The following is a 72,089-nucleotide window of genomic DNA, read 5'->3' as shown; positions in this document are numbered from 1 at the left end:
TCGACCGGTGTGCACGATTCACGGTCGAGAACCTCAGGTGTGGTGCCGGTGTTCGGCAGATATATCCACATAAAAATATGTGTACGTACGAGTCCCTTCACCCCTCTCTCCTCTAACTCGTACGATCATGGTTAACCGGTCGGTTTACATGTGTACAGGTTACTCGAGGCGTGGGCGAGCCAGAACGAGTGGCAGCACGCAAAAAGAAAGGAAGAACCCTGGACGGGCTAAAAGATATCAATCGCGGGGCACCGAAACCCCGACGGCGTGGCGCGGCCGTCGTGAAACGCGAACGTCACGTGCAATTAAGCTTGTATAAAGCGAAATTATTTATTCATTAACGGCATTGTACTTGATTTACGAGCGAACAGATTTCTACCCGTCGCTGACATATTGCAGCTTTATATGATTGTTTAACTGTTGATCTCAATTTACAGATATTTACGCGAATTCATATTCATATTTGTTACGTTCGTACTCGATATTGTATTAATTTAATGTTCGTACTTATATTATATTCAACAGTCATATTTATTTTATTTCTTTGTATTTGTACCCAAATTTGCATTTTAAACCAACAGTGCTCCGTACTGTTTCATTTAAATTAATACCAGCCACGTTTAATATTTCACGACTTTCCATTCGGAAAATCGGTACACCGCAAAATTGTCAAATTGTGAAACTGAGTTTAAAATTTCATAGAATTAAAAAATATATCATGGACGATTATCGATCGTAGAAATCGACAGTTGAAATATCGATGAGAAGAAGAAAGAAAAAATCGAAATCACCTCCGGTATTAGTAATTCTAGAACGATGCAGCTTGCGATCGTATGCGCGTTGTGAATGATCAAAAAATGCAAGAATTATACGGACGAGAGAAAAATTCGACTGTGCGGGCAGGCGTTATTTTCTTGGAATCGTGGCCGTTCGCTTGCCAACCGATCGTTTCTCGATCTCGACACGTTTACCTGTACGGCTCCGATCGTAGTGGCATGTATTTTCAGCGTGCTCGCGAGAATATTAAGCATCTTTGCATTGAGTATTCCTCTTATAGAGACCGAACGGTTAAACGTGTGTCGCCTTCGTTGTCGATTTTCACAAAAAAAAAGAAGAAATTTCGTACGATTCTGAGCTGTCTGAAAGATTCTCCTGACGCGTACACTGTAGACGATAGATTTACCTACGAAAGAAACATGGTAAAAATGTGTTTCTTTTTAAATGAACCGAGACGAGTTTCATATTTTATCACGTAGGTTACTCTTTTTCGTCGTTAAAATGAGGATTTTCAAGATCTCGATATACATCGATTAAACGCGAATTGAAAAATTTTAATCCTTGACAAATGTTTGTCAGTTTTACGCCTTGATCGATATTGTATTATGAAAATAAAAATCTGAAGAAAGAAATATTACTAACGTAATACTGACTAAGTTTGCTTCCTAAGATTAAACAGGATTTCTGGAAAATTCATGCGTAACAAATAAGCGTATTTCGTTAAATTTATACGTGACAAAACTGATATGACAAAAGTATCCGTGATGTTTTTATGATTGCCATATTAGATGTCACGAGGTCGCGTAAATGAAGCGAAGTATCATCTAAAAATAAGTCACGGCAATCGCGCAATTGCTTACGTTAGAATCGGAAGTTTATAAAGTAGGGAAATATTTGTTCTAATCGTATCTAATGAAACGTGTACATCGGAGGCATATGAAACAATGTCGGGTTTATTAATAGTAGCTGATTTGTTTAACTAGAGCTCCAAGCTCCAAACTTCAAGTTTCAATCTTCTCCGAAGGTTTCGCATGTTTCTTGAAATGCGTCGTTGTTCCAAGCTGATTGATGCCTCAATACTTTTAACAAGCCTTTTTTATATCGTTCTAAAGAACGATAAAATGATTTCTATTATTGATAAAAAAAACTAATGCAAAACGACATTCCATGCTCCAAAAAATACGCACGTAGGATTATTATACGTTTTGATAAAGAAGAGAGGCAGGGTAGGATTTTGCAAACGACTCGAAACACGCGTGTACGTATGTACGCGTAACTATGAATCGACCAGTGAGAAGATGTTGAAGGACACGCTGGACATAGTCAGGGTAATATCTCGTGGAACATCATCACGGAAACAGCCAGCTTTATCTCCTCGAGAAGAATCGCATAAAGCGGGTCGTGTGTGTAATCCGTGCCGTGCAGCTTTTATCATCAATGGAAAACAATCAAGAATGAAAGACTGAGGAAACGGTTTCGCCTGTGCAACGCAGTAAAATAAGCCCGTTGGCCTCTGTGCGACTCGCTCATTCGCCAGCCTCTGAAAGACTTCATTGCTAACATTTAATCAATTTTTAGTGGAAATAAAGAAATCTCAAAGTGATTGAATTTTAATTAAAGATACGTGACAACTGCGTCTCATAATTGATTGACAAAGTCACTGGAAAATTTTTTCTTCTCGATCATGAGAAACAGACGTTGTGTTTCAAAATCAAACTGAGGAATATTGTTCCTCAGAAAAAAGAAGAAGAAGGGAAAACGATAGTAGAATTAGTACAGGAGAGAATGATTGAACTGAGAATACAGTGAAATGAAATTGTTACAATAATTTGATCACCTTTTATTTTCGACAAGTCGATTTTACCTGTTTTTATATCGGTTATGAGTTACAATCTACATTTGGGAAAATTTATTCTATGCAGATAGCGATAAAGTTGAAAAATAGCGATTTAAGAGATTTAAGAGCGATTAATCAAGGCAATAATCCCCATGATAAAAACAGTGATCGATCTCTGTCACTTCTTCGATTGATCGTACGAACCTGCCCCCAAATTCGATGTGAGAAAAAGATCCAACAGATTTCAACCGATACCCGCATCCTCGGTCAGCGAGACGCATCTTGCGGCAACTATATGAGCCACTTATGGAATTCTGAACGGTAATTAAGATATTTCTTTAATTAACGACCAACAGTGGCCGCGGTCAGTTACTTGGAGTAAGGACGACGATTGAATTAGTACCGCTGCTCGGTTATGCTCCGTAAAGTGCAACGTTGGGGGAGGGGAGGGGGGGGGAGAGGATAGGAGATAACGGAGGCCAAGCGACGAGGAAATAATTAGCTGAAATTCGTGGCGATATCTCGTTTCGAATTCACGTCACTCGCGTATCGAGGATTATCCTTAATTATAGCGAGAAACTAACGAGCGTTAAAGTATTTTCATTGTTGGCCACGGTTTCAATTTCCATGTACTATATCATTTTTTTGATAATTGACGAAAGCGCGAGAAATATCAAGGATTACGTTGTATCGAAATATTCTTAGAAATATGTGACCACAATTATGTCATCTCTCGTATAATTCGAGAAGTGCGACGATTCTGAAATGCCGAGAATTAATTTAAAGTTTCGTTTCTTTTCTCAGTAAAAGGCAATCTTGAAAACTTTTAATCGAGCATTGTCGCTTAAACGAATCAATGTATACCAAAAATTAGAAAATCATCCTGCAACTCCAAATAAATAAGCTAATAATCCAGTAATCGGTGCAATTAAAAAGGAAACAGAACCGTCTCTCAGTTTATTATAAAAAAAAAAAAAAAAATCTGTTGACTTAATCAATGCTTTTAATCTATAACAACAAGATTTAGGCTTCAATCAGCAGGATTGCTAAAACGTACAACGCCAACGTCGAAATTACGTAGAAATCGTCGTGCGCGACTCGTGGCAGCGCGTTTACGCAATGGTAAGAGTGAAAATCGCATCGACACAAAACGATTTCAGTTTCTGATATATCCCCGTATTGTCTTCTGAAGTGTTTACCAACTTGCCTGCGCGAGAATTAAATTAAACACAACGAACGTTAATTAAAGCTGACAATGATTAAAACCCATACACACAGCCGTAATTAATTTTCGCGAAACAATTATATTTGCAAGAGGAAAGAAATATCCAATTAGATTTAAATTGCAGGAATAAAAGAAAATGCATAGAATGTGCCCAGTCATGACTCATAGTTGGAACCAAGAAAAGATTCGCAGGAACCAAGTTCGTTAAGTTTATGTCGTTATCGGCCATTATTTCATATATACTGCTGAATTTAACGAGACTCGAAAATTAATTGCGATCCTCTAACGACCACACAGAGATTCACATGATCGCGGGTGGCATTGAGGATTACCCTTGATTGAACATCGCACGGCCGATTGAGAAGTACAAGGAGGGTATAATAGCCCTGCCCACGACTCCATAAATCACCGAGATTGTCAATTAATAACCTGTAATGGATGTTGGAATCGGAGAACCATCACTTTTATCTAATGATTTCGAGGAAGCCGAGCGATCGTTCTTGAAACTGGACGTATCGCTGGCTCGTTAATGAGTTAACTTCGCCGATTAACATCGTGTAACGTAAAATGTAACGACCAACATTGATTCTTCTTCGTTCACTTCGCGAAACCTCACGCTGGAGATATTCTTCTTGACGGATCTTGTACATGCAGTGAATAATTACGCTCGATTTTCATTTTTCGATCAATTTGTATTGTCTGAGTTCTGTTTCTTTATAAAAAAAAATCCATAAGATAGAATTTGATGAACTCTTGCAATGAACTATTTATAATAATTGTGTTGTTTCTGTGAAATTTTTAAATACCTGTATTAAAAATCATTGCAGCAAAGAAACTTCATGTACCTTTTAATATAGTCATCGACTGTACGTGATGAAATTTTTTACAAACGAGATGATCACTCTGTCGTTGCTAATAAATCATTGTAATCTCTCAAGAGTGACCTCTCGTTACATCTGTCTTCGGCAAGTAATTGCAGCACGGGAGGAGGAGAACGGATTGTATAAATCCGTTGATTGTCATTGTCATTCAAGGAAAGTGCTTTCTTGCGAACAAGTTACCTTCGTAATACCGTGTCATTAATTTCATCGCTACAGTTTGGGCTATAATGTATACCTGTCCTCGTTAAGTATGCGTAAAGAGTGCGTGGGTCGTGTACCGGCTAAAGCGTCTCGCGCATGACAATCAACGTGTAATGCGAACTTAATGGATTCGCGTACTCCGTTTAAATCGTCTTCCACGTCCACGTGAACTTTCCAGCTTCGACGGTCTCACACGCGTTCTCTTAACTGATTAGATTCTTCGCCGTTTCCATTATCATCGATAAGGGAAACAAGAGACGAGCAGTAAAAAATATATATCTGACGATCCAAGTTCTTATCGTTTTGAGAAAAACTGCTCCATATAGGAAGAAATTATATTCATACTTTGGTAGTGAACTTAATTAGACACAGCTAGAAGTCTGACGCTACACCTAGCAGATTTTGTCAGAAATATCATCTTCTTGAAAATATTCATTTACAAGTACTATACACAAAAGTATTTAAATATCTACCATACAAAAATCTAAGTTTCTGTAGCTAATTAAAGACCAAAGGATTGATAATGACTTATTATTATTTGTTAATACCTTCTATCCGTCTACATTATTCGATAAATTCTCATATCGTGACTACGAAAGATAATTTTCAACGATTCGCTTAATATGTATACTTTTTTCGCCACTGTTCCTTTCATTTTAAGCTATTTCTTGGTGATTAAAAGCACGTCAAGCACGTGAAATTAATAAAAGTACATTTCTCACATTTTTTCCCTAAACAAATTGCAACAAGGAAAACTTTTTAGAAAAAAAAGACAAACTGAAATTTCTTACTTTCACGAAGGAAACTTGACCTTTACGTTCGCGCCACCATGCGAACCTAGTCCCAAAGGGAACGAGCTGCAATGTTAATGAAGCAGACAGCTTTCTCACATGCCTCGGCTAGATTTTCCAGGTTACGCCGGGACGCGGGTAAAATTCCTCATCGCGCATTCCCTGACGTGCGAGATAATCCGATCGTGCCTACCTCGTATCGAGTATCAAGATCTTCCTGTCTCTTTTTTTCTCTCTCTCTCTCTCTCTCTTGTCCCGCGTTCATCTGGTAAACGTGATTCAATTACCAGCGAAGAAATCAACAAACGAAAACGCATATTTCCAACTGGGAACGTTTATCTGCGTCCGCTCGGTGACTAAGGCGAGGGTTGATAATGGGCAGCCAACGCTCCGAGAAATTACCATCCGTCACCGTGTGAACAGGGCCTAAAGGTAAGCTGGCAGCGGGGCCGCTTGGTTCCCAACGAGCAAGAAATTCCGTTACAGGGCCGTATCCATCGCGAGTTGTCGCTTCCGTTTCGGGTCGACGTTCATATATATATATATATATATATATATATATATATATATATATATATATACGAAACCTGTTCCATCGCCGAAAATACTGCACGTACTTCCTTCGTATTCAAAAATACTCGCTTTATTCCGCCGCGGGCAATTATCCGCACGCAATTTCGCTGAAGGGATCCCGCTCTCGGTTACGCCTTTATGACACTTCGATCCGATTATTCGACCCTTCTCTTTGTTCCGAGCACGTACGCTCGCTGCCTCCGAAAAATATCATTATCTCCCGCGCGGATTGTCCGCGATAACGACGTGCACGAGTACGTGACCGAAATGAGGGTAACCGAGGAAAAAAGGAAACTAATTTTATCGTTATCCGAGAGTAAACGAATGTGAAATAAGGATCAAGTTTTTTTTTTTTTTAGCAAAATTGGAACGTTTCCTTGGTCAATTGGCAACTGGTTCGGCAAGTTAAAACGGAAACGAATGTTAAACGAATTAATTAACTGACAGATCGAGCGATGGAGCATTTCCTCGATTTAAAGTCACTGCGTTTGATTACGCGACATGTACTTGCGAAAATTATCGATGAGACGAGTGGACAGTGGAAAGTTGTTACATGAAAATTGTGTAATTTACATCGGTCAGTAATCGGTAGTTTCTCTTTTGAAGCTAGTACCGAGGTAGATCTTTTCTTTCTGGGAAACCTTCGGGACGTGGGAAGCGAAAGGCAGGGGCTTCGAAGTATGTTGCACATGTGCCAAGAAATGGGTGGCGCCCGGCCATGTGGCGAGAACAACATTGTAAGAAGTAAAAAGACGTGACACTCTGATGGATAATTGGAAGCTTTCCAATCATCAAACCCTCTTTTCTTCCTTCTCTCCATCAAATATTCCAGCAAACGTTTTATCTTTTCCTCGATCGAATGAGGAATACCTGCGATGTTTCCACGTAAGCAAATGAATCAATCTCTGACGTTGCGAAACTTTCACTAGGATATCGATCAAATCAATTTTTACATCAGTTATATTCTTTCTATCGTAAGAAATAAAATCCATATTATATTATAATTGTAACAATGCATACTCGTAAGATTATAAGTTACGTAGTATCATTGAGAGATATTTCGCGTTCAATGAATCAAACAGCATGTTTAACAGCACTACCTCACACGTGAAACGTGTTTCGAATTTTTCTTGTTTAGCCTTGTATCTTTGTCACGGTTCTTTTCATTTTTTCTCATTCTATTCCATGTTCGATCAACTTCCCACTGTAGGAATAGCAGCAGCCTGTTGCTTCGCTTCACTTTGGCTCGCTTCCCACACAAGATGTACGCTCGTGCATGCATACGTCTTTTTTTACAAACAAACACGGAAGGTGATGTAAAGTTCAAGATAAAGAAAAGTCGCTTTTGTCTTCGATACATTCGATCACGTAGAAAATAACTTCTTTTTTTTTATTTTCGTCTCTCACCATGAGTTGAAAAACGTAACAAGCTTCTGTTTAAAATTAGAAAATTTATTTAAATTTAGATTTAAACTTAGGTCATAAGATTTTAAAAATACGGTGGTAAATCAACGAAATTTCGAAAAAAGAAAATCAAGAGTCCGATTTTTTTTAATTTTATGACGATTGACATTGTCAGAAAATTCTGGAGAATTTGTGTTTAATCTCAGGGTGGGAAGAAAATTTTGTTTAATTAATTGACTTCCACATTTTATATATATATATATTCTACAAGTACTTATTTACGGATAATTTCGAATTTCACATTCCAATCAGAAAGGTAGGAAACTCAAGGAACTACAAACTCGGGAAATAATATGATTAATTTTCCCTTTTAAAAAGTGTCTCACTCGCACGGCAGGTATACTAATTAACGTTTCTTTGAAACCGTATAATAATTTTCATGCCGGCTTTCCATCGCTAAACTAGTCTGCATTTCCTGTAGACGGCATATAACACTTTGCACTCGATGATTGTCAAGGATTTTCCTGACGCCTTTATCCGGAAATTGTTTTTTATTCCGCGACAGTCGATCGCGTTGCGTGCAACATTTATCGAGGGCTTCATAGGCTGGGAATTTCAATGGACTTTATTTTCGAGTATCATGCCACGGAAATGAGATAAATCTTGAAATGCAAACGTCAACTGATGAATAAACTTGTTGAGAACTCGTTCATTAATAAAACAAAATTCATTAATATTCACACGACGTTTTATTTGCATTCTTCTTTCAATCAGTTTACGTTGTGTGAATTTCAAGAATTTTTTCGAATTATTCCATCTATCCATCAGCTATTGAATTAAAAAGTTTAAATTAAATTATTTATAGCACTATAATGGACTATCCTCCCGTTATTTTTACGTCACGAAAATTGTTAACATCTCTTTCATTGGAATAACAAAAATTTTATCTATTTACGTATCATTAGATAATTTATCATTTCATTAAATTGGTTTGTCCTCAATTAAATCAACGCGACTAAGCGACGAGAACAAAAAACGTGAGAATCCAGGAGTGATTCCGCGAAGAGAATAAACAGTTCAACAATGTCTGTTTGCACAGCGAGAAGAGGTAGCAAGAGAAACGAGAAAAGAATACACGGTGGTCAGATTGTTGGGTAAACTAGTAGTGGGATGTAAGGAAAGGACTAGAATTTTATACATGTCGATTTTGTCGTTCTATACGAAGGCGCGTGACCCGTAACTGATTGCCGTTACGCATGGTTACCGCCGGCATTTTTCGTCTGCAGTCTGAGCGCAGTCTATAATTATAGGAATTTTATCATTCACCTCCTCTGCAGCCGAACTGAATTTTCCAAAGAAACTGCATTCACGTGGAAAAATTCTAGCTTTAGCTTGAAAAATGAAATATACGAAGAAACGCGACAGAAATTGTAATCTGTTAATTTTTGTATGAAATGTCCAATCACTGGTAAAAGTAACACTCAAAGCTAACTGGTCATATTTTGGAATGATCAAATGTTCCAATATTTTTTTTTTTTTTTTCAGTCCGACATATCCGACATAAAGTTACATTGCGAACGAAATATCGGCAAATCAAAAACGTACGAGAATGCGTAAGTAATTAAAAATTCAACAGAAGTAAGAGAAAAGGCTCATTCTGACAAAACGGACACGTGATCCCCCCGGCGGTGGCGCCGTTGCGAATAAAAGCGATAACTGATTTTAAGAAATGGCATTAAGTAAATGAAAGACCGGGCTCCGTCTGGCGTGTAATTTCGGAGGGTGGCGATGATGGAGAAGGGAAGAGGAAGGATGCCGACGAAGGTCAGCATTGGCCCCCCGACCGTGTTTCGTGGCTTCACAAAATGCAATGGCGCGCACGTACGTCCACGAAGTCCTCGACCAGCGAAACGCCGCTGTCTTCTTCACTCGGTAGTCTCGCTTGGCAGAGCACAAAACAACCTCGACGTTCGCCAACTTCGCTTAACCATCTCGCTCGGATAACGGAAAACGGTACTTTGGATCGAGCGCTGGAATTATTGTCGTGCCGCTCGCCACGGTCTCGCTTCGCCCTCGAGTCCGAAAAGAAGAAAAGAGAGTCCAACGAGAAACTTTTTCGCACCGCATGCACCCGGGGACAACGATCGATTGTTCGCCGATGCAATGATGAAAAACGTTTCTTGTCACCCTACCGCGAGATACCTGGCCACTGATGGAATCGCCTTTACGAGGCTTCCATCGCAAGGTAGCAACTCACAAAGTGGAACGTTGCCGATCTATGGACATAGATTGGCAATTTCTATTTTTGTATGTTCGAACAGTTTGAGAAGTTGTTAACATTACAAGTAGTTTGGAGTATAATAAAAATTTATAAAGGAATCAAAATGTAAGAGGAGGAAATATGTAGAAAATAATTAGAATGAGATGCAAAAATAAAATATTACTTGCTATCTATTGTATCTATCATGCAAAAATAATAAATTTGTTCAAAGATACAAAGAAATAAAAATTAACTTAAATAATTAACTTAAATTGCCAATATTCTCTCTCCATATAAATGCACAGTTTGCACAAATCTACGTTACAGAATATATTCTAAAGTCCTCGTAAGCTCGCATCAGGCAACTCCATAATCGACATTAATTATTCTCGCCGGTCGCTCTACAACTGTTCTAGTCGAATTCCATCGTTCACGGTGCGGCGGAACAAAATGAAACGGGCGCGCTTTCATTTGTATTATGGTTCACCTGTTGCTCGAACAGACCAGAGGCCTACCAAGGCTAGTGGTTGTTAAAAGAGAAATACGAACGTCGCTGAGTCTTTTCTCGAGGGATCCTCCTCGAATCGATCGACACGTAAGTACACACGCAAGTATATATGTTTGTACATCGTTTGTAGAATCGTTTTACCATTTTACCGACCATTTTATCGTTCAAAATATTCCAAAGGGACGTTCCTGGCTTTGGAGTCGGTCCCTTTGCCTTTCATTCCACGCTGCATAAAAGTAAACATACAACCATCCGACTGCTTGTTTACTCGCGATCGCGATCACGAAGCAGATGATTAATGCGTGACGAACAAAGGAACGAGCAGAGAAAGCCAGGTTGTTCGTCGTGTTTACCACAGTTGTTATCTACCAATAGAATGCCAAACCTCCCACCTTTGCTTTTCTCCGGCTTTGCTGCGAATTATCAGTCGAGAGTGAGTTCTTAATATGTATGTATCGTGGCTGAGAGCCGATGTTTCAGTCCTGTCATTGTCATTTTTCCGATTCCGGAGACGAGGAAGTAAACAGATGTACTAATTAATCGAGGACAATAAATCAATTTCTTTTTCGCAGTTGTACGATCCAGCTGTCGAGCCGCGCGAAACGACTCGTTCATTTAAAATTTAAATCAATCTCCTCGGAAGAAAAGTCGACGACTATTGCAAACCTGCTTTCGATTTTGTTTATACCGCATCCACTTTGAGAATAGTCACGTGGCGAACAGTCACGTGGTTATCGAGTTACGAAATCAATGTTCGAAGATCGTGGTAAATTACAGGCGAAAACTAATAAAAGTGGCTCGCCGATGTACGAGCAGATGTGTGGCAGCAGCTTGAAATCGAAAAATCTTGACCCAGGCCAACGGGAAAGTCGGAAGAATGCAACTATAACCTGCGGCAACCCGGGTGCCATCTTTCGAAGTTTGCGAAAAGTGGGGTAGAGGCGTTGGTTCATCACCTGCTCATCATCGAGCGTGGGATGATGCATCGTCCGCAGGTAAAAGGCCTCGAAAAGGAAGAATCGAGTAAAAAGGGAGAGGCAACCTCGAGGATAACACGGGTTCCCTCCATTATTAATGAGTCGTGTGAATATAAGGATCGTGCGTTTGTATTTGTGTCTATCTCGTGAAGTATATCGATCCTGATGCGCGTTCACCTTATGGACCGCACGGCATTCACGACGCTCTTGCGTTTTTCCACAGAGATTTAGGATAGTTTCGCTTCGCTTGTGCTTGGAATAGCAGAGACGCTGCTAGCTATCTAAACCACCGATGAACATGCCAACATCTGCGCAGTTTCTCTATGCGATTACTTATCAGGGGACTCGAGTAACACCTTTGACAAATAAAGATATCGAAACTATTATATAACACGTACATAGTATAATAGCCGCTGCTTAAAATTATGGCCGAGCCAGATTATGGTTGCTGTCACATTACCCAGCAATGCCTCGTGAAGCAAGAGTAACTGGAATTCTGTCGTCGTATTTCTGTTTCTGATAACGTTACCTCGGAATTGTATTTGTTTAACTTAACATCGATAAATTTTGAATTATGCTATGTATGATATAACATACGGCTGTATGATAAATTTTGAATGATAATTATTTTAAACAAAAATAAGACATCGTCAAATTTCATCTGTTAATTCTCCTTGGCGTCAGACTATAAAAATTTCTTTATTACGAAACGTTTTTGAACTCAAATTTCTCAACTTCAACTACAAACGTTCTCTTCAAAGTTTATCAATTATTCAGAATTACTTGGAATTCAAAAGTCGTTTTCTACTATTTACTGACGCAGCGCAGCATCTGTTGCTATTGCTGTTACTGTTAATCGCGTTATTACTACCATATGTTATATCGTTCATCACGATGGATATTCTTTTGTAGGAAGCGAGCTAGCGGTATTAGTAGGGAAGTTGTTAATCTTAACGCGCAGTATCTGCTACGAGAGTTCGAACACGGATCACGTTAAAGCGGATCTCTCTGCAGCCTCCATGAATCACGGACACACAAGGAAGTAATCGAAAACGCTGGCAAGCTGGCGAACTGGCTTTTTTCTCAGACTCTCTGTGGACCAGGCGCGTCATAAGTTTCCTTAAAACATCGGGAAGAAGCGAGTTGGCCAGCTGCCGGTCTGTCCATGGGACGCCACGCGGCTCGGAGCATGAGAAAAAGGAAAAAAAGAGGAGGAGAAAGAAAAAGAGAGAAGAGGCGAAATCCTTAGAACAGGACGTGCTCCTCTCGTACGAGAAAGCCTCGCTTCCGGGTTCGCCTCTGTGTATTAGATATTCATGCTCATTTCCTACGGAGCAGCTGGTGCTTTTTCTTTCCCATTGCCCCCGCGATTAAACAAGGAGGGGACTAATTTTTAAGGCCACCGTGTGCACCGGCGTCCCTTCTTCGAGCAACAACCTGCTGCAACACCCACACGTCCACCACGATCCCGTGTGTTTAAACGTCTGTCGCCGATTTGTATATCCACATAATCACAGGGAAAGTGGCGAAACTGATTCGAAGGAGATGCAAGGATTACGTATGCTGAGAAATTTGAAGAAGTTTGTAAAACTACGAATAACGTTTCAATTATTATTAATTGCAATCGGTGATTATTTTTAGAAATTGTTCGAGGAATTCGTTTGCGAATAAATTTATCGTTAAAGAGCGGTTTCTTTTGAAAGGAAAAATTACGAAAGAACAAGAGAAACTGTTCGATGGAAATTGTTGATTTTTATTAAAACGCCAAAGACGATAAAACAGCTCGAAACACGAGATTTCCAACGCGTAAAACAATCTGAATGTTCGTTGCGACACGTGTCAGATAGAAGCAAATAGAAACGCGTTGTATTTCAATGCAAGGTTTATCGCGGCTCCAATTAACGTAAAGACGAACGACGAAGTAAATTGATATATCAATGAAGTGTCGATCAATGAGTGGTAATTATGAATGAATCAACGCGTGTTCGTTGGAAACGTATTCAACGGCGTGGTGTTTTCCCTTTCCTTTTCGCTGAGGAATATCGAATACGACAATCGACGACAAAGCATCGTATTCTTTCTTCTCGAAAGTAAAGAGACATAAACCGAACTATCGCGGCGCAAGAATGGCCGCGTTTAGATTAAAAAGGGAAATTCTTCACGTGGTCGCGTGAGTGTTCGAAAGGGGTATATTCTCATAATAAAAAAGGGTGCTGTGTAAACCGTCCCGAGAGGGGGACAGGATATCTAGTTAGACCTGTCCCAATATTTACGGAACTGAAGTGCCTTTCCACTTTGTTCCCTCCGTCTTTCCCTTAAAGAGGACACCGTGAAGAAGCTGCGGACCATTTTGACTGTGTACGCGCCCTTTGTCCCCGTTGTGGATCCCTAGACAACCACTCAGCCCGTAAAAAGCAGCAATTTGTGGGGACTTTTGGGAACTGCTGCCCTGAAATGGCACTTTAAACCGTGATCGGCTTAAACCGTTCGATGGATAAGGATACCCGGAAGGAAAACAAGCACGCGGAGTACGCGGTAATAAGAGGCAAACACGTGTATTTCTTAGGTATTTCTTTCGCTAGCTTTTACTACCGGCGATGAAAAATACCAATTACGTACAGCGATTCTGCTACTTTTGCGAACGTAGATAAAGTAAATTCACTCTCGCGAAACGAGTTAGATATGAGCTTTTATATTACATTTGATCGACAAATTCGTACAGTCGTCCATTCGATTAATTACGACGGGAATTTTGATAAACGAGGAAATTAAGGTGATGGCGCTCGTTAACGAACGCTTCCCTTATTCATAAGCAGTAAAGGGGCGGAATGTGATTAAATCTTGTTCCCACCGACGATACAAAGGCCACCGCGAAAGGTACAAAGTGTATCGGTAGCGTCGTGCCATCCGTGCTGTTACGAGGTGCAAAACGATGCCATTTATATTTGAAGTCGTGGACAACGAAATCATCTAGCGAATAACGAATCGTGTAATAAATTAAAAGAATTCCACTATATCCATACATGCACGTTGACGTTTCTAGTCAAATCAAACGAAATTGATATAATTTCGAGTCGATCGAAACGAGGAAGAACTCTGAAGTATATGAGCGCAATAGGAATGGCTCGAGGGTAATTCGATGAGATCTTTCGTTTTTTCCTATTTAGGTATGTTAATGTGAGGCTCTAGGCTAACGCAGCCGGTCTTCGCACACACGCGCAAACACACGCACAGTACACACGATGTAAAATAATTATTCGCAAAGTCGGTGTATGACCGACGAACACGTAGACAATATTAGCTAGCTAGCTGGCAATGGCCAGGTAGGAGAACGATGCATTCCAGCAACCAGTACATTTATGGCACGCCGTTCTATTAGTATCAAACGACCGTTACAAACTGCCTCCATTATTGATGATTGCGTTAGGACAAGCGAGGAATTTCCTGAATGAATTCCTTTAAAGATGTTACATTACGCCGTATAACATGTGTTACGTCACTCGGAAATTAAACGATGATCGCGTTCGATGTTACTATAATTTTAGCCCCGCTCCGAATTTCCTGTGTCCCAATTTTGCTTTAATTTCAACTGAGAAAAGGACGTTCTGATGTTCTTTTATTTTCATGTATAATCATTGGCACAGAACTGAAACGAAAAGTCACGGACTTCGGTCGACTCGAAGAGCGTGTGTAGCATTATCTTACTAGAATTTATTAAATGGCACGACTGTGCACAACTTGAACGTTTCTTTTATTTCAAACGTGTCATAGAAACATTCATGGAATAGAAGTCCTTTTGTTGCGTTTTTCGAGGTATGTATAGGTATATCAATGTGACGAACATCATTAGTCAACATACGTGATAGACGACAAGTTGAAGGAATACATGAATACCTTATCCACTACGTGCTGCTTTCCTAATCTACCTCTCTTTCTTTCGTTCTTTCTGGACACGAACTGTACGCCACTTCGTGGAACTCGTTGAGTTTCATCGACGACAAGCATGCTGCGTGTGCGGAGATTTTTTTGAACTTGTGTCTTGATACGCACGTTAGAAAGCATCTTGTCTCAAGTGGAAACGAAAAGAAAGCGCGACACGCATCATAAGGGCACGCGAAAACGATGCAAGGCCGATAGTCTGCTCATAAAGTTATTACAATCTTGTTGATAAACGATCATACGTTTTTCAAAACGAACGAAAGTATTATTTATTTATTTATTGTATTTATCACATTTCGTTTAAAAAAGAAGAAATTAAAATATTTAAAGACAATTCATATAACACATATCTATCGTTCAAATTTTTCGACAGTGATAATATCTCACTTCAGTACTAAGGAAATTTCAGAATTTTTTTGCAAACACGACAGATCTCTGTCTTGAAATATATTATGTATCAGTAAAATATCTATTTCAAAAATTTATTCATCCCAAACACTGACACGATGTTAATTTTAAATTTTCATATTCACGACAGTCGAGCTTTCAAAAGGGGGCGGATTAGGTATCAGCATCCTGGCTGAAAAAGATCCTTTGCGCGAACCGACAAATCATTTGGCTTGCCGGTATTCACTAGCGGCTGTTCTGACTTGAAGTGGTCCGTGCATGCCTTTTTCTACGGGGCTAAGTTGCCGGCGCAGGACAATCCAACACTCTATTGTTCGTTCTCGTGTACAAAGCAACCTCGATACCACGCAGATTGCATTGACCATGGACCTATCTTTCATCTAAAGGAGAGATCTCCAGCGTCATCGAGATCGAAGGAACAAGGAACGAGAATTTCGAGAGTGGAAGAATGTCTCGTAACTACGATAGGCATCGAGGGGGCCATCGCGAATCTAGTCTTTTCATCTTGAATAGTCCGATCTCCGAAAAACAATTCCAAAAGAATTCCATAATTACAATTGAATGATATTTGAGATATTTAAATTTTTTATAGACAAAACCAGATCGTTTATTTCCGAATGAAATGAACTTTTATTTTTTCATTATTTATTATTATTTGAATAAATAAAATCAATTAACTAGAAACGTGGATGGAAACCTCATCGTTAGTTTATCTTTCGACAGTAAAGGTATGTACCGAATAATCCAACGAATCCTTCGATTGTAGCTCGACCGAAATTTTGTGTATTTGATCCTTTCTTCTAATCCCGAGTGGTCGCTGATGGCGTGGCAGATTCAAAAGGAAGAAAAAAACGAAGGTAAGAATTATATACTGGCAGAGATGGATGAAGATGCGCGAGGAAAGAAAGGCAGGAGAAAAACAGATCGTAAGCCGCGCGGGAAGACATGGGGTGTCAACGTTGTCTTTCTTTTCCCATAACGGGATCGGTAAAAAGAGCTCGGATTGATTTACGCATTCAGCATTTCTTCCTTTCGTCTGCGTTTAATTAAGAAACATACAGACGCCTGGCAAGTATATTTTACCTCCACATATAAAGCGCGAAATAACGACTTCTCATGCTCGTTGAACGACGAAGAGTATTCTAAACTAGCATTAGTATGCACGGATGGCATGCGAGTAATACAGAAACCAAATGCCACTAACATTCTGATCGACTTTGTCACGGTGTTGCACGGTCGATTTTCTGCTGGCGTGTCTCGTCCAGGCAATCAAGTTCGGTGTAATTTCACGCGTGTTCACACGGCATGTTACTCGTGAGTCGCGCGCGTTAAAAAGGGAGGCATGGGCGTTTCTGAGCTGGTACGTCCGCGAAAAAATGGTCGGCAAGAAGCGCGACATATGCTTGTACACGGTGCAGCTACCAAGTGTGCCAGCCATGCGCACATGGCCGGCAAACTAACTTTTTTCCTTCTTTTACGACACGATGTCCTCTCCTGCGGCGTGAAACGGGCAAAACGGGCTTTGCATGCGGCGGTGTTTTCGCTGTAAGGTTTTCTGCAGCGTCAGAAGAGAAAAAAGAAAGAATTCTACCCGAAAAACCTTGAATAGCGGTTAAATAAAGTGAACCAAAGAGAGAGGGCTCTGCCGCTCCCGGTAACCGATTTTTCAAAGAGAAAGTTTTTGTTAAAAAATTAATTCCAGTTCGTTGATACGATCGACACTGTCTCGGACAGCGACTTGTACGCAGGTAATTCGCTCATGTATTTATCGTGTTGCAGAGTCAAAGCGTTCACGGTAAAGGTATCCTCTAGAAACGAAACCGAAGAGTATCTTATTCCTCGCGCATACACGGGTTGAACCAACACGGTGTTCCTTAACCGCGATTGTGTCCGACGAGAAGCAAGAGCATACATGACGCCGCTTCTTCTGGCACTTCCATCTCAGTGGCGTTCCCACACCAAGGCTGCTACCAGAATGTAACGTTATATCTTCGCCGCGCTATGGTGGTTCTTTCACTATGGCGACCAACTCGTATCTCGCACACGTTGTACTTCAGCAGGCCGCATGGGTGGCCAAAGTGTGACAAGCCACGGGCCAGATCTTTCTCTCCCGCTCCCTTCTGCCGTTCAAAGTTGATTTGCAACAACGAGCACAGGTAAAGGAGAATTTCCTCGGGCAAGGGATAATTTTCAAAATCCTTAAACTCCATTCCTTCTCGGAAGATCCTTTGAAACAATCGTTCGAGCGTGCTTCTCATATTTCTTGTCCGTTTCTCGCCACTTTCTGGCGATTTTAGCGACGTTCTCCTAAAAAGGACTTTCTCTTTGGAGAAAATAGGATTCTCTTAAGGCCATTCGTCCGTACGATATTATCTTTCTACGATCTCCAAGGAGATCTAAACACGAGACTAAAACGTAAGGTGCATGCGAGCTAACTATACACCAACGTCTCGTCCTCCTCCTTTTCTTTTTCTGCCCGTTGAAGGCGAGTTCCCGTCTCAAGTTCAGTGCCACCTACAAACAGGCTCGCAGGTTAGTCTCGGTTCTCCTGCTTCTCCATCTCCACCGGGCGCAGCAGGGCCACGCTGATTCGTACCACGACCACGACGCAATAATGCAGTACCTGAGTGCCTTAGACCCTCGGGTAACTTAACCCCCAGTGCCTTTCATCCCTCCTGGACCCCCTTCTGTCTCGCCTGCTGCCGCCACGCCGTCCGAGATTCTCTGAAGTTCACGTAACAATGGCCAGCCAGATTTTCTTTATACCTATTCTTTGCGGATGCGCCATTTTCTTGGTGCACATGCCGTATCATGCGAGGTACGGGGATGTCCTGAAGGTGCAAAAGAAATGCTCGCACGTCTGTGCATTTCGTTGGCGTGCCATGCTTCGGGAAGGAAGTGGGGTTTTTGCGGGTACAACCCGCGGGTATTCTAGCTGCAGAGTTCTCTTTGTGCGTGCACTTTTGCGAATACTTCAGAAATTTGTTTTACTATCGACTACTTTCTTTCTTTCTTTTTTTTTTTTAGAAGGATTTTGTAGCAATACTTTATTTTGCATTTTATTTGTCAATTTTATTCTTAAAAAATTTTGTTTTTTTTTTGTAGCAATATTATATTATATTATATTTTGTATAATATTGCATAAATAGCAATTCTGTGCTTTATAGTTTTGCATCTTTAAGTTTCTCCAATCCATTAATAATCGATACAAGACTATCCTGAAATGCTGAAACCGTGAATTTCTTTCTTCTCCTCAAAATTTTCTCAATTTAAAGTATTTGAACTTCGTGATGCAAGTTGAAGTTCGATTTCGTTCACAAGCAGAATACATTTCGGCGGCTGATCGATCGATCAAACGATTTCTATCAAGTACAGACGACGTCATACGCACAGGCTGAAGATACGAAGGAATGGGAGCTCGAGTTCACTTGTTCATCCAGTTCATCTCGACCGGGTGGGACGTTCGTCCAGAGCGACGAAGAGAAGGGAACGCGAGTTCGCGATATCGAGTCCCGGTTTGGAGCAGAGCTACGTCCCCGGAGACATATCTGGGCTGTTTTCTTCGAGACTGGTTGCCTCATTTGGTATAGAAGACAGCCACCTTGCGAGTGCGGACTCGTCTTGCCGCGTACCGAAGCTGCAGCACGGACGGATGTGACTCGTTCTTCATCCTTTTGGTACACGAGCGAGCGTCGCAATTTTACACGAACTTGTTGTCCGACAGGAAAACATCGCCTTACATGGCCGAGCGATACGATTCTTTTGTTGATCGCGCGTTCACGATTCCGACGAGCCAATGGCTTACGCGGAAACGACGTATTTTATATATACCGCTCGTTCGATACAGTTATTATAACTAACGGATGGTAAATGTCGATTGGATAATCGAAATTCCTCGCAACATTCCATTAATCTCGTGGTCTTCAGTTTTATCAGAGGCTTCAAAAGTTAGCATTGGTTATTTGGTGATTTGTAATATCGTGTAAGATGTAAAGTATCAACGTGTTATATCGCAATTCTGCAATAGTTTTTCTTCTTATTTTCGACATTCAGCAGTGAAAATATGAAACTACGGATCGTTAATTGTATACTTGAGAATATAATAAATCATTAGTCACCAATCAATTCCTTTCCCACAGAATACTAGTGATTTATAGATAATGAAAGATTAATTGGCAATAGAACAAATAGTTAAAAGCAGAAACAAAAACATACGTATCAATTTAAGTGAAAGTCTACTTTTTCTTGTCGTTTTCATTAGCTCGCAATAAAGTACAATACGATATATATATGACAGGCGGCTTTGAATTGCAAATAACCGAAAGCTGTCGAGGGAAAATGGGAGATCTTGTCAGCGGTGTGTGTTTCTTTCCCCACGTGGCTACCAAGTGAAACTCGTTCATCTTCGATTTCTGTGAGAAAAAGACAGATGGAAAATAAGGAAGGAACGTTCCTTCGTCATCGTAACGCTTGGTACCCCGTTTCTAGTGGGAATCGGATGTCGCCTTTACTCGCGTGACGAGAAACTAGAAGAACACGTGAGAAAAACGCGAGAGTATGATATTCCCTCGTATATATGCGTTACCCTCGTGACTTTACTATAATTAAGGCTCGTCGGATTTCTGTTTTACAGCAGGACGGATATCCACGAGAAATACAACGAAAAAACAAGGAATAAATAAACGCTGGTTTTTCTAATTACATCCATCGGAGCGAATTCTCCAAGTTAATTGCTCTGTTTGAACGTTTGTTCACTTCCAATGCCCACAGTAGATCCTGGCGTATCTCAATTCCAGAAGATTTGACAGAGGAAAAAGAAAGCTGCATTCCGCGGACGATACAACCATACTCCCGGAGTTTCTTTGGGATTGGTGAACCGGACGACGAACTTGAAATCCCGAGAGAAAGGAGAAAGGGAAGGACGACGCGGAGATTGACCAAGAAACGAAGGAAGAACAGGAGAAAGCAGAAAGAAGAAATGAGGAAAAGAAAATGGCAAGAAGTGTTGAGGAAGAGCGAAAAGGAAGGGTCTGGTATCGAGACAGAAAAAGAGAGAGAGAGAGAAGAAGGAGAAGAAGAAGAAGAAGAAGAGGACGCGGAGGACCGGGCTGAGGTCTCGTAGCGTGCAATCTTCACCCATTGAAGACGCGCTGGGAAACTGCACGGTTATTATGCCTGAATGGAACAGGGGACGGGATGTGCAGGACGGGAAGGAATGTCGAAGGTAGCAGAGGATGGACGCGAAACGTACGCGTTACTCCTGGCAAGGGGGAGGTTCTTGCTCCGCAACCGCGGCACGCAACCTGGAACCATGTGGTGGGGTTGTCCACGACCGAGTTCCTCGCTCGAAAAGTTTCAGGAACCGTGTTTGAAGAGCGAGTGACGGTTTCTCGTGGCGTGGCACGGTCGTTGCTGATTTTTACGACGCCCAAGCTCTCGGGTGCACTCGCCTCGCCGGTTTTACGAACTTACTCGGCAGGTTCCCGTTTGATAACTGGTTGCTCGAGTTGTCGCGATTGAATCTACACCGGCTCGATTAAACGATGCGACAATACTGTCGTTGTGTGATATTGTTTAACTAAAGTCGAAGGTGGCTGGCGGTGGTACTTGAATTTTCGTTTATCGTAGAAAATTAGTGGAATTTTTATAAAATGTCAGAACGAAAATCTTTGTTACCGTTTTTTCAAGTCGTGAAAACATATCGCGATGTGTAGACAATAAGGTTGCAACTTTAATGCGTTAACGTTAATTCTAAATTTATTGAAACACTAACTGCTCTAATACTAACGATCGATGATATACATTGAAGTTCATCATTATTGCAGTTTACATATTATCGTATCTTAATTTTCAGCTGCTCGATTCGAGTGAAGCTCGACAATAAGAACTGATACGCTTCTGTTGCAGCGTACTAACTTCGTTCTACATTATAATGGAGCACCTAGCGGTATCTGCGCTTCTTCATTATCTAGCCGTAATAACAGAACTTATTAACGCTTAGGCATCTAGCGGCAGTTACTCGCTTTTTCCTTCTTCTTTCTTTACGTAACAGTTGATCGAGGTCACTGCCTCACTGATTTCTTTTCGCGTACATCCGTGAAAGACTTTTCTTCGGATACAGGATCCTGCTCTTCTCTTCGTACGCGTATTCGCACGCGAGTGTGTGTATGTGTGTATCTAGAGACTGGAGACAGGATGCTGACGAGTCGATCGTCGAAGCAGCTGGAACGCCTCCATTCAAAGAGCTAGTATCGTACGAGCTGCGTACAAAACACGCTTGATAAGAAGCGTATGAACAGTCATAAAGGCAGGTATTTAAGGAACGTCCCCGAATGTCATAAAAGACACTTTCGGTAACAGAAGCAGAATATAATTCGACGTGACTGCGATACGACATTTCCTAACGTCATCCGATATGAACGATTATTTTCACTGATAAATAAGTTGTTATCAGTTTGATAATTCTTATACATACGAATTGGTAACTTTTCTAAAATCGTTTCCATTATTTTCTACAATAAGTTATCTATACTTTATAAATATAGTCTGTATATTGTAACGACGTTGTCAAATAATTTTAAACGTAAATTTAGAAATGATGGTCGTTGCGGTGGAGATGCTTCACTGAATAATAAAATCTATGTCTCCCGATATCTCGTTAAAAGAAGGAATCGTTGCACAATCTCGAAATAGTCGGTCGAAGAATTCGACGAGTTCATCGATTTTTCTGACGCATTCTGTCCAAGACAATGTCTTGCTACAAGCAAGAAACATCATCGCGGCATTGAATTCCGGGCCAATACGAGCGCCCCCCTCATCAACCTCAATTAAACTCCACCGTCTCGCACTTATGCTCACTTCGCACCCGAGGCGCACCGAGTGTTGCTGGTGTTAAGTCACTACGTATTATTGGTCGAGCCAGTTCGTCTCAAGAAGGTTGTTCTGCAGACTTGGAATCATCAAAGGAATCCTTGTTTTCTCACTTCTGTTTCCGATCTAACAATCGTAGTAAAACTACGAACAAGCGAACAATCGTCTTTCGTGCCGGACATTTTGCATCCTTCGAGATAGCTTGGAGAAAAAAAAAAAAACAAACAAACGAAAGAGTGCAATTAAACACTTTCGATTTTTTAATCCCTGTTAAGTGATGCCGGGTAAGTACTTTCTTTCGCGCGTTTCCAGTACGCGGTCCAGTGAACTTTATATTGCTCACACGGCGTGCAATAGAAAGTTTCTTGTTTACGTTTCATAAATTATACGGCAATTATAAAATCCCGTTCTATTGTATCACCCGACATCGTGAATTTCTCAACGTTTCTTGCCGGTCTAACAGTACCTACAAGCGTCGGTCATTCGACTCCCGGTACCAAGAACAAAGGCGACACGGTATCTCAGCTCTCTGATTTATCAGTTCACCGTAAAATGGCCTCTTTCTTCTTCTAACTTGAAAAAAATGAAAAAAAAAAAAAAAAACAAATTGACGTCTACTTCTTCGACATTGTCAAAATGTCGCGTGGCGATTGGTTCCTTTAGACTGGTTGAATGGCACCATTGACACTGTCACGATCAGCAGCCATTAAGAATGCACTAAGATCTTCTCCTGTTAGTGACCCTGCTCGGAGTGTGACCATGCTCCTTGAGACTCGCATGATTCAAATTTCACGCCGGACATGACGTTGAATATCTCCGTTAGGATTATACCGTCGGTAAGAGCAATGTCGTTGAACTTCAATGCTCGATCGTAAAAAGGTAGATCCTCGATTTGACGAGGGGCCGTTTCAAAATCTTCGCCTTCATGTGCCGATGAATGCGAGCAGCGTGCGTCGTAGGTCTTTGAACTTGCTCCGTACGAGCAACAAGACTCGATTTCGAGCGACGCGACGTCGTTCCTTTTCACGGTGAGCGTGCGTTTCGGAAGAGGCTTCTATATCATTTTCTCACGTCCCGAGAAGCAGCACAGAAAAGCCAGATACAATCAGACAGCGAGCGAACATCGAAAACCGCAAAATCTTTCACGCAAGATTGAATATCGAACGACGACGTAAGTAAAAGCAACAAAGGGTGAAGGGGAGGAAAAGAAAAACGAAAGATGACCTGCATCGATGCGAGATTGCAACATGTTACGCTGGTATTTACCAAGAATCTCTTCAGTCCTTTTTAGAATTGATAATGTCACGATAATTTCAAAGCGATACCCCGATAAGGAAATCGATAAAACGAACGTGTCAATGGCTTCCTCCTTGAATCGGGGAACTCAAATTAAATTTCTAGACGCTATTATATCAATTATACGCGAAAAGTCCATCATTAAATAGCTATATATCCGTCGAACGACTATACCATTGAACGTAAAAGAAAATTCCTCATCGAACAGGAAAATCGTATTTTGTTGTCTTTTATGCAAAACCGGATGACGCATCCTTTAATAGAACGACGACGGGAACAGAAAAATATCTGAAGAAAACGTCAGTAAGGTATACTCGGAATTGCGAACCGGATTCAACTAGAAAATTGATTATTCTATTTGTAACGAGTTCCTGAGCTTGTGGTTTTTGTGACAATTTTCGATTATAGATAGAAACGAAGAAACACGCGCATGAATGAATTCTTTTTCGACCGAGCACAAGCAACATTAACGACTCTGAAGTAGTTCAAACATTCAAAAATAAACGTGTACACTGCAGTTTGGAAGTTTACGTTCAAAGAAACGTTTTTACGAACAAAGTGGTATGCAAGTGGTCTCTCTTCATACATAAACCGGAATGTAACGAGAGCTTCTCTCTCGCACGCACTTCAACATGTTACAAATCACGTTCTCGTAACATTAAAGTCAATACCATCGTAACTTTCGACCGTAGTTGCGGTAGCCGGGTCATTCTGAGATTCCTACGTAGAATGAAAAGCAACATGAATGGAGGAGAGGTAGGCAGTCACCGTTAAACCTTCGCAGCAGGACGCATCTTTCGCCTGTAAAGCGAAATGAACTGTATTTCATCCAGAATTTCTTCACTACGTTGCCAAATTTTTCTTATCGATCTTTCACGTAACTAATTCTGTATTGCGAAACTTCGTTTACGAACATTGAAAATTAATTTTTAATAACTGGAAGGCTCTTAAGTGATCAGAAGCGCCAAAAGAAAGATTATAAAATCGTCTTACTGTAGACGTAGATTTTGATATATTCCGTGGTAGTAAAATAGTTTTTTTTTGCACATCGTTAAAATTCGAACACATGAATGAAAATTACCATCTTGCTCTATAGCAATATTCTCACAGCTTTATACTTCAAATAACAATCAAAGAATATTTCGATTTGAAAGAGTAATATTGCTTCGTAAAATTACTCCAAACTATTAAAATATTAAACAGCGTATGATTCTTCGTACAACGAACGTAAAATTTTCCATAAAAATTACTTAACGTTGAAATAGTTACACGCAACATAGTTCGTCAGTTGAAATAGCACCGAACTATATAAAGTATTCATAGAGAGAGTGTGGTATGAAGTCAGAATAATCGTGGAATGTCGGTGGAGCACAATTGGCTTTTTGTGCGCGCTTAGATTCGGCGGGTATATCATTTCATTAGCCCATTAAACAATTACGGTTAAGCCCGGTACACTTAGGCTCGTGTCTACAACCAGCTGTGAATGCGTTCCTTGTAATTGAACTACGTTAGTTCGGTCTCTTTCTTGATGTACCAGACACGTGGGTGCGAGGTTCCTATCATAGAGATTGATAGTTCTGTTCTCACTGATTCCGAATATCAACTTTACGCTACTTTCTAATTAACACATTACTTTTACATCGCTTACCAATCATGACTTTCCGTATACCCATCGCCTAAATTCTTTCAGTTATTCTCAATCGTTTTTATCGTAAAATATTTCGAAGAATCATTACGATTTTTTTTTTTTTTTGGTTAAGATAGAGGTTAATATTTTAGACGTCGGAATTATTTTCACGTTGTTGCTAGCAACGAAAGTTGGTAAGGCAGCGTTGTATGTTTGCGGTAATCTTCGTTACGAAACGATTACGACGGTTGTGTATAGCGGAAATGCGGCTTGGCTAGCACGAAGTAACATAGAGAAATAAGTATATCGTTAGAACGCGAGACAATGTACTAAGTAAAGCGTGGTCGATGCACGAGGTGAATGCATTGTCGCTCGACCCTGATTGCTTCTGCTGCCGCCACAGCACCAGCAGAGATAGCTCAATTGTTGAACATCCAATGATGCTAAAGTTCATTCACGGTAAGTCAAGAACGTTAGGTACTATTTTTAAGAAACGATATACAGACTAATACAAACCAAATTAATTCCAAAAGTTTGGATCAGAAAGCCATGGAACGCAATTGGACAAATTGAAAACCTTTTACGTACAAGAATAGTTGAGCTTAAGTTATCGAATATGTGAAATTACATTTTTAATATAATAATATGGTATATAGATAAATAATATTTCATTCATTTCTATTATTAGAAGCAGTTGAAAGAACTAGAACATCTCTATACTAAAATTAATCTAATGATCTACATGGTTACGGACGCATGTTCTCACGAAATGCATACACCCATAAGAATTTCTATATTTGGTTGTTCTGACGTAAAAAATTATTCCTTGTGTATATAATAAAATCTTCAAATTTCCATAACTTTTAATGGAAATATTATTTGTCCGAAATAATACAACAAGGAGCGAAGCAAGACATAAAACCTTGACGCAAATAAGAAGACAGGCATCACGATGGTCAAATCACTTGGAAACATCATCGCGCAAGATGATTCGCGAGGTGATGCGTCATCGGTTGCGATCGTCGTCATCGACATCGGTTCAAGTGGTGTTGACCCGAACTCGTTCCCTTGCATCCACGCGACTCGTTATCAATTCGTGGGAACGTCATGGACTATCCCGTACTAATTTTCCATCCGACGATCTCATTCGCGGCTGACGTTTGTCGGAATAATTATCCTCCATGGAGATATGTGAAAAAATTCCGTGTAAACGAGTTCAACAACTACGAGTCGTACTAATAACTCAAAGGAGAGAGAAAAATTGCTTGGAACATGAATTAATAATATCCAGTGAAAGGATATTCGTCACGTTCGTATAGAGTTTCCAGACGAATAATTCTTAATTAAAATAACATTCGCTTGATCAATCGAGTAGCAAGAACGAAGCACTAATCAGCGACTATTGTAACAGTTTAATTAATAATTGCTCGTCCGACTGTTCAAACAGTCATCGATTCTAATATATTCGTGAAAAAAAAAAATGTGTGACTTTAAATTGATGTATCGATCAAGACAAAAGAAAGGACGTTATGTTTACGAGCATAACGAATTACTTTTATTATTTCGACTTTACTTTTGCGTTCGACGGGGAACGGAGTACCCTCGATCGTCCCAAGATCAGTTACATATCTCTGATTCACGTCCCGATCATTTCATAGCTACCGCGAAATTGTAGCGTTCGATTCGAGTCTCAACTTCATGGTTGGCTGGCCGCCGCTCCTCTATGTCTTTCCTTCGCGTGCTAAAGAGAGAAAAGAGAGGAGAGACGTTGCGTCAAGAACGCGAGGGAACGCGTTCTTGCCTCTTCCGCAGGTTGCCACGGCTTTTTCACTCAGCCGATACTCCGCCGAAGAATTCAATGAAGAATCGGCGCATGATGTTCGATTCTGTCATTTCCTCGCCATATTTGGTACGTCGCCTGTGTACGATTTCGACGTGGTTCTTTTATCTGACCATCTTCAACGACACCGTCGATTAAACGGTATAATGGAGTGTCGAGGAAGACAAAGATCGATCAGAAGATAAATCACCGTATATACGATCTGTTCTACTACTATTAAATCTTCGATACGATTACACGCTTGAATAAAACAAACATAAAAGTTAACGATGCGATATCGCAAGGAAGAAATAAAATAGTAATTGTATCTGCAAACATGACGAACGAATCTAATCGAGCGCCGCAATGAGCGAAATCGGTGACGTATTGATAATACGTTCATGCGCGTCATTTCGAGAATTGATTCTCGATTAAACCTACGTGTAGTCATCGGGCTTGTACGAGCGGATTGCAAATGGATCGTTTGAAATGACGAAAGAAGCGCGTTGCGAGAAAGCACCTGGCAATAGCTCGCGATTCTTAAGGAATGGTATTCACGGTTCAACAAAAGTTCCAAACGAGACACGTTGTACCATTGGCCTCATTCTCGGCCGAGCGCTCTGGGTGAACCGATCTTATTAAGGCTTAATTAGCTATTTAACAAGATATATTTAACTTGTGGTGTAGACAGCGGCCACATGACGAAAAGTGAAAGAATCTGTGGTCGTTAAACGGTCGATGCATTAATTACAATACGCTTTACCAAAGAGAGAAGCAAAACGTCCACTCCGTTGCCTCGTTAGCATTTTAATCATCAAACAAGAAAGACGTGTTTTTCGTTGATTCAAATATGTGGAGCAACAAAGCAAAGAAATTGGAGCACAGGAAGAAAATTACGATTATATATTTCTACTATAGACTTCTCATTTGCTTATTTGCTTAAGATAATGCTCGTTTTCCTTTATGTTTGATAAGGCGATTTCAAGTGAAATCTGCAGGTGACAACTCCGATTGGTGAAAATTTGAAAATATGTTATACATTTGGTCGATTCGTTTTTAATCTCATGAAAGTTGCAGTAAATCAAAGATTCTTGTTGATACACAGATGATACACAAATTTTTTCAAACATCAATTTTGAGTTATTTTAAGTAATATTATTTTATATATCAATAAATTTCAATAATAACCTTGATAAAAAGAAATACAAATGACTTTTCATCTAGCACTTTTCATCTAGAAATTCCAATGCATAACTATGAATCAAACTGTGATCATTGTGTCATATTTTATTCATTAGACGATATGACATGTGTATTTGTATTTATATGTATTTATATATATACATGGAAAATAATTGACATGCTACTCAGGAAGCTCATACGATTAAATAATTACACAATACGTAAATTACGCAAATAAAGATATTATCATTAAACATTACTCAACTACTATTTTATAAATTTACGAAATATTTATTTTGAAACGAATCGAAATTGCCCGCCATTAGTAACAGTCACGTGTACCAACCAAATAATACACATTCGTGCTTCAAAATTCTTTCAATAAGAAATGCTCGCCCATTATTTAATACGATAATATCTTCCTCCAAAATTTCGCGTGTTTCCCCGATTCGAAGAAAAATAAATAATCGACATACCTCTTTCTTCGATGACATCGGCCCTTACGACGTACAGCAACAGGAGAAAGATGCAAACCCCGAGGATCTTGACCGGTCCCATCTTTTATCCAGGCCTTTCAATCCAGGAAGAATTCCTCAGGCACCTTCACAATAAAGGTCGACGCATATCCACTACACCAGCACTGTACACTTAACAATACCGCACTATATATCACTCCGAATTTTTCTGAATGCTCCCTGAACGATTAGCGACAACAGCGCGATGGTAAGTAATTTCACACTGAGAACCAAGTCACAGGAGCGAGTCGTAACAAGTTTGTTTGTTTATTATCACGTGGATTAAACTTCCATCGTTTCCAGGAATTCCCTCGTTGGGTCTATATGTCAACACACTTGAAATGAGTCAAGAGTCTACATCGTATTACAGATATTTCGTTTCAGTTTTGCGAGTATTCCTCAATTCAAGCTACTCATTTGAATGGAGCCAAGAAGCATGAAAAATTTCGAACCACGAATCCAAACGTTTCGTACGCATGCGTGCGCATACGACTTGTTTTGTAATAATGCCGGTTATATGCGAGGAAAGAATGATTTCTTGAACTCTCTGTGACAGAGTTACCGCGATTCCACTGACTCGAATGCGTACTCACTCGCGACTTATTCGATGAAAACACGCATTTATCAAAACGACCATTCGACAAAATCTCGCGGCCGTGTACGAAAAACTTGGGGTCACTGTAAGAAGGCGCTTAATCGACCACCTTCCCAGGCGTCTCTCGGTGGACAGCCTTACTCCCACGCTGGCCGAGTCAAGAATACGCGCGCCTTGTCAAAGACGAGTCGTGATTCTGTACAACGCCGACAGGTGGCGGTAAGATTGGGGCCCGACGGACGTTCACGAACATCGCCGATGATCAACGAAGCGACAAGCGGCACGACAGCATACATTGGATATAAATACTGATTTTTTTAAATGATAATGTCAAATTGTCAAATAAATAACAACATTTCGACAGACCATATTGTGAGTGTTTGCACAAATCTTACGTCGATTATTGTATTATCTTATATCGATTGTTAATAACGATGTGATATTGTGAAGTTAATTGCAGATACGAAAGAATGTGCAGATTTGATCAAAAATTGTTTACATCGTAGAGCGTTAGCTGAGGTTTAAAATGCATCAGGTCATTGTCCACTGAACCAGGTAAGACATGTCGGCATATACGGCCCTGTCGATTCCTTGAAGACAGTAGTCGTTTGATCGTTGCAAAAATCATCGGGAGACTGGTTTCTCGTCGCCGAGGCACGTACCTAGAGTACGTGCGTACATGCAATTTTGTACCCACGAGAAAACTTAGTACAGAAAAATTGCGGTGAGCAACGGTGAAAAGAGAAAATACAATTATCGATTTTTCTAACGATTAAGTTTATGAAAATAAATGATAACAAATTACTTTAAATGTATACCTCGTATACTTGTAATATTAAATACGCTCAACATATCGATGTATATCGATACAATAAACGATATTAAAAATATTGACGAGCAATATATTTATATTTTTTATCAGAAATAAAAGAAAAAGTTTTTTAATTTTTTATTATGCACAACATATTTGTTAATAATTTGCTGCACGTATTAATCTGTAGAAATATATACATTTTTTCAGGTGGTACCTTTGAGGGGTATATATATCGAGATCTAAAAATCGATATATAGTTTAACATGTAATGTTTGGCAGCACTGAATCCAAATAAACGGTTACGAGATGTGTTGTGCGTGTTTTATACATAAATTAATAATAAAGGTACAGATTTTATTGTTTAAATTTATAAACAACGATCTTAAATATTGAAAATTGCAAATTTAATGACTAATTTGAATTATAATCCTAGTTAGAAATATATAACCGAGAGATGCTCGAGAGAGGAGGAACAAAATATGTTCTTCACACGATTTTAATGAAAAAAGAAGAATAGAGATTGTAAATCGAAGGGAGTTTTTATTCGTCCGATATCTTTCAACCAGTAAGTACAATTAAAGTACCCTTATCCTTGTCGTAGCAAGTTTTTACTGATGTACGTGCTACATAATCGTACAGTGATGCGATGCAAGTAAGGAGATATTGACAGTTGAACATCTGTATGCAATAAAATTGTAACAATTGAAATTCGCGTACGTAAACATTTTCAAAAACTTTAATTGTCATGTATAGTCATAGAAGTATTACTATTCACACATTTGTTACAAATAATTTCAATGCAACTTATTGTAATCTTGGTATGATATCTTGATATGTAATCTTTGTTGGGATTATTTCCTAAAATTTTTTTTTCTTATTTTAAATTGTCACATCAGATCCTTCTGACGCACTGGTTCCCAGATGAGATCCGGGATCCATAATGTGTGTTCTTTTGACAGTTTTTTCTTGTGTGAAAGAAACAAGACGAGATATGTTTATTGTCAAAGATGTATGACGGTAGCTGAGGGCATGTGTGCATGTAAAAATATTTTTGTTTTTGTGCATCGATATAAAATATTTTATATTAATTTTTCTACATTGAATTTATGTAGTAACGATGTACTTTTTAAACAATAATTTAAAAATTATACTTTAATAACATATTAATACTATGTATTTTAACATTAGCTATCAAAATAGATATGATAACTTAAAAAATGATTTTCCAGTTATCTTTGTACAAATGTTATAGAAATATTCCTTCATCAATTATAGAAATCTTACTCATTGATCTTCATAATTTTACAAGTAAAAAGGAATTACGTTGCTCTTTCTGATTGACGTAAGGTGCTGCATTCTGTAAATCTGATGACTTCCATTAATATTCGGACACTAAGTATTGAAACTGTTATAATTTTGTAAAAAACAATCGTACAATAATAAACATGCATTCATTTTAAAGCTTTTAAAATGCATCGTTTATTTTATTTTAAGATGTTTTACATTATATAACAGAATGAAGCAAAATGAAGACACTTTTCTTCTCAAAAATGCTATAACTTGTCATGATATGTTAAAGCATTGAGAAATTTTTTTCACGATTGAGTCAACGATTGATTTAAAAATTGCTTCTCTTTTATAATAACCCTTAAAAACTTCTTTTTCGTTAGTTTATTGAATATCAGTCGAAAACGAATATAATGAAGAAAATATTTTCTTCTTTATTTTTCTTAGATTTCTTGAGTTTTTATTATCTAAGCCTATATATACTATATATATGTATATAGAATAGGTATGTTTCGGGATCAATTCTGATGTAATCATATAATTTAATAAATTTTATTTTATTAAAATATGAATTCTAATGAAATAAATTCTTTTACCAAAATGACATGTGTAAATATACGTGGATATTTATATTTAAATCTACGTATGATTAAAACATTCTCTCAAAAACTTTGTTTTTCTATAAATTCTCCGAATGCTTGAATATGCTTTTCCAAAACACTCGACTATGACTTCCCCAAGTAGCTAACGATGCGAACCTGTTGCGCGAGGGGTTAGTCTATTATTGAAAATCGTAGTGTTAAGACGTATCACATGCCTGATACATTAACTGTATATTTCGAACATCATCTTTTCATATCCACGATTCTTAACATCTTTTTAATTAACGTACTATCTTACTTAAATATTTATCGAATGTTATATTCGACAATAAATATTTATCGAATGTTACATTACAACAATTTATAATTAAATTATTTTTCTTTCTTTAATCATTGTTGTGGTACGTACTGGTACCTAGTATTATAAGCTTTCAAAACGACATTGAGCCTTGATTATTTTTAAATAATTCATTTCTTTTGTACAGGATTTCTTCCTACCTTTACTTCTTTCATATTTGATGATGGACTTCAGGACTTCCAAAGGACTACAATTACATCCACTTTCTTCGTATCTAATCGTGAGTTTTTGCATTTTTGTCCCTCTAGTTACTTAATGTCGTAGGATGAAAGATCCAAATCGACATAGGTGACTGGTTGTATTACATTTGACGAGCATAATAACTATTTATTATACTCGTCAATAGTTTTTATAGCTGTTTTTTATTTATTAATTTAATATAGATTTTCTTGTCTATTGCGTTTTTTAATGTTACACACATTGCAGTAAATTGATTACAATAATAATAATGTCATAAAGTTAATTATGATAGTATAGAACTAGTTATTTTTTCATTTAATACTACGTTGATAAATGATTTTATTTTTTTTAAATTGCGTTTTAAAATGCTCTTTCTACTGAGATCGTGAAAATATATTTTTGAATTACCTAGTGCAGTTGAAGATATACTTACAGAGATAATTGTAGTTTTCAACGACTGCAATGGATTTTCATAGTGTTGCGAATATTTACAGCTTGTTTTCTTATTAATGTTACAAATATACCAAGCATTCTTCGTGGTTTATTTGAAGAATTTTCTACTTTATATTTGATTTCAATAGAAATTAGTTTTGTTAATATTCTATTAAAGTAAATAATAAATCTCAAAACAAAAAATGAAATAAATAAATAAATTTTCTATACAGAGAATAACAAATTAAATGAAAGTTCAGATTTTTATTTAATTCTACAAATGTTTATAATTGGGAAAGATTAATTTGGTTTTGGAATGGATAAAAAAAGTTTCCGTTTCTTTCTTTTTATATTCGTTTATTATAAATAACAAGATGTATATTCGGTGCGAACGTGTTGTTTAATCTGTATATTTATATATATATACTCAAGCTCCGTCTAAGTTTATTTCGCTTACTGTACTATACCTTGTTTTACTTTGAGTTGTTGTCAATAATATATTTTATTTCCGCTACAATCTATCTGATGATACGGCGCGAGGAATTTTTTTGGAAATTTGCTTTCGGAGGCAAGAACTCCACGTAGCACCTCAAGGAAAAATATCGTTATCCTCCCACGAGATTGTAGTGGCGTTTTGATACCGATTTTTTCTTTTTTTTTTTTTTTTGTGATTGATTGTGTGCAAATGAATTTTTCTCTTTAAACCCTTCGTAACCAACAACCATGTCAGTTTCGCATCCCCTTCGAGCGTTATAGATATTCAATCATCGTCATAGCATTTTCAATTAAAGTGCAGATACGATAGAATTCTCGGATTATCAATAATTTATCATTCTCTTTTTTTTTCTTTTCTTTCTTTTTCCCATTTGATCATAACGAATATAATATAATTCGTAAATTAATTCGTACTAATGATATGCGTCTCGTGAACATTTTCAATGAAAGATCAAACATTAAGATTAGATCTCGTTGAACGGTTGTACAATGCGCAGTGATATCACACTTTTCCACGATATGTTCAATCAAATACAATTAATGGGAAAACGTTGTTGTGGGACTCGAACGTTTTTAATGGATCTAATCCTTTCTTGAATGTTTCTATAATGCAGCTCCAAGAGCGACGTGGAAACGAAGGGATTAATGGTAATGTGTCCGGTGGTCCTTAGAAGCTACAGTAATTTTTTATAGCGCTCGCGTTTTTCTTTTTTTTTTTTTTTTAGCAATGATTAATGCGTGCATACCTTTTTTTTTTTTTGGATTTTCTCAATCCTCTCGAAGAATCGAGCCTCAAAGTTCTAATACTAAGCTGTTTAACTACTGATCTGTCTTCAATTCGCCAGCCTAAATAACGCGCCATAGGTATACATCTAGAATATACTCGTTCTTTTATTTATAAACTCTCTTTTACACGAAACGATTAAACCTTTTGTCCCTCGATACGTCCATCGTTTCGACTTTCGTCGTGTTTTCGCGCATCTCCTTCGTTTGTGATTTTCCTGACTGAAATACGGTTATTGTGTCTTTCTGTTATTTTCTTCGTCGATCGAGAAACCGTATCCTCTCGACGTGCACAGTACACGCCATTGATGGTCGTAAATGCCGTACTACAAAAATTAGGACTTTGGAGTTTCAAAGAAATTCTGTCATTCTTCATTTTTCTCGTCTCATTTTTGTACAGTTCTCTGTAGACAAAGATAATTTTCCTACAACTTATTAAGGAAATTCATGAAACGATTTGGCATAAGTTTCACTCGTTTGAAGTGTAAGGTATGTAAAAAATGTCAAGCGTCTGCTCTAACCAGAGAGTTCAGTGGAATTTCCAGTGGCGATTATTACCATGAATGTAGCGTATTGCTCTCGTTCTAAAAGGACGCGCGAAAATTGGGGAAAATCCGGGACGTACGGGAATCGTAATATGTGTTACAAAACTAAAGGCGTTGAAACTTTCGAAAGCTACGTACGACATCATGTAGCAGGCACGTCTTATCATATCACGCTAAAGGCTTTAAGAAGCCTGGTAGAACCGTATTGAGGTACCGAACCAGATACTCCTTTCTTTTTTTTTTGTTTTTAATTTTTTTGCGTTCTTTATTTTTCTTTTTTTCTTTTTCAAACGATTATGTATCCTCGTTCCTATGTGTATCACGCGGACGCATGCTCTCGTACGTTCGTTTCCTCTTTTTCTCTGGTTTCACGTGCACACACTTGCATACATGCACACATCCTCCCTCCTAATGTATTCCCTAAACGCTTGAAACTAAGGAAAGGGTGCGAACGGTGCGCGAGCGCAAACAAATGAACGAACGTTCCTTCCGCTGCCGGGCAAGTGAAACGTTACTTATATCCATGGGATTTTGCCGTTCGAGGACGTTTTAACGCGCGAATATCCTCGGACGGGGTTTCCCTGTTTTAACACGAAGCACATATCACACGTGCAGGCCTACGAGAATTCTTATCGAGAGAACACGGATGATCACTCGACGCGACCAATTGCTTTAGGCTTTGTTTTTTTTCTTTTTTTTCTTTTTTCTTTTTTTTTTTTTTTTGGCTATCCAACACATGGAAAGCATTCGGTGGGCGACGAACAAGCGACGTAATCGAAGATATTTCGGCGCTTGTCTAATCTGTCAATATACCTACCTTTGTTACCTCGCGCGTTCGTGTCAGCGACACATTCGAGTCTGCTCGTGATCGTGTAACGTGTCTTATCGATCGAATAGCGTCGATTTGTCGCGAGTAATAAAGCCAGCTCGTCGTGTTCGATTAGGATGCACACAAGCGACGACGAGACTCGACGATACATACTCGCAATTTGCGAAAACTTTTCAGTAGGCGCGGCTGGACGGGTTCAAATTTATAAAAAGACATCACGCATTTTGCTATCTGTCGGTCCCTCTGGATAAACTCGAGAGCTTCTGCTGAAATTGCGCGTAATGCTCTTTCCACGAACTTGACTCCCTTGATTCTGCACCTACCAGTCATTTTTTTCTCACCTCTCCTTATGAACACGAAAAGCAACAGTGCGCGTTTTTCTACGATGCAGTGCTACCACACATGTTCGTTTTTAAATGCGATTCGATTTTTTTTTTTTTTTTGTTTGCACATAGTTTTGAATAATTATTAGTATTTTTAGAATCATCGATCGTAATCGTTCCATCATTAAACGATACGTATATACGTAACCTTTTCCTTCTTTCACGCGCGTTTTAATGAATACCTTGATCTTCTTTTGCTTGGTTCATCATTGTAATATTTGCTTCCTTATATTTTTCTCTCTCTTTTCTTTTTGTTCTCTTTTCATTCTGCTTCCTCGTAAAAGTCGCAGTTAAATAAAATCATGATTTCGTTGTTTCTGACGTTGTACGAGAATCGTAATTGCGAGTAGATGAATGCAATGGTTGTTGGATTTCGATGCGCCATATTCCTAATTTCAAATCCGTCTTATTAAAAACGACCGTCGGTAAAACGGCCGGTTTTACATTCGTTGAAACTTTAAAAAAATACACGTTGTTCCGCTGAACAAAGATCTCGTATGATTACAACAGTAAAAATCGTCACGTTGTGTGTGTGTTCGCGAAAAATGTTTGTTCTCTTATTTTTCTTTTTTTTCTTTTTTTCTTTTTTTTTTAAGTGAATCCGCCATTTAATTCCGAATTATACCGAACGTTTAAAAATCTCATAAACGATAACCAGTGCCAACGGTGTGTAATAACGGTAGTAACGATAAAATTCTTGTTGCATTTAAAATAGAGATTATCGACTAACTTGTTCTATCGCTAATACATAATAAACAAAAGAAACGTGCATGATGATCGCTACAAAATGTCTTGTACCATCGGAAATATTCGTAAATATCTTAACATTATTATAAATAAAATGGACGCAGAGCAAACTTAAAACAAATCAAATCAAACTAGAAATACGCTTAAAACTAACAATATCGAATAATCGATGTTAGTTTGACAAACGAAAATTAGAAATTAGAACCACGTCGATCGTTAAAAAAAAAAAAAAGAAAAAGAAAAAAAAAGAAAAGAAATCAATTTGCGTGGTTTTGTTTCTTCCTTCTTTCTTTTTTTTTTCTTCTTTTTCTTTTAAATTCTTGCATGCTTTGTCGTACGAAAAAACAAACGATGGCAAATTGCGAGATTTCTCGAGAGGAATTTAACAAACGACTGCCTCCGATATGGGATTCTCGGTGATGTGTATAGTGGCGGTGGGCCAGTCGATTTTCTTACTGCATACGTGATTCAGTCCTTCGAGGGAAGCCAGCCTGTAGTCAGCCATTTTTAGTGGTGATAGCGGTGCCACTGTAAAGAAAAATAAACGAAAATTCCAGGTCAGAGTAATCGGAGTGCTGAATTACATTCTTTGTCCTCGTGTCGAGATTTTGTAATACGCAAATACCCACGCGTATGTTTCGTTTAAGAAAGAAAATAAACTTATCGCGTTATAAAGGGGGGGAAGAAAAATCGGGACGTAAAAATCTGACAATGAGAAAAGAATGCGTAGCTCGATTGTCGAAAAAAAGAGATTGAAAGAAATGAAGAAAAAAAAAAAAAAATGAGAGAACGGACAGAGAGGCACGCATGCAAAAACGAGTAACGAAAAATGTAGAATTACGTGTATGTCAGAGTGAGATTGTCTTATTATGTGCAAGGCATGTGAATCGGTATAATTTGTTGTTCGCTATTCTACTACCCAGTATGTGCGGAGTCTTTTTTCTTTCGTTGCACGTTTTTATAAATACTATCTGTTAATGTCCCACCACATGAGTAAATGCTCAGCTACAAGAAAACAGATTAAATAATTTTTAAAATTTCAAAAAACAGCATACTTCCGTTTAGAAGAACGATCTCTACGAGGAAGTGAGAGAAGGGTGTTTCTAGAAAGATGTCTGATTTATCGTTGATTGATAAAGCCTACTTTATACCAACTACCGATAAGAAACAAATAATGAGCGAACTCGGTCGATAAAATTTTACCATGATTTTGCGATCCTAGCGAATGAATCTTCATCGTAATGAAGATTTTAGAAAAATTGTCAAATAAAGATTCGTTAGTTGAATAAACGGTATGAATATGCAATGCAATCTGAAACTAATCCTCTCGCTGTAATTTTTGGCGCATGTGATATTTCAAGGAAGCTGTGAAAGTGTCTGTTGATATCCATTGTGCAAAAACATATGCAAAATTTCATTTCACTCGAAAACAAACAGCGAGAGGCATGGCGACTCTAAGATGTATCTAAAAGATGTGTAAAAAGTCACGCATGAAATGTACGAGAGTTTAGTAAGTCCGAAGACATATAAACCCACGACATCCGCATCTCAAAAGCGTTAGCATTGTTTAAGAAAATGAACAGTTGTTAGTTGCCTTTTTGCTAATCCTTCACAGACAGAGAGAAAGAGAGAAAGAGCGAGAGAAAGAGAGAGAGAGAGAGAGAGAGAGAGAGAGAAAGGGAAAGAGAGGCAGAAATAGAGAGAATATGCCCGAGATCGTCAAAGATATTGTTAACCATCGTCGGTTAATACCTCCCGATAAAAGTTTGAATTCCGACTTACTTAACGTACAGACGTGGCCTAACTGACCAACTGCGCGCTTGACTCCTTGCGGCCTTCAATTCCTAATTACAATTACCTTCGGGTGTTGTCGGCGTCACGGGCTTCCGCGGGGATCTCACCACTAAAAGGCATAAAAAAACACAAATTCTTTTTAAAAAAACATTCACAAAAACGTAGCAGATCGTAACGTAGCGTAGCCATAGCGAAAGTTTTTCATAACTGTCTCTTTCTTTTTTTTTTTCTTTTTTTTTTCTGTTCATTGGAAAGACTCATTCTTGGGTGCAATGCATCGCTAGGCCGTTTATCGTGTACATTTAAAGTATACGTGTACGTAACAGTTAAAGAATAAAAATTAAGCATCGATCAAGTCGTCTACGTTTAATCTTACTTCGTGCAGAGAGAAGGAGAAAAATGGGAGATAGTTCGATGAAAAGAAACGGACGTGAGTCGCAAAGAAACGCTTTGGCTATTTACATTGCTAAGTGTGAAATTCGTTTCTTTATTCAAAAAAAAAAAAAAAAAAGAGAAAGAAAAAATTGTCAAATAGATTGGAAATTCTAATGCAATAGTCCATGACAGCTTAACGAGCCATTCGAACAGCGAAAGCGTAAATTCTTGCTGACACTTATGAAAGTACACTTTTAGAACAATACACGTAGTAACGTCTGTCTAAACTACTTAAACGATAGCGTGATCTTTGGCACTGGCAGTAATTGAGAAGCAAAACAAAATAGCCAAAAAGCTGACACTACTTTACTGACTACTTCAGTTGAGCACTAGGTATTAATATGTACGTACCACTCGATCGATCCGAGACGCGTGGGAAATAAAGGCGCAAGTCGGTGAACATGTATTTTTTTCTCATTTGCCTTTGATAATCATTTCATGTTTTTTTTTTTATTTTGTTTTTTCTTTTTATTCTTTTTTTTTTTTTCTTAAGCTCTCAAATAAATGATAAATGGTGGTGAGACTAAAAGTGATGAATTCAACGTAATCCTTTTTCAAACCTCTTTTTATTTATCAAGTCGAGCAAGTGGCTTTCCAACGAAGGAAAGTACATGATCGAAGACGTTGTTAAGTCTCTTATGTAGTAAGGATGCGGGTGAGATCGTTCGAAAAACAGATCAGAATAGTTCGTCAGACTATTCTGTTGAAATGCTTTAAACGGAAAAGAACTTGATTGTTTCTTTTTTCTTTTTTTTTTTTTTTTAAATGCGTCGTCGATCCTTAATGCATCAAGGTGGTTAACAACATCTTGGCATCGCGCCATTCGTACAACATGAAAACTCTATTCGTATAACAGAGACGATCGTAACAACAACAATTAATTAACGATAATCACCGCGATAGGAACAATTAATTCAATTAGAACAACTTGGGCGTACTTGACTAATATTCGCAGATACCTACCACGTGAAATAAATAATAGATTCATTGTCTTTGTTTCAAAGCGAATAATCGATGGTGGAGAAAAGAGATCGGTAATAATTGAGAGGAATAGGCGAGGCGTTTTATCATCGACGAAGTACTCTGTTCGCGCGATAAGTACACCGCTTTTTTCCGTTTTTTTTTCCCTCTATTTTTTTGTTTTTTCTTTTTTGTTTTCTTTGTATATTTACTGGGCGATAGTAGTAGTAAAGCGTTGTGTTATGTGATAAGTGCTATCGTGTTTCTGTGACCAAGAAGCCAAAAAGAATAATAAACTTTAGATTAGTCGCGGATTTAGCGTTGATCGTTCAGTCAAGGGCGATAACGCATTTTGCACTCGCTCAGTATGCATTTCCAATGAAGCGATCAGAGAATTTAGTAGAGATGTAGAGAGTAAATAATAAATTAGCGAATGTCAAGTTACTTCGAATATGATTTGCACGACAAATAACGCTTAAGTGTGAGAGAGAAATGTTGCCTGCAATAAAATCGTTTTTCTAGTTTAAAGGTGAGGGATAGAAACAACGTATTGCTCGCTACAGCTAAATGCAGCTTAAACCGACTTTCGCACGACTCTAGCGAGTTCCAAGGCAAAGTGGTCGAGGATGACTTAATTTACTAGCGTTATCGGATCGCATACCAACGGATTCGGAAAACGTCACGATGAAAAATTATCTTGTTCGGCTTGTCGCGAAATTCGTTCCTTTCGTTTCTTTTTTTTTCTTTTTTTTTCTTTTTTTTTTTCTCTCTGTGTATGTAACACGTTTGCTGTGTGTTGGATTCGAGTGTACGCGTATATAGGCCAGAAATCATCGAATGCTTGTCAAATGTAGCAATCGATTGAACGAACTTAAGCCTACGAATATTCACGATTTAAGATAGTTGCGTGTATTCGTTTCCGCGTAATTCGTTGCGTAAGAGAGCACGCGAACGTCTCTGCGAAATCATTAACACCTGATCCATTGTCTGAAATGTCATTCGACTGACAATGTTGTTGTCTGTTGCAAAGGCCAAGCGTCGTCTTGAATTTTTTTTTTTTTTTTTTTTGCTAGTTCATTCTATTTTCACAGATCGATGAATGAGAGCGATTGTTATCCTCGTGAGACAGTCGCGTGCTCTTTTACGAAGTGGCGCGAGCGAGATTCGTTTATACCGATGAAGATCGATGAGAGTAATCGTTTGACAATCTGATAATTAATGTCTAAAGCGTGGTTCGCCAGGACGCTCACTTACCATATCCTTCGCCCTGCAGAAATAGTCGGAAGGCCTCGCTTACTTTGCCCGGTTGCTCCTCCAGTACCATTCCGCAATCGGAAATCTGCCAATTAGACAAATTAGATTAGATTAATTGTTGTTATCTAGTTAACGATATAGCTTCACGTTACGTCCAATGTTGCAACAAAAATATGCAACGAATAAACGACAAAGAATGTCAAAGTACTTCTAATTCGAACTTCCACCGACATTCGTGCGCATCAACTGTAATTTACGAAAAGCGATTAGCAAGAGAAGGAGTTGATCGAGGTAACGTTATCGCTCAAATTGCGACGAGATACTCGGTAAAAAATCTCTCTTCGCGGAATTAAACGGCTCGAAACGTGTACAGCCTCTCGGCACAAAGGGTGATTAATGTTGCAAGAGCCTCGTACCTTCATCCAAGAGCTATTCATCGGATCTAATCGTCCGTTTAACGTGACAGTGTCGTCGACGTGCGGACTCAAAGCTCCGGTGATATTCATTACAGGTACACCGAGCGTAAGGCCTTCCTTCTTACGCGTTGGATCTAATTCCCTCGTGATGTTCAGATCCGTACGACGGACGTAACTGTCGATTAGCAGTGCTAGATTTGTTGGATTCACGCGGCGCTCAAAGTAGTTCTTGTACACTTGAACAAGGTCGTGGTTCCTCTCCTCTGTGCCCTGAAACACGTTTCGCACATAACAGTTCTTGAATCTCTGGCGACTGGAATTCCGTGTAAAATTAGATGAATTAAATTAGCTTCAAGTATCTCTTGAATCGAGAAAGAAATTTTACAATTGACACGTCTTTGGCCTATTTTTTTGAGACATGAATGTGAAATTATTTATTGAAATTGTGATATATTGTCATTAGATTGATTGGAAAGTTCTGTCGTTTTAGTTTTGCGAAGAGGAAGAAGGAACAAATTTTAAATTTGAAGTAATATTTTTATTACTATTTTAGTATTATTATTAGTACGTATTCACCGTAACTTGCGACTGTTTTAATTCAGAAATCTATTCATTCTGTCGTTGTTGAATTTTTCAGTTTTGCTAATTCAGACGAAGCTGCAAAGTACACCTACGAGAAAAACTTGGCCGCACAACTTTCCAATTAATCTAATAAATGTGTGATCTCGCAAAAAATTATCGAGATTCTTTCGTCAGCTATGACATAATCCTTGGAAAAATTCCAAGGCCTCGAATATCTTGGTTTCCGTTTTTATAGTCCAACTTCTTTGGCTAACGTATAGGAGCAAAACGCTCGTCAGGGTTCGTCATTAGTGTGAAGTAGAAAGAAATTAAAGAAATGAAAGGAAAAGGGTCGAGTCTTTCGTTTCCTTTGAAAATAGAAGTAGAAAATAGAATGGAAATAGAAAATACGTTTTTTTTTTCTTCTTCTCGTTCTCACCATAAAACTGACTTGACTTTTTTACTTTCTTCTTCTTTTCTTTTTTCACTTGTAGTAACTCCATTAAAAAGCTACGTGTTGCATAATAAAAGCAACGGAATTGCTGCTGACGTTCTAATCTAATTTTCCACGTTGCGTTGCTTGGAAACACTCGACGCCTAAGCTTTCGACAGACTCGATTCCAAGTCGTCAATAATTTATCGGCCTACGTTTCCGTGTGAACGTTGCTTAAACTAACTTGCCTTGATAAAACTTGTGGGTCATCCAGGCTGTTGCCTGTTCCCTTATATATACACGTATATATCAAGCTACAGTATAAATTACAATCGCTGAGACAGTTTTATTCAATCGATTTTTCTGCTAATCAGAATGTTACGGCATTTCTATGATGAATAATAATGTAAAAGAACCTAGCAATTATCCGTTTTTGAACTCGGTATTAAATTCAACGTTAATTACATTACAGTTTATTGTCTCTATTTCATTAAATTTAAGTTTATTGTAGTTTACAAAAAAAGAGATGCAGAAATATACAATAAATACGAAAAATACATAAATAATTATAATGATTCATTGAGACTTGTATTTAGAGAAGTTAAGAGATATGTCTTTCCATATTGAGATAACAACAATTTTGTCAACATACGTGTGTCAGTAAATAAAGAAATGATTTTGTCTTTAGAAATGTAGAGGCACGATTTTATAAAATATAAAATAGACAAAAGAGACAGAGTAGAGTGCAGTAGATATGTAGAATATTGTCAATAAGATGCAACATGACGAGCCTAAAAACATTTACAAATTATCTTTTTTCCTTAGTATTTCTAATTAGTAATTAAATAATTCGTAATTAATTAATAATCTTAAAATTCAGTCATCTAAACGAGAAAAGAAAATATAGAATCTCAGTAAAAGCATCTCGTCGTTCAATATGCATGAATAATTTCCACGTAAGATAAATGTATGTACTCACCCTGCCAAAGTGATGCCACATCAAATAGTCCAATACGCCCTGAGTCATGCCCTGTGACCTCAGGTGACGAACATTCAGCTTCTGGTAGCCCCATTCGATCCAACCTGCCTGCGTCGACACGCAGTTTATCAAGCACAGTGCATTAACCTTCTCGGGGTGAGCAAGTGCGAATCTCGCTAGTATGTTGGCCCCGGCACCGACTCCAAAACCGATTACGGATTTCAGGCCAAAATAGCCCAGTACGAAGAGTAGCTGTTCAGCCAGCTCATCCATGGACGGATAGACGTAGCTGTAACACAGTGCAGACATTTACCGTCTAATCTAGCTAACACTTTTCGGAAGTATTAGTGTAACACTTTTTGCTCTTTTTGGAAGTATTAAAATTCGTCCTTGCGACGATTCGTCAGCTTCGAACTTATTGTCATTGACTCGATGTCATAACATCTGACATGTTATGACAAATATTAGTTTTGGATTCTCGTCATAGAGCTAAGGATAGAAATTTTACGGGAATTGTGCTATGTGTCAATGTTTGAGGAAACTGGATCATGCGGTATGCTTTGATACCTAATTTGAACTGGAATTGATGATAAACGCGAAGCAATTTTCCAGTCGGTCTTAACTAGTTATCGTGTGCCAATATTTATCAACGTATCTTGCAGATGAAATGTATCTCTTCCGTGATGATATAGGGGTTTACGTTTCCCGCAATATATGTATGTTATAGGCAATGAACGTGTGACATTATTGGTTTTCATATCGATACTATCGGGCGCTGTGTTAATTAATCTTACTTTTTTTTCTTTCTTTTTTTTTTAATTAATCTTAGGTTTTTTCTTCTATCATAAATAAATGGAAGTAAATTACTAATTTTAATTAAATACCGACCAAAATTTCACATATACCGATGCCGAGAATCTTGGTACTCTGCTTCAACGAATCGCAATGATTCGTGGAATAGATACGATAAGTTTGAAAAACGAACAATTTAATCCGCGATAAGTGTTGTGAATATATTAGAAAATATTATAAAATGTATATGAAATTGGTCTAAAGCGTAGATTAGAATGGATGGATAGATGGATAGATTTTCAAGCGAAAACTGACTGGAAAAATTTCTCTGTCGTCTCGCCAGGTCCCAGTCCCGAAATTTTACAAGCTGACCATCATTAAAGGCAAGAAGAGACCTTGCCACGACTCAGGCTAAGAATTAATTATGAAATATTTAAATATTATGCTATTTAGTTGCCACTAAAAAGGTTAAGAATTAATTATGATATTTGAAATAATTATGATATTTTGCTCTTTCGATAGCAAGAATTCTTTCAAGGATCTTAACAAGTAATTCAATAAATTTTTTTTTTAACAAGATCTCTTTTCAACTAATTTATTTATATTTTTAATGTATTTCTAAAAAAAAGAGTTAAGAAAAAACTACAGGCAAGTAACACTACGAAGAAACTTCTATCTAGCACCGCATGATATATATTATGAAATAACTATCACTGTCTCAAATGACTTTTGCATTGTATGTTTGCATACAGTTTAAATTATAAATTTCTAATTTATGATTACATAAATTATTCTTGAGTTCTCTGATTCAATTATAAATAGTCAATACAAATTGTCGGGTATCGACCGATCGAACACAGACACATGTATTTCGAATAGACACTTGTCATGAAATTTTACGGATTTGGCACGCGAGCGGAAACAGTTCGTATTTGCCGGTTGCATGAAAATCTGCATTGCAGTCTAAATTATTCTGTAACACTTTATTTAGCTACGTGTGTACGTTCGTCGAGGTGAGCCTCGATTGTTTGAGGTCAGGTTAATCGGATATCGTCGGTGGACAACGTCAATCTTTCAATTCCTCGGTGTAAATGATTGCGTCGCGCGGTTTTTTCGAAATTTTCTTCATCGGCTATCAGCCGCAATCGTTCACATTAGCATAGAATACTTTCATGTATATGCATTACATCTGTTACATTCTGAAATGTAATGAGATGCAAATTGCTAGAATTTAAAAAAAACAATATCTGCAAACAGTGTCTAAATATATCGTAGGATATTTGCTGCAAATGTACACAGTAGATTTCTAGAAAATTTTATTTGTGCAGAATTGCACGATAAATGTATGCAAATAATATTCAAAAAAATATATAAAACACACAAAGTACGGTTGTTGTTTTTCACTTAACGGTAAAATCTAGTTTACGTGACGATCGGTGAACGATTTTTTCGAACAACTTCGAGAACCGGCTGAGTTTCCTGATTTCATGAGAAATCGAACAACGAAACGGGGAACTGCGCAACAGACGGTAAGATCGAATCCGTAGAAATGCAAACGGCGATAGAGGGAAAAGCTTAAGAAAGAACTTGCCGCGCAGCCATGAGGCGAAAAGGAGAGAGAATCGCTCTTAAGACATGGAGGAATTATCCGCGGTACACGCTAAAGTAGGCACATAGCCAGGGCTTCGACTAATTAGAACGTTAATTAGGTCATTGATTTGCACTAATTGAATTCACTGTTGTCAAGTGGCGCGCGTGTACGATGTTCTTGAATGAGACTTAGACGCACGCGTGTAAGAAATCGTCGGGAAATCAGCTTCCCCTAGTTTTCCTTTTTTCTCATTTTCTATTTTTCGTTTCGCCACAGCCTACCGCGCGTTAATTAGCGAACTCGTTACTCGGACTTCAAGAGAATCCGCGCACGAATCTGGTTGACAATTGGCACCGGTCGTTTATTGACTTTAAATGTGGTTGCTCGCAATACGGTCATATTTTTGGAGAAAGAAATTGATATTTTGTAGAAACTGCTTGCCGATAAAAGATTGTGTGAAAATTGAAAAGGTTATTGCAACAATTACAGCTCCGATATTTAAATTCGTATTTATTATGTAGAGAAAGGGAAGCATTCAAAAGTACGAAAGTTTCTTTTCATTATAAACATTAGCAAATGAATTTATAACACGTTTCTAAATTTGATTGGATCTTCAATTAGTGGAGCAATCTCTTTTACTATTAAATTGCAAAATCGATAAAATTAGAAATATCAGAATTATAGTAATAATTAAAAAGATCCGAGAAATCAGAAAAGTATCTAAAAGTATTTCGAGTGTGAAGAGTTAAAATAAATGAAATTGATTGACTACATCCGTTTCTTTTGATTCAATTATTGTCAATTCATTGTGGCCGGAAACAAATAAAAGTTTTGATAGAAAATGTACTTACTCCTCAGGCAGCGTGGGTGCACCTTCTTCTTGACCCGGTGCATTCACATGATAAACGCAGAAGTTTTCGAGTAAAACTCTCATGTCGATGTAATTGAAGAACGCCTGGAAGCTCGATATATCTGGAAATAACGATTTCCACGTTTCCCATTACGTCACAGGCAATTAAAAATCTCAACCGTCTGTTGAGACCGAACTCACTTGAAGTCACCTATTTCCCTCGTACAACAGTAATAAAATAAATTGGTAGTAAAATGCAATTAAAAATTCTATATTAAAATCCTAAATTGTTATGGCTCTCAATGTGCAATATTATTCGGTGAAAATTTTACACCAGCATATATTTTTCATTTTGAAACTCAGCATAGTTAAACAAATGCAATTACACGTTGAGTATTAAACAAACAAAGTAGGAAATTTATTGCTGCCTGTTACAAGAAACATGAAACTACGAGATGATATTAAAATATACTTCACACCGGGTGGAATTTAATTTACGAATTAAAATAATACAAATTACTCACAGTTAAGGCCTAAGTCGTGATAAGTGAGAATGGCAGGTTTTGCTCGGTTCCCTTGTACAGCCACCAACAGACTCCCCTTGTCAGTTTCAATCCTTTCCTCTCGCACGGAACTGTCATCTCTCGATAAACATCTTAGCGGAGGAAATTGAAGCTGAATATTTTTCAGTTCGATGTCGTCCATACTATCTGAGGGCATCGTGCTGTGTGCATGAAAAGAACTCCCTTAATCCCTTGTCTACTCAACTACACTTAAATCAATCGAGACGTTCTCGATGTATGTGCAAACAAATCGCAAAGACACTGAAGGTGTACCATCTCGAGCGAGATTTATTTCACGCTGATGTTCCTTGAAACACATAGTGGAAACATTATCTTTGTCTATGAGAAAGTATGCAGAGTACTCTGTTATCACTCGCTTTTAAAAGTATCTTATGTTTTCGTAATTCTATCTAATATTTGGTTGCCAGAGTTTCCGCTTTATCGTTGACTTTTCTACTGTTTTTTATCTTTCCTAACGGAAACAATTTAAAATGAACAAAGACTTGTGATTTGAAAATATTTTTGAAAAATATCATGGCAATTGTGGGATTAACGATTATATTTAGAAGAATTAAATTAAATACGTGTACGTTCAGTAAGGGGGAAATAATCATCGGAGTAGAAAAAATGATAATTCAATCAGGGGTCGGTAGAAAATCGCGCGGTGGAAATTTCATGTTGGATCGATATTTTTTTTCTATATTTGCCCACTTTATTTTTAATTTCCTCGAATGCGAAACCTCTTCTTACTGATATCACATTTTTAACTATCTCGGATAAATTGACGTACTGTTAGGTTAAACATAGAATGGTGAGAGTGTGTTAACACTGAGACCGTCGAATACGCAAAAGTTGAACGTGAAAAGAATCACTGACGCGAAACGCGTTGTTTTTTGTTGCTTGTTCTCTTTTCATTCGCACTACAGGCCGAAGTATCATCAAATATTTCGCTACGTCAACACCGGAATATAAAATGTGCCAAGCTGATGCTTTCAGTGGATCTGAATGGCCAGTCTTGTAGATTTTTGTCCCTTTCAGAGTATCGTACAAACATTTCGCGAATAAACTTTTTGTTCTCTTCTCTCTGTTTCGTTAGGAATTTTATTTTTGTTTGCAACAAAACTTTCCTTTGTTCGTCGATGCTCGTTAGAAGTTTAAACAGTTTGATAATTACAGTTGTTTAAACCAAATAAAATTAATGTTCACGAGAACAACTATCATCGTTTTATAGTCTTCTGTAACTTTATCAGTTCTCGTTAATTGATAATATACGAATGCATATCTGGTTCATACGATAGAAGTGTCGGAGCGATAGAACTGTTATCGCATAATCATGATGGAATTTGTAATTGCTTTCTAATAATCGATTATTGACGCTTAAATAATTTGTATTTATTTGTAACGATTAGACAGGTGCGATCTTGCCATGTACATTCGTACTTAATTATTTGAGTGATTAACTTTTTTATCGATGTGAACTTTAATCACTTCATGAATATCAAAGAAGTGATTATTCTAATGTGAAGTTTAAAATATCAAGCATTTTTCACACGTTTTTTTTTCAAATATCTTCCTACGAAGTATTTGCGTACTTCATCGAAGATATTTGAAAATTTCTAAAAATTTTTCTACATTATACAGATTTAGTCATATGTCATGACTATCGTGATCACGTTGATAAGACTTGAAACGAATTCGAAAATATTAATACCTCGAAATTAAAGATAATTAAAATTAAAACTAGATACAAAACTATTATTACCCAAGTATTGTAAGAAATATATTATACTTCGAATATTGCACCTCCCAATTTTCCGTAAATACTATACATAAAAGTTCGCAGAGTCTAGAAGTTCCAAGAATTCCAGAAATCCACAAGTTTTCATCGTATCGCGCTTAATATATGCAAACAAATTCCCTCCAAAAAAGCAGTCAAATACTATCACGAGTCACTGTATTTTTCCATAGTTCGATCATCGATTGCACTAGCTATGTCCATATATATTCTATCATTGTGTGCGTGGCGAAGGGTGTAATCGGTCGAGCGCCCACAGAAGTCGAGGATTATCCGCATAAAACTCGTGGAAACGCTTAATATAATAAACGCGCGCACGCAAAGTCGCGATACGTTAATGATAAAGAAGTTGCAGTGAGCTTTTTATGGTATCGATTCCGAGGGCCACGCCCTATCGAGTATGGCGTTGCATGGCCGGAATCTGGCATGTGTTTCTGAGGATGGCCCGTGTCATCGAGCTTATGCACAGAGCCACGTGCTTTCATTCTGTGCGGCGGTCTTCTGATTCGTGTGCGCAATTTCCCTTTGACGCCTGCACTTCTATTCAGCTGTAGACACATTAAAGAGGAAACACACGAAGCAACCCGCGTTCTTCTTCGTTAAAGCTCCCGTAATGTTCAAAAGTGCATTTCACTTCCCGGCGAAATGGCCCCGTTTAACGCCCGTTTAAGCACGCGTTCATTACGCCAACCGAGAGTTCGTGAATCGAGAGTTCCGATTCTTTCCCCCCCCCCCCCCCTCCTCCTTTCTTTTTCCTCCGACGGACGCGTCTGTAGTTTTGCGACAGCTTATGTTCGTTCTCCGTGTTAGTTTTCTTGATTTGTAAAGGACGGGAAACTTGCGTGCAAGACAGTGAGAGCAAGGGTCACTCGAGTCAAGCTAATTCGTCAGATTTGATCACGGATAATTCTTGAATTGCAGAGAACAGTTTAAGAGTAGATTATTCGTTTTGTCGTTTGTGATACAATAAACAGCGATTATTATATTACGTGAAGTATCGATGGTGTAATTAGAGTCATAGCTCTCCTCGAAGATGTAATTTCTCTTCATCGAGACATAAAATGTTTCTCCAACTAATTTTAACACTCTCAGTTACAATTGCATGTATATTATTTCATTTCTGAAATAGTTATTCGCCTCATCAAATTCGAAGTACGCAGCATTATGTCTCTTCTCTTGTCATCGCATTAAAAATACTGTCTCATACTGCGCGAGTTTCATTGTCCTCTACAAAGCTAGCCGAGTTTCAAGATGTCGAAACACAGCTGACTCCTCAGTCGCAAGTGTATCCTTGCGATAAAATCAATAACACGAGCGTGGTACCCTTTCTCTTTCAAAATGCGAGATGTTTCCTAATTTAAAATCAAGCCTGCGAGAACGAACGGAAATTAATTCGATCGCGTTAACTCGCTGCAACGTTCGCAAAAGTTGCGCGACGCACCCTTTCTTTGTCTAATACTCGGAAGAATCTACATTGACCTGTATTCCCGAGGATTTACGGGGCGACCCAATTTAGTTTACCGGGGAAATGTCAGGAACTCAGGCTGACCTGTTCCCTATATACGCTACCGCTTCTCCAAGTTCGAGAGAGATAAAGGAACGCTGCTCCCTTCCTCGCGCTGGAATATCAGTGAAAATACCATCCACTGACCTCGTAAAGAAGTTACTTTCTTCGGACGGATTCCCGGGGGTGATTCCCGGGTGCCCTTTTGTCGAACGTTTCTTTTCCTTGCTTTATCATTTAGAAGGCCAGCGTTGCGTAAACTGCTTCTCCAATAATATCATTCTCGCCTCTCTCTCTTCTCCTCGTATAAATTTCTATATATATAAAAGAGAGAGGCGAGAATGATGTTTTATATATATATATGTTTTTGCATTTTCCGTTGCACAAGCTTTGGAAAACGAGCTTATTGTACGGAGTGAATTAATTTCCGTTGTCGTTTTAACGTTCTCACTCTGTTGCGTTGCGTATTTCGTTTCAAATGAAACGGCATTTCTCGGGTATAGAAGAAGATACGAAATGGAATTTTCGTTGTGCGTTAAAGCGTCCGCGTTACAAAAATATCTCCTTCGAAACTATTTCATTGAATTTTCAGTCGAGATTTACAGCGGCTGTTGGACGGCGTCAGGTTGACTTTATTCGAAAATCAATACGTTATCCCGCGGGACGAACAATCGCCTGAAAGTTTGAGCAGTGAAGACTTTTTTTCGACATTGTTGTTAAAAACTTTGAAATTAACGGTATTAAAATGCAATTCCAGACACTCAGCTTTTAAAAAATTGATACATCTCTCCCAAGACAATTTTCAGAGAAATTACTTTTTCTTCGCTACAGAAAAATTTCTCCAACGAAATCACTTAATTTTAAGAATTACGAGTAAGTACTTCAAAATAATTCCTCGTGTCATGAAACCTGGCGAGAGATAGATAATGTTTCGGTTAGATATATACAGTATTCTCTTGTTTACATTGATAGAGCATTGATTACGAACGATACTAACCTGACTATTCACCTTGCTACTATCATTATATTTCTCTAGCGAGATTACACTGATAATTACGCGAACAGATGTTGAAACTAGGAAATTGTCGCAACGTTATCACAAAATTGTATCATTGTGTCGATATCGTAATTTATACATAAATCAAGATACGAGTTTTACGTGTATCTTTTGACAATCACGAAAATAATTCATTGAATATTAAATTCATTCGATGAAAATTAAATTCATTGGATAAGCACGTATATATTCCTTCTTCTTAAGTAAAGTTCAATTAAAGTTTCTTCATTTAGTTTTATCCATTTTGAAGTTTAAAGAGTATAATAAAAGTCAGTTTCGTAGAAAATACGTCCAATAATTGCAAACGGGAGTCGCAATAAAGAAGAAACCGAACCGTCGAGATTAATCAGTCATTTATTGCTATCGATCAGCCTGTGAACGAAACTTCAAAGATCTCGGGTACTTCATTTTATCTCAATTAAGTGTTTTCTAATTGCAATGGGAAACGATCTCCGAAATCTTTAACGAAATAAAATCTAAAAACACGACGAGACGTTCAATAAATTTGTTATAGAGTGTTTCAACAGCTATCTTTTTTTTATAGTTCTAGAAACTCGCATAAGCGCGACGTTACGTAGATTAGAATCATTAATTGATTGCTGCTTTCTTGCGCGTTTCACGGGAAATCTGCGTTTATTCACACAACACGCAGAAATACAAGAGTAGTTAAAGTACAATATGTAAAACAATTTCCTGCTTGCATTTTTTTTCAATTAAGTTCATAACAATATTTCAATACTATATATTTAATATTAATAAAAAATTTAGTAATGATAAAGATAATATTAAAGAAAAAAAAAAAATACAAAGAGCCAATTACAATTTGGTCTATTTTACTTTTTAAAAATTTCTTTTTATCACTATTTTCTAACAAACACATTGTTCGTTTCACGATGAATTTCGTTTATCTTAATTTCAATATTTCTGGCAGAATAACAAAGCGATGTTAACAATAGTATTGCTTGTTAGTTCATGAACGTTTAACAAGTTCTTTTCGAAACTTCGTTTATCAAGATAATTGCTGCCTCTGCCTCAAAGTGAACTCTTCAAATTGCCGTTTCCGACTTATTACGTTAATATAATGACCCCCATTGATTCCCTAGCTGTTCTATTTTCCGGATTAGGCGGTAAGATTAAACGGTGCTTGTAGTGGTTTTGAATTTATCGTTTCGAGCCCGCTTCATTGAATTTCAAAGCACAGCGAGTCTAGCTGCGTGTGGTTTCCCGTATCTCTAGCACGTCGCACTATCATTTCCGGTTCAAGTTAAGTCCGGCCGTGTTCCTGTCCCGAGTTGGTCGATGAAGACAGTGACGATAATAATGGCCTGTCGTTAACTGCTCAGCTTGCGTTTTTAAATTTATATTTTTCTTTTACACGTAGCAGATCCTATAAATTTCATTCGAATTGCTACGAAAGTATGTGAAGTACTCGATCGAATGTGTTTGGAAAAAATAATAACACTATATGTCTATAATTAATGACATATGAAATTCAGTAGACAGTTCGCGTTAAATGATTCAAAGATCGACTTTTCTAATTATGCAAAAGGACACTGTTTGGCAAACGTTGATTAAGTCAAGGTTACAGCCAGCATGAATCAAGTTGATATCAAGATATTCGCAAGATATTCAAATGAAATTCATAGATTTGAAATCACGTAGACTGAATCGCCTACTTTTCCGCGACTGTTCGATCGTGTTAAAACTTACTCAAAGAAACGTCGAGGACTGATTGTTCGAAGGTACGGACAAAGGAATATCGGTTATGGAAATTCTGGACGTTTCTGTACCTTCTTGAATTCTTTTTCAGTTAAAAAAAAAAAAAAAACCCTGGTAGCTTCATCGGATAATGTCGAAACTGTGACGTTTAAACACTGTTAGATACACGCCTGGAAGAATTTTTGCGCGACTCGAATATTCTGCCGTTCTTTCTTTTTCTTTTTCTTCTTTTTGTCTTTTTAATTTCGAAACTACTTTGTGTTACGCGTACGAAGAGAAAAAGTGTTCAGCCTGGGAGGTGTCCGGCGCGAATTGTGAAAAAAAGGTAATGGCAAAAAACTGCTGAATAGACACAATATTGGTGAGAAGGAGGATTTAACCGGGTGACCGCGTTCAATGAGTTTTCAGCGGGCAGAAAAACGACGAAACTTTCGAGGTATTCGGATGGAAAGGTCAGGGAGCTTTAAGCCGAGGTTCAAATCCGCTGTAAATTAATCGCCTGCTCGCAGTCTCGTCCCTTTTCCACGGTTAACTCGAAATTTAAAGTTGATTTGAATTTCGGGCAAGATAAAACGTCAACGCATGCTCGAAACTGGAGTGGCTAGGACAGATAACGGGCCGGTTTCAACCGGTAGGCGGTCGAGATCGCTCGCATTCAATTTTCATTAGAATTAATCCGTCTCATGTTCTCTGAGATCCGTAACGAGGATAATGTCAGAGAGTCTCATTAGTCGTCAGTTATATTACACGATAGAAATAATAAATAACACAGGGACACTCTTTGATTGAAAAACATGGAATCTTTGATATTCTAAGAGCGTAAAAATATACTATCGGAAAAATGTACTATCGTCAGTGATAGATCTGCTTTTGTAATACCTTTTAATTTAATAATATTTTTTATTATTGAAAGGTATGGTCAAATACACGAACAACCGTAGGAACCTCTAATGAATATATTATTTGTTTCATGTAAAACACATTAAAATTTCATACAAAACACACATGAAATTTTATTAGCACTGCAATGAGATATAACTTCTTATTTTGGTCAAATTTCCAAGGAACAAAAATTAAGATATTTAAGTATAGAATTCATGTAAATTACCTATCAAATGTTTGGACAATTTTTATTATATTAATTAAACATCTATGCACTAGTTGCAATATTTAGATTCCTCTTTGTTCATTATCAAGATAATCGTTCCTAATATAGTATAAATGAAATCTCAAGCAATTTCAAACGATTCTTACAATATGTTCATAAAAATGAATTCTGACGCCAGTATGCAAATACTTTCTCAAGTCATCAGTGTAGTTAGAAATCCGTACATATTCCGTTATCAATTGCACAGCGTAGCTCGCGAGTTGACATAAATTCATAGAAGCACGAGTCGAGACAGACGGGAAATAAAATTATTACGGGTAAATGCGAGTTTGTTGCACGCATTCCGCCAAGATTGGTAACGCCTGTGGTAGAAAAGAAAAATGGTGGATTCGTAAGAAACCGTTCGATCGATAGAAGCCAAGCTAACCGCTGCGTACGAACACTCGATATCCACACGTCATTCGATATATCTCGCCACGTATCCTTTTTACCGACCGATTAACCGCGCTGCACACGAGATTTTTCGTCAGCCTGGGGCTCTCTCTCTCTGTTCACGGTCGCAGAGAGACGCATGTAAAACGAGGCTATCGGGGATAGATCGATTTACGTCTTTCCCCCCCTTTTTTTTTTCTTTTTTGAAGTCGGGCTTTCTTTCGAACAGCAGGCGGACACGATTCGCTCGCTAAATCTATATGGAATGCGGAGCACGATTCGCTATAACTGCTTTATTTCAGGGAGAAAGGGAAAAAGAGAACAAACTTGTAATCTCGCATCTAGAGAAATTGAATATGTCCAATATCGAACACGTCAATGAATGGATGCATCTTAAAATATAATATACACAGAGAAAAGTCAAATGTTCATCTATTCGTACGTCATGCAGAAGTTGCAATCTCGTGATTCGTTACCTTTCGTTCGCCTGCGATCCTGGAAGGGTCGTTGTCGGGGGGGTCTTTGTTCTAATTTTCAGCTTTCGTGGCCGGAGTTCTCTAGGTTCATGCGCTCTCGCTAATTACGCAACGTTTGCTATCAAAGCGTTCGTCTGCCTCTAAAGGACACTGTGGCGTTTGTACGAGAGGATTGAACAACCGGTTTTTATTAATTAGATTAATGAGCTAATGATCCGGTTGCAATAATCTATAACGAACATATTTTAACACGGTTGGCAATAATTAATAATTATATTCGCGAATGTTCTACTATTACGTTACGGATATATTCTACTGTTGCTACAGATACAGATACAGATACAGGTATACTTGTATTACAGGTAATTACCTACGGTATAATTAAGGTTACGGTCGACGTGATGTCTGACACATTGTGATCAAATTGCTCTGTGAAGTGATCTCATGGTCACGTCGATATTTCTTCTATTTCAACAACGTTAATAACAAAACGTCAATCGATATTCTAAGAGCACGTAAGTCCACGGAAACCACGATTTCACACGACGGCGTAGAGTTTCAGATTTTCTAATGCTTCGATCCTGTTTCCACTGATACCGATTCTAAAAAATTCAGAGAGAAAAAGAGAGAGGGAGAGGAAGAGAGAGAGAGAGAGAGAGAGAGAGAGAGAGAGAGAAATGGCGCATTGTTTTTATCGAGTCTGAAATTGAGCTAAATCCCGAGGATCGTGCAATTCAGGTGAATCCGGCGTGTTGCCAAGTGGCACGAAAACGAATTTTCAGCGAAAGTAGAGCAAAATGACGTACGAGTACACAACGAACTCTTAAATTTTAATGTCCTGCTAACACCATTTATCATTGTGTGTGTCCTGGGTAATTGTACTACAATAACGAACGAGTGTCAACGAAGGACAAGTATGCATAGATTATTATATCACCGTATAGTCAAAGGCTCGTATTTTTTAAGTGAGAATAAACGACTTTGAGGTAAAAGAGAAATTGGAAAGATACAAAAGAAGGAAGATTAAGTGTCTTGTCAGAGAAGCGTACTCTGCAGTTATTCACTCTGGCGCAGACAATTTTTTAAATATTACTTCCGAATTCTTCAACTCATGTTACAAAATGAAACACGAGGTTGGAAGATTGAAACAAAAGCGAAGATTGAAAGAAGAAAGAAGATGTCGTAGAATTACATTCCGCAAACGTCGACAGAGACAACTTTTTAAACTCTCCCCAAATATTATCTTCAATTCCCTTAACTTGTGTTACAAAGTGGAGGACAAAGTGAACTTTTCTTCAGTTAAAGATAAAATATCTTCGAAGAGGTGAACGAAGAAGAAAGCAAAGAAGATGTCAAAGAATCGTCGCGAATATCAATGTTCGCACGATGTCGATGATCAAAAAAGGTTACGGAAATCAACGTCTCTTCTTTTCAATGAAAAGTAAAATACTCGAATTCGAGGACACCATGGACAACGTGAAATCGAACGAAGATTTACAACGTAAATGACTTTTACCGAGAAATTCCTTTTAGCGGATTAACCAAGAAAGAAAAGATTACACTGGCTCGATTAAAAAGCACCAAGACTGATTGTCCCTTTTGTGATAGATGTAAAAAATCTGTCACAGCTCAACACATTCTATGTGAATGCACAAACTTTGAGTTGCAGAGAAGATACGATTAATCCCACTTTCCCAAAATCATCTGAAGAGAGCACTTCGATATTTGATGAACCTAAATTTATACTACAAAATATAAGTACAATAGAAATATCTAATCGCTAATAACCTCGATGTCGATGTGACTTTAAATCTGTATAAAAAAAAAAAAATACTTGAACTAAAAAGAGATGAAAGAAAGAAGGCGGATTTTGACGTAAAAGAACCTTGTACGGTGCACGTCAGTATCAACGCAGACACGGTTTTCAAATATTTGTCAAGCGCTGTCTGCAAATTGCTCGACTTTATTATTAGTTACAGAATGAAACGCGGAGTGAACATTTGCTTCTCCGCGGTGTGTGTTATTTTAACTGACATGTGGTATTGTCAACTGTCAGTGGCTTGTGACACAAATACTACGTTGATCGATATCCCCCAAGTTCTTTCCATTCCTTTCCGTGCAACGCGGGAAACCCGTGTCTCCAATTCGCGAATAAATATTTTCAAACAGCGCAACTTGACGCGGTTTCGAGCAGAACTCGAGCTCGCTCGTTCCCCGCTCTAATGACTCGTAATTAATCCTAATTTCACCGTCAACCGTTCTGCAACGAAGATCGATTAGGAAGAAGTTTAGTGGTTGTAATTGGAAGTAGGGCGCCAACTCGTCTGATTACCCAATTTCGGAGCAACAAAACAAATACAAATTGCGTGATTGAAAAATGTCGCCCGAGTGTTTACTTTAGCTCTTAAATTCGTTGAAAACCGTTGCCAATGTTTTTAGAGTTAGAATTGGAATTCTAGCGGAATCTTTGACTGATCAATAACGTCACGTGATTTCCAGCGATCGTAAATTTTCGAAAGAACATTTCAGTTTCTGTGAAGAAAGTTACAGTGATTTTATTACAAACACTGTAAATTTTAGTAACGCAACATAAATATATTGCGTTATAGCCGTCGTATAACCCAACGACTGTATTTTTTTTTCCTTTGAAACGACGCACGATCTCCAGCCTTGCACACGCTAACGAGCAGTTGATCACGTATCCTCGAAGATACGCATGCATCAAGAGTAAATCCATCGGAAAATTGAATTAATTACGACAGAGCGTGTCGGTCGTATGCATGCACACGGCAACAAATAATTACGAAACGTGTTGGGATTGCGATATATATATATTCGACTGGCGGAATTGTTTACTCGACTCGCACACTCGTTCGAGTCAAGTGTCATTACGTGCCAGCGGATAGAAGTGTAATTCTCGAGGTTTAATTACGCGGGAACAATACGCGACGGTGTCCGCGGAATTAGAAATTTAATGTCACGTCGCGGATCGGAGACGGCTCCGAATTGGCTCGTCGCGTGTACGCGAGCGAAATACACTCGAGACACGGTGTTACGTAACGGAAGTTTCATTGAAATCGTCGCGTTAGAAACTACGTTTGACTGCGTTTGTCTTACAACCGTCCGCCCTTCTCTCTCGGGCATCGCCGATCGATACTCTTTCGTATTATTAAGTAGCTTCTGGAGAAACACTGGACAAACGTGGCTTGGACGTGTCCTTAATTATTAATTCCGAGGCAGACGTTGCTAGTTAACTCGTAGCTGGAGCGAGGTTTTCGAATTCGGCGCGCTCGAATGTTATAAGGATAATCCTTAAGTCCGGGGAAGGGGAGGAGCCCTGCAAGTTGAGATAATATTTGAGAACTCTAATTACGCTGGGAATTTACATTTAAACGAGAAGTGTAAACCTTTCCGAGAGCTTTCGCGCTATTTCGATGGAGGAAATCACCGTCGATGTTCGTCCGAATGATCGGCCACAGACGAATTCCATTTCGTCGCCGGGAAAAATCGAGAAAATAACCGCGCTCCCGGGTGAAAGCGGATGCTCCAGATATCTTTCAGACTCTTCCCGTCCTCGCGCTCTGTGTAATCAAAAATATATTTTCCAACGGCGAAGAACGAAAACGATGTATGTACGGTCATTGAATGAACGGTCGCGCGGAGAAATAGGTCGCACGCAATGCCTCGACGTTGCAATTTCATTTCTCCCGAGGCTCGGTTAATTCATCCGATCGATTCGCTCTTGCGTTGCGACTTGAGGGAATTGCGATAATTTCAATGGAGAAAGATACACCAGAGACAGAGAGGAAAGAAAAAAAAAAAAGAAAAGGGAAAAGAAAACCAACGAATGCACGTGCAAACGTACACGGCGGATCGAAGCGGATCGTTCTTCATTGGGGTTTTCGTATGAAGAGATGTGAGTACGTGCGATACGTTCGCGCCTCTGACACTATCAGCAGTTTATCGAAGAGGGAAACCTTGACTTGTCTGTTGACGTTTGAAAAGGAGCAATAACGGGTTGCCACTCTTAATAAACGTGGCTGCCAATTACCGTGACGATCATTCGGCTTTACCGAGACGATCGGGGTCAATGCCAATTCTCTCTCTGCGAGACCTGTAAATCCCTACAGTCTAACAGACGGATGTCGATGAGTATCGACCACGTATAGTAGGTCTACGGCGAGTGTCTGCACACGATCAATTGCGATCTACGCGAGCGGAGGGGTAATACAATGATTTCACAGAAGGTACAACGCACCTCTACGTTCTACGATGGTCTATGGTTGTTCTCAACGGGAAAAACTTACCCCAACAGAGCAGATTTCTCGGGCGTGGCTGCGGTCGGCATCCTGTTTCTTTCCCTAGAACAAAATAGCGGCGAATAATAACAACGCCCGGCCCTAGCGGCTTGCGGCCTCTACCCGGGGTAACCAACGACAAACAATTAGCAGGCAATATCGTCATTCCAAATGCAAAAAACTGGCGAGAACGATCGGATCTACCGCGTGCCGTATCAGCATAAAGCCAGCTTGTTACAACCGCAACCTAAGGTACGAATCCGGAGTGCGTTTTCTGGTCAACGACCGAGCGAAACCGTCGTTGACCAGCTTGCTTTCACGCAGGATGTCTTTCGTCGAGTTTCGCGATCCGTCTAGAAACGGAAATAGATTTGAAAGACGATAGCAAGATGAATCGGAGCGCATGGAACACGCATCCGTTTGGTGGCCATCGTCGCGACAACAAAGAATCTCCGGGTGTTGTTTCCCTCCCTCCGCGCGGAAGAAATTGAGGATCCGTGCGGTTGAGAGACGTCGTCGTGTTCGCGGTTGGTGCGTCTTGGCCCTTGGAGAGGATCGACCTCGCAGGAGGATCTCTCTTGGACTGAGAAGCCGGTTCCGCAGCGCACGCGCTACGTTCGTCGCGCGCCACGAACCACACGCTAATGCAACTCGAGCGTTGCGAGGACAAAGGAACACACATCCGACTATGTGCATGCAAAAAAAAAAAAAAAAAAAAAAAAAAAAAAAGAAGAAGAAGAAGATTACTGGTAACGATAATAATAATAACGTAACGTCGCTGATAATTTCGCAGAAATATTTTTTCAGTTGTTACATACACGCGGCGAGACACGCGATTGCACGTTTCGATGTTACTCCTTTCGAGAGATGATTTAATAATGGAAATTATTTCAGTTTATTTTGCGCTAAATTATAACTCGTACAAAATTGATTATTCATTATACTGTTTAAACGTTAAATCTTGCGATCGTCGTGAATTTGTTTGAAGTTAAATTATAATTGGAATCGTTTTTTTTTTTTTTTTTTCTTATTGGATTTAAAATTAATTGAGGATTCTAGATATAGATACGCAGCATGACAGAGAAAAGTTACGATACAGGTGAAATTTCGCGTGTTGGAACGTGCGAAAGTGTTTCGCCGAAAGGAAGTCGAAGATTTAAACGAAAGTATCTCCTGCAAATCTCCTTTCGTAGCACTACAACATATAAATCGAAACGTAAAACACGTAGTACGTGTATTATATTTTGATTGATGTTCGTACGTCGAATAATCGAAAGGTAAATGTAAACAGCGGCTGACAGATATCGGAAACATAAATTTGAATAGCTTCCTACTACAAAGAGCGAATCTGTGTATCCTATCGGACGTGTTACATTATATTTCTCCGTATAACATATTTCCTCTGTTAGTGTAATTTTCTACTTAAAATCAAACTATGATACGTAACAGAGTTCAATGATATCGAAGAGAATTTCTATTCTACTCCAAATGGAACGAAATTTGATTATCAATTAGAAACTTTTCTCTGCCAATGTTACAAGTGTTGAAAGTGGTGTATCTATACAACCACTTTCAACACCGTACTTCCATACCTATAAAATCAATCCCGATACAGGATGTAAGATAAAATATAACATAAATTGATCGGAAATGTGCAAAATCGAACAATCAATCACGTGAAAGTTATTGCTTCCATTTCATCTTCCTGTATTCTGACAATAACTCTCTTAACAGAATAGCTACGAGAGGGACTTTCTGTGTAATAAACTAATTTTCTGCCAATACACGTAACGTGCTCTTTTCATGAAAACTATAAATTGCAAACATGACACGTTCGTTTCTTTGAATCGAAAATCTCGAATTTGATTTTATAGCTACGGTAGTATGCACTATAGAAAAACCATCGTCACTGTTCGCGTTTTTTAAAGCTGTCATTGTTATTTACAATCAACTTCCGAGAACCTTTCGTTAAAATCAGGTATCATACTTGAGAGTAACTCTAAAAATTCTCCAGAACAAATATTACATTATCCCCTCGGAGAACGTGCGAATTTAAAACAAAAGTGCATTCCTTTCTTCGTCATCGTTACGCTCGATCGCAGTTCGCGGCGCTGCGAACTTATCGGCGACGTTACGTCAAAAGCTGTAGCTTAGGCCAGCGTGAACAACAGCAAGACAAAGCGAACAAAAGCGCGTATAGAAGCGGAAAGCGAACAGGAAAGCGATGGAAGTTGGGGAAAAGTCAGACAACGATAGTGAATACGCGCGGAATGGAAGTGCGAGGAAAGGAGTGACGTACAGGTCGCATGATGCGGCTTACCTCGTGGCCTGCTTTTGTACCGAGGCCGATCAATAGTCGCGCCAGCAACTTCCGGTCCTAAAGTCCGTCCGTGCTTAAGGTTAAACCAGTCTTTGATTATCCCCTGATAACAGGGACACGTGCGCGCTTGTCTCGATCCGCGGTTAGGCTCGAAGAAGCTCGCATCGTGAAGCGGTCGCAGAATCGAAATTGTTTCGGGTCGCATATTGTCGTGGTTGATCGTGTTGTCGATTCTATCATCTCGATCAAGTAGTGCTCGCGTGTTTTAATGCGTCGGCGTTTAAAGGGGGAAAAAAAAAAAGAAGAAGAAAATGTCGGAATTTGAAAAGCAAGATCGGTATCGGGTGTATTTGATTCTTGACATTTTTCTTTCGTGAAACGTTTTAGAAGCTCCTTTAGTAGTCCGTTGTTGTCTTGTGTACGAAGAAAGTGCAATGGCTCGTGAAAGTATTTGAACATCTACTATAGAGTCTGAATGCGAAATTTTATTAACGGGATATGATTATTGTTGTGTTCAATCAAAATGAACGTAAATGTTAAGTCTCATTGAATAAATGTGGTTCGTAAATTTGACGAATAATTAATTTTGGTAGTTTGTTTGAAATGTATTTGTAACAGATATTTTATTTGTAACTTTTGTATAATCTCGAGTGCACGTTTTAAATTTTACCGACATGGTCATAATAATTTTATTTCATCATCACAATGCCAATACAGTACGTATAGCTCATAGTTATAAAAAGTTTCTACAAACTTCCGTGAGCCATTGTACGAATTCGGGTTGGAGAGTTCAGTGTAACACGAAAAAGGTTATCAACCTTTGTTGTAGTCGTCGAATTTTTGCATCTCCGTCATTAGCAAAGAAACTTCTATCATTTTAATATACAATTTCTACTATGAAGCGAGAAATTACGCGTACAAAAAGATATTTTAATAATTAAAAGGAAAAACACAATTAGGTCGAAAATATCGTATTTAATATAACACAGTGAGAATAAAATACGTTAAAATGATTTTACGTACGCGCAGAATACGACCTCTCGGATTTAATTCAACAACGATATTTGAAGATGGATTGTAAAGTTCGTCTTTACGAGTTCCACTTTCCAAGTTCGTTCGTTATTGCAAGCAGTTAGTAAGTCGGACGTTTTAGTGGGAATAAAATTTAGTAATTGAAAAGCAACCACCCCGGTGATTTTTTTTCCCTTTTTTTTCTGTTATATTTTTTCTTCGAAGTTCACCGAGTACGTTTATGTAATTTTAGTCACGATCGGTTAAAAAAGAAAGAAAAAAAAAAAGAGAAACAAGAGAAAAAGGCAGAAAACTGTAACGATCGATTCCTCGACGCCAGTCCACCACCGTGGCCAATAGTAAAAGCACTCTAACCGTACCGCCGACATTTTCGACCTCGAACCGATCATTCACGACCTCCTTAGCCTCTGCCCAGGTTACCTCGTCATTGATCGCGTTTTGTCTTTCGATACGAAATCTCTCTCTTTGATACGAACAATGCCATCTTCGCTGAAAAGGAATTCGATAATCCTTCAAGAGTTTCATCCCTCCTACGTCGAATACGAATTTCGATCCAATTAATCGTAATTTGAATTTCCTCTGAGATTATTAACTCGATTCAGCGCGTTGTTTGTACATTTCGAATTATGCTGAATTCAATTTCACGTGAAAAAAAAGTTACTTTGCCGAGCGAAATAGAAATATTCCATTTTTTCAAATATGAAATATTGGTACGAAAATGAAAAGTTACAATTATCAAGACAAGTAATATTTAGAAACTTTGAGGATTGACGCATTGAAGAAGTTAAGGATTTAATTTAAAAAAAAAGAAAAAAAAAACCAGTTTTGGTAACGTCAATTGAACGTGTCGAATAATAAAACTGCTTCCATTCTACTTTTTCTAAAAGTAATCTTCGCGTATACTTATACAATGACAGAGAAATAATCTGAGCAATGACAGATCGTGCGTGAAATCTCATCGACGGTGAGAGTCGCGTGCATCACTCGCGCAGAGGAGACGACGAGTAGAGAAAAAGGTCCGAGGTCGAGAAACAACGAAAAGACCGATGCGAAACAGCGTGTTCGGCGACCGTCACCCCTACCTGCCGACCGGTTTTTCCCCTGTACACGCAGACAATATCGTATAAGGCATTACCTTGAGACGATCGAGACGCTCTCACGGCGGTCCACGATCAGCGGGTCCTTTTTCCTCAGTTCGACCTTGGGCGAGGCGAAACTGAAAGCCTTCTTGACACTCTCGAGGACGCTCTGCCCGGTGGTCTGCGTTTGGTCGACGATCGTCGTACTTTTGTACACGTCTTCGCCCAAGTCGCCTAACGACCTGTACGAAGCGCCAATACCTGCCGGCATGGCGGCGACGACGTATCTCCGCTTCGCTGTTGCTCGCCCACGATGAAAATGCCGCGGTAAATGCCCGCTCCGGACCGTCCTGTTCGGACGACTTCGACAACGATGATCCTGTCCACCGTGTCCCGGTGGATCTACCTCTCACTCGGGGCGTTTTTCCCTCGTTGGTTGCTGCTGCTGTTGTTGATGATGGCTGATACGCGTGCCCGAAGCCGAGATACGCCAATATCGTGCGTCAACAAGGCAAACGAACGGGCAAACGGGCAAATAAAGAAAGTCCAAGATAAGGAGATTCCACGTGAGAACGAGCTCGGACTGTCGATCGAGGCATTGGCAAATGGTTTTTGAAAGACTGACTGAGTCAGTCAGTTGGTAGACTCTACTTTAGTCACTCCGATGACTAGTAACTGATCGTTATCCTTTCAGTTTCATTGGTCTGCAAGTTCGGATATTTTACGGTTTAGACCCTTGGGGTTTAGACCCTTGGGCTTCTCTAATTTCGACAGAATTTCCAAGTCAAAGGGACCGTGTATAATTGACGAGATACGCCGAATGTTCTGAATTTTCAAGTCAAACAAGAATCGGCAAACGATTTTTCATGGGTAAATAATCTTCCTTCGATTTCTTTTGTGAATTAACGTATTTTAACATTCGTGATAAACCACGTTGCGCTGGCAACTGATTGCGGACCATAACGAGTGACCAAATCGTATAAAATAATTCGTCGCTTTCTTTTTGAACTCGTCGGTATGATATCACCGGACAGAAATTATTGAGAAGGGAATTATTGAGAAATTTATTATTTGGTTTGCCTGGGTTATACTATTAAATATACATAGAACTGAAAAAATATTGCAATTTTGGGACAAAAAATTCTCGACGTGCGTCATTTTAGCGCAAGACAACACGTGAACGTTTCGATGAACAATCGTTTGTCTTTGATTCTTTTGGAGTTGGAATCTTTCATTGGAAGTTTTAATGAAATTTTGAACACGAAACAGGAAAATTTCGAGTATTTAATGGAGAAAAAGTATCGCTTGAACAGTACATCATAGAATATCCATTTCCTTCGATTTCATTTATGACGTCCTGCGGCAAACGTGGAAATATTTCAACGTTTTCGACTGTAATATAACTAACGATATATTAACGATTGATTCCAGAGGTATCGAAATACTTTCATTAGAAACTAGTTTTGAAACTTAGTTTTGAATCGACTCACTTAAAACTTAGTTTTGAATTTAATTGCTTGAAACTTGGTTTTGAAATTTAAAAATATCTTCAAATCTTGAACAATTAATAGCCCTTACGCCAGAGATAATAGATAAACGAGACAAGACGAATTGTCTTTTTAATTCAAGAGATTCAACTTAACTAAAACTGTGTTTCCGCAGTTTACATAACAGGAACCATTAAGCATGTATGTATGTATTCCGATTTAAGCTCGAGTATCGTTTGAAATTCGGGATTAGCGTTTTACTGCCAGTTATGACATGTGTTCACAATTCGTATGTAGACCTCCGAGGGGGAAATTTTTTGGTAAAATTCTACGAAAACGCGCTCACTACCGGATCAAAGTGCTGGTTTGTACCAAGCTCGGCATAACTCGAGTCATAATCCTTTTTCTCTCTACGTCTGTTCTTACTAATGCCCCAGTAATTTCCTTAATTACTTCGTTTTTTTCCAATTAATTTCAATTTAGCCCCGCGTCGCGCTCAAGTTACTTCTGCCCCGACAATTAATTATGAAAGAGCATTAATACCAGATTTCCATCGCGCGACGTTTCATACAATTCGATGTTTATACAAGATTTTTTTCTTCGTCACGCGATTCGACGAAGTGAAACTCTTTTCGTATGTATGTACGCGGTGCCCACAGCGTTTCTCATCTTAATATATTCAAAATCGAGCAAAACCAAACGCGGTCGAAAGCCATGAATAACACTACAGTCACTCATTAATGCTGTTCATCAAGGATGCAAACGCTTCGCTCGTGACGTCATCGCGGTTTGAAAGGACAACTACACCTGTCGTTGCTCGGACGAAACTGCAATTATAATATTTTCGGTGACTCAACACCAACCATGTTTGCTTCAAACGTCGTAACCAATAACCACTTGGCCAAGTAATCACGTGTGAACAGATCGATGAAAACATTTAATTCTTATCGCTCGTGCTCGATCCAGTATCATTAAATTAACTTCAGTTTGAAGCTACAAGTTTATCGCTAATGATATCGTTAGGTTGACTACAGACACTATTTAAACTGTTTGATTTTATTTCGCATTCTGCATTTCCCGCGAAATTCGGTTAAATCAAAAATTTCGAAATCACGCAGTTCGACTATAAACTCTTTCATAGCCTCCAAACTTAATTCGATGAATTACAGAGAGACTGTCGAGGCTGATGTTGTCTGCGTGCACCTGTCCGTCCTCAGTTGACGTTCCTTAATTGCTTTCTGGCCAAGAAAGGAAGACAGATGTTACGGTTTCTCAGAGCTAATAGAACGTTTCCTGTGCACGCCCATGGTCGATCCCGGGTCCCGATGCACTTCTCCAGATTACCTATCTCGCGGTCTAAACCCGATATCTTCATTCTTTCGTCCAAACAGTTTGATCTTTCCATTAATGCGGAGGAGCTTTCCTCTGTACCTTTCGCCATTGCCTCGTCGATCAGCCGCCGAGCGAAACGAAACAAGAAAACAAGACAAGGAGGAAGAGACGGACGTGAAAGAGACATGCAAAAGAATTCAATGAATTCTGATCATTACACATCGAGACAATCATGCGTGGCTGCATGCCAACTGCAAGGTGCTATCGTTTATGTGCGTCTTTTATGTGGAAACACGCAGATGCTGAGAGAGAGAGATAGAAAAGCGATAACGGCGATTCAGTGACCGTGTCAATCCGAAATGACCACGACACCGCTCTGCTCCGGGTGGAAACTCCGCTTTCCGAAATTCGAAACGGCGAATTTTCACGGTTCGTGGATCACACGATTCGCCGGATGGATTTCAAACCGGTGTGTTCTTCGTACCCGGGGAAAACGCGCATGCAAAAATTTAGAGTAAACAGAAACGAGCCTGATAGCGGGACGATTCGACGTGCACGGCCGATTTTTATTTGTTTTTTCCTTTTTTTCTTTTCTTTTTTTTTTTTGGTAGCTCGTTGCGCGAGCCCTCCTGCGTAATTATAATTTAATAACCCATGATAAGTTGTATTTTTAGACCTACGATGAGTGTTCGTTGAAAATTTTCCAGTTTTGCAAGGCAGTCGGCTGATTTGTAAAATTTGTAGACGTTCAGTTGTCTTATTTGGAATTCTACCGTTATCTAAGAGAATTTGTTAGTAAAATGAGCAATTCCTGTTTGCCGAGTCTTGCTCGTTTTCTATTTCCTTTCGCTAATGTGCACGGAAGCCTGAATCATTTTCTCTTATCACTTTCTTTCATCGTTTCTCCCCGAGGTTCGTCGAGTTTTAAAATGACGATCCGTGTACTCGAGAGATAAGAAGTTACGTGGTATCTCAAACGCTTCGAAAAAAATATACATTTCGAAAAAATAAAACGAAGAGCAAAATGTCGTATGGAAACATTTTAACCAAGGTCAAAATCTTTTGCTGTTGTTCAAGAGAATTTGTTATTGCCGGGGAAATTAGTGACTCGATAAATTTCGCTAATGATGTTAGTTCAATTACGCAAGAGGACTGTCGGCCGTACACTGATTTCGTTTTCCCGAATATCTGTTTCCGGACGAATTTGCACGGCAACGATAACGATCGATAAATGCACCGGGGCTGAGTACGATGAAGAAATTAACGCGAGCGTTACCGGTTGAATCCGATTGTCGACGAGACCGCTTGTCCGCCGAAAGGAAATTTCTTTTCCACGGTGTTGCCCAGTTATCGATCGTAAAAACCGAAAGCGTAAATTACTTTTTACGAGCACGATCCTCCTCAGGCCACTCAGGTGTATTAATCAGTGTCGATCTTCCCGTCTTCCTGTCAATTAAAACCACCGATCGAAGAAACTTCGTTCTCCGAGTTGTGCGTCACGCTCGCGACCGATCGAGTTCTCGTAACCTAATATAGAAAGAAAATGCGAGAATAAAGCGACGACGCTCCGTGGTAAAATTATAAATCCGGTTTAAACGCGCAATTGGTTTTTTCACTTTGTCAGGCCTCTTCGAAGTTCTATAAATTCTTTAATGCGTGGCACGTCGTGATTAAAAAAAAAAAAAAAAAAAAAAGAGAGAGAGAGAGACGAAAGAAAAAAGGGATCGCATTTCCCTTCGACGTTCGTTATTTCGAGATTTAAAATTCCAATGGATAAAAATGAAAACTCAACCGTCCGTGTGTACGGACATACACAGCAAGAGCCACGTTTCGTGGTCGGCGCGCGTATGAAAAGGAACAATCGATAAGGAGAACGAGATTATAAAAAGCTCGATGCACATAGATTCGCGCGCGGGAATAAACCGATTTCCGTATTAAATAGCCCACCCGTGTCCGTGCCTCGTTAATTCGACGTTCGGGCATATCCATGAAATCCCATTAAACTCTCGTCACAGGCAGGAAGAGTTTTGTAAATGTTGAAACTCGTCGAATTCTAATTTCTTCGGCAACTCGCTCGGATTGTTCGGGGGAATTAAAATTAATTCGACGAACACGTATGACGCAACGAACTGTTACTTAACCTACGTAAGCTCCGCGTTTGGCCCCACGGGAACCGAAAATACGAGGATCAGCTGCGGTCTCCGATTCATAAATACGCAGCCATGCACGCGTACGTGTACGTGTGTCCACGCGTGTGTAGCGCATTAGCCAGAGGCAGAATTACCACGGCGATTGGTGTGGTTTTCCACGAAGGGTTATTCGCGGAATCGTAGAAATATATATCCGCGCGCGTCTAAATCGTGGCCCCAGGAGGGTCGTGTATTGATTTTTCGCGTGGATAGCCGCGTGTGTAACGTCTAACCTCGTTTCTCGTCGAGTAATCGCATACCCGGGCTGCCAGCGGTGACGTATCGAGCTCTCGATCGCTGACGCACTCGTCAAATGCTAAATCACATGCCAGTGGCGGGAGAGTTGGTTTAAAAATGAACCGTGTGACAGAAGGCTCGAGGGAATCGAAGAGATCGATCCCAGAGCAGCTTGACGAAGAGACGAAGCTCGACCTTCGTTGCAACACCGTGTGACTCACTTCGAACAGCGTCGTTGACGCGCCGGTTATTCTATAATCGGCGTAGCTCGTTGACAGAAAGTTCGTCGCGAGGAAACGAACGACCGAACGCGCGAACGCACGCACGCACGCACGCACGTAAGAGGCACGAAAGCTTTACGCGCGTAGAAACGTCGACGGTGACTAGAGACGACGAACGACGACGAACGGCGACGATCGCGGCGACGTTCTAATACCACGGAATCTTCGTCATCGATCGAAGATATTAGGCAGTTTCCTTTTCTTCCATTACCTGTCCGACTTTAGCCGCGAACGTCGCGCCGGAGTTCGCGGCTAAAGGGAAATTGCGCGTGGATGGTGCACGGAAATCAGTGACTCACCTCGTCTTGCGCGGCTCCCGCTGCGGAATCCTGGTACCGAAAAAGAGTTGCAGCTTCTCCGCGGCTTTCGAACACGACGGCACGGAAACAGAGGCGCGACAGACGAGAACGCGAATCGCCCACGAATCCTTTTGCGTTCGCTCCTCTTTCCGACTAGTGATCTCCGACTTTTCCTTTGGATTTCCTCACCGACGTGATTTCCTTTCGACGTAACTTTCGTCCTTCTCCTCCTTCTCTTCGTCGTCGTCGTCGTCGTAGTCGTCGTAATCGTCGTAGTCGTCGTCGTTGTTTCGCCCTTCCTCGTTTTCCGACGTGTGTGACGTGTGAGAAGCGCACCACGAGAGGCAAGACCAACGAGAGAGAGACCGTACCGTGTTCTCAAAGGCACCGCACGATTACTATTGGCCCGAATACACGACTCAGGCTACGAACTGGTCAATGGGAATGCGCACCGCTTCGTGCGCGGTGCACAGCGGATCGAACCGGTTACGGACGGTCTACCGACATCTGGCTTCGAAACACGGGATCCCGGGTTACACGAGGGGAACCTCTGCCCGACCATCGGGCAACCTTGATCGACCTTGGATAACGTTAACTTTCACTTTATCGAGCGAGAAACCCGACGGAGACCTTCTTGGCCTAAAGGGTTTGCTCTACCGACTCGGCAGAGATCCGTCCTATCCATCGCGCTCCTCTTTCCAATTTAGTTGCCTCGTTTGCTGCGAAGTCGTCACATCGTAGATCCAACGATATAGATAATTTTCACACGTTATCTCACGGCACGCGTATCTGCTCTCTTTCCTTCGAAAGTTTTAAATGATAATAATTTTTTTTCTTTTTTTTTTTTTTTGTAAAGAGAATAGACGTTTGACAGATGTATGCGCGTACTCAAGTATGAAAAATTGCAAAACGGCGTTGAACGCGAGACGAAAACAACGTCTATAATCGGACGATCTTTCCACGTTATCGCGGGGCTTAACAGGAACGATCCGGTTGAATCTAGTTTGAGCAACAACGTCTCGGAAAGCTTCGGGTTCCGATGAAAGACCTCGTTTCACGTTGTAAACACACGACGATTTGCACTTTTGATTTATAACTCACGATAGCTTAGTCGTAGACTGAGAACAGCTTTGAAACTTTTTGTCTTTACAATTGAAGTGTTTCGCGCGTTCGCGAAGAATAAATCGGTAATTTTCGGACGAGGAATGCACACGGTTTGTTAAATTTTTTTTCGAGAATTTTAGTTCCACGATGAACGTTCACTTTAAAAGTGAATTAACGATCAAAGCGGAGCGAGAAACCGACGGATTCGGGGAGGATGCTCTTTCGCAACCGGTATGCAGCCGATGGTCTACGACTCAACGTAATTCCAAGTCGCATTACGTTGTCGGGCGTAAATCTGAAATTCAATTGCATTCTCGACCGTCACGTCCCACTTTCATTCCCGTCTCCTCCCCCGTTGATCAGTTACCATTTACCTCGTTCCCGAGATTAGTCCGCAAGAATCCTCCTTGGATCGGTTCGAACATCGTCGCCCTTCCCCTCTCTCACTCTCTCTATTTGTCCGCGGCCGCGTCTCTCTCTTTCCTTCCCGTTCTTTCCCGGCTCGTTCAGTCTTCCTCTCTTCAGTTTTCTCTCTCTCTCTCTTCCCTTCGTAATCGAGTCAAATATGAGAA

At 39.1% G+C, this 72,089-nt stretch overlaps 1 protein-coding gene and 1 long non-coding RNA gene across 7 annotated transcripts; one reads left to right on the top strand and one right to left on the bottom strand.

Moving 5' to 3' along the window:
- Window positions 1-29,965: 29,965 nt before the first annotated feature.
- On the top strand, window positions 29,966-32,967 carry LOC122538092. The gene is made up of 5 exons (XR_006308784.1): window positions 29,966-30,057; window positions 30,136-30,240; window positions 30,707-30,844; window positions 30,933-31,064; window positions 32,874-32,967. It is a non-coding gene; the product is annotated as an uncharacterized LOC122538092 (long non-coding RNA).
- Window positions 32,968-34,214: 1,247 nt separating this feature from the next.
- LOC122538060 (protein NDRG3) lies at window positions 34,215-70,831 on the bottom strand. Of its 6 annotated transcripts, none has more exons than XM_043671802.1 (10): window positions 70,414-70,831; window positions 64,645-65,049; window positions 60,167-60,220; window positions 47,730-47,929; window positions 47,207-47,327; window positions 43,973-44,261; window positions 42,000-42,269; window positions 41,584-41,668; window positions 38,999-39,043; window positions 34,215-37,668 (listed from the first exon to the last, which is right to left on the bottom strand). In XM_043671802.1, the coding sequence occupies exons 2-10, from the start codon at window positions 64,857-64,859 to the stop codon at window positions 37,523-37,525; spliced, it is 1,425 nt and encodes a 474-aa protein (XP_043527737.1). In that variant the 5' UTR covers window positions 64,860-65,049; window positions 70,414-70,831; the 3' UTR covers window positions 34,215-37,522. The 6 variants fall into 6 exon arrangements, 5 of the variants coding, with proteins under 5 accessions (XP_043527737.1, XP_043527747.1, XP_043527755.1 ...); XR_006308779.1 differs by having other exon boundaries at window positions 37,596-37,668; window positions 38,923-39,043; window positions 70,414-70,830; XM_043671812.1 differs by lacking the exon at window positions 38,999-39,043.
- Window positions 70,832-72,089: the final 1,258 nt, after the last annotated feature.

The sequence above is a fragment of the Frieseomelitta varia genome, unplaced genomic scaffold (assembly GCF_011392965.1).
Source record: "Frieseomelitta varia isolate USP_RPSP 00005682 unplaced genomic scaffold, Fvar_1.2 scaffold_163, whole genome shotgun sequence".
Taxonomy (NCBI): Eukaryota; Metazoa; Arthropoda; class Insecta; order Hymenoptera; family Apidae; genus Frieseomelitta; species Frieseomelitta varia.
The sequence above is the reverse complement of the archived record's forward strand: the minus strand, read 5'-3'. Positions and strand labels throughout refer to the sequence as shown.

Excerpts from the sequence above, each read along its gene's own strand:
- LOC122538060 (XM_043671802.1), bottom strand. The coding sequence starts at position 64,859 with ATGCCGGCAGGTATTGGCGCTTCGTACAGGTCGTTAGGCGACTTGGGC. Across the intron at positions 47,930-60,166 it reads GAGAAATCTGCTCTGTTGGG|CACGATGCCCTCAGATAGTA; the intron begins GTAAGTTTTTCC and ends TCATGCACACAG. Across the intron at positions 37,669-38,998 it reads GACGCCGACAACACCCGAAG|TGGCACCGCTATCACCACTA; the intron begins GTAATTGTAATT and ends TTTTCTTTACAG.